The sequence below is a fragment of the Cheilinus undulatus genome, linkage group 19, assembly GCF_018320785.1.
Source record: "Cheilinus undulatus linkage group 19, ASM1832078v1, whole genome shotgun sequence".
NCBI classification, from domain to species: domain Eukaryota; kingdom Metazoa; phylum Chordata; class Actinopteri; order Labriformes; family Labridae; genus Cheilinus; species Cheilinus undulatus.
In genome coordinates this window covers 22,341,059-22,413,147 of record NC_054883.1, presented here as the reverse complement: position 1 = coordinate 22,413,147, position 72,089 = coordinate 22,341,059, and positions in this window count along the sequence as shown.

Here is a 72,089-nt window from a genome sequence, read left to right as displayed (position 1 = left end):
ATGAAGCAGAGGAACCATAATCATATCTCTGCCGGATAATGCGCCCACTCCCAAAAAGGATCATTTTTAAATTGGACTTTCTATTGTTTTATGATGATGTTTGAAATGAATTCCAATTATACTTACGCACACAACTTTCGACATTAGTATGAAACATGAGCTTATCCCTGTCTTTTCATTTTTTTATCATTTAAAAAATAAAAGCTTTGAGCCATGTTAGAGTCGATTTGATTCTGTATTAATGAACATTTTTAACTGCTCAGATTACCTATGAGAAAGTAACTTTTATTCATTTTCACTCTAAAATGGATTAAGACCTTTTCCTCTCTTGGCAGCTACAATAAGTAAGAGGTTGGGTAGGAACCAGACTGCAAAACCTCTTTAAATTCAAGGGAGACAAGCTCTGTATCGAAGAGGCCTTAAAGATAGTTGGAGCAAACCTGTACAACTTTTTGGAACTTTTAGAGTTGCTGGATCAGGAATGTGAAAGTCAGGTAGAAAATTAGACTCCTCCTTCCTGCTCTCAGTCCAGTGATTGAACTTGAGACCTTGAGGCTGCTGCTCTACTCTCATGATCTACTCCTCTCATTGTATAATTTCTGAAACCTTCTTTTAATCATGGCGGTAAACAGTACTTGATCATTTTGCTGAATGCTTCTTGCTAGACTGCCTCGATGAAATGAATGCTGCTGCTTGCAGTTACTGCCAATGCTACTCCTGCAACTTAAAGGCCACATCGCTAGCGGTAGCATTGATTCTACTCTCTCCTTGATCGTTCCTTGCAGGTTGGGTTGTAATCAGAGCTAGCAGACATATTTATTCTGGATTTATCCATTGTTTACATAATAATTAGTGTAACTCAACTTGTCTGAATGTGGGCTATAGGTACAATAGATAAAGCCAACTATATGTAGACTATATGGACTTGAGTGTTTTGCAACACCTGTTATTCATTGAATTCAGCTGTTTCAACCTGTTGCCACAGATGTATAAAATCAAGCACCTAGCCATGCAGTCTCCATTTGCAAACACTTGTGATCCAGAATGGGTGGTTCTGAAGAGCTCATTGCCTTCAAGTGTGGTACTGTGATGGATGCCACCTTTACAGTAGGACAGTTCATGAAAATGTATTCCCGATAGATATCCCACAGTCAGCTGTAAGTGATATTCTTAGAAAGTGGAAGCATTTAGGAACAACAGCAAGTCAGTCTCAAAGCAGAACACGCATAAAATCACAGAATCTGCAGATGCCATAGCTGAAGAGTTCTAAAATTCCACTGGCATTATTGTAAGCACAAAAACTGTGCAGTGGGAGCTTCATGGAATGGGTTTCCATGGCCGAGCAGCTGCATACCAGCCTCACATCACCAAATCCCATGTCAAGCGTCAGATTGAGTGGTTTGGTAGACTCTGGGAGAACGTTACCTGCATGACTGCATTGTGCCAACTGTGAAGTTTGGTGGAGGAGGGATCATGTATGGGGCTGTTTCTCAAGGTTAAGACTGCCCCCTCATTCCCAGTGAAGGCCAATCATAATGCTTCAACATGCAAAGACATTTTGGACAGCGCTATGCTTCCAAATTTGTACCAACAGTTCGAGGAAGGTCTTATTCTATTACAGCATGACTGTGCCCCAGTGCACAAACCAAGGACTATAAAATCACAGAGCCCTAACCTCAACCCCATCAGGCTACTTCAGGGGGAACATTAATCCTTTAAGCGCCACACACAAATGCAACAAGCAACATTGTTGGGACATGGTTGGGGTATCGGGGTGGTCAAAACACTGCGAATAGTGACAGAGGTAGGGAATGAAAAACACAATGGAGGTAGGGGTAGCCATGTTAGAAGCCGTGGGAGAAAATGCACTGCCAATGGCGGTGGAGGCTGCCTGGTGATGTCAGAATATGCAAATTAGATGAGTGAATTTATTTCCATCACAAACTTAGGGTCATACTGAAGATTTTTCTCATTTACAGCATGCCTTTATCTCTAAACACTTTGGAGATAGAGCCGGTTGAAATCTTGATATCAAAATTGAATATTTTCTTGAAAAAACTCTGCCCTACCAAATAGTTAAGTGGAGATTGTGAGCTAGGCCTTCTAGTCCAAAATCAGTGCCTGACTCTCGTAAATGCTCCACAGAATTAATGGGTACAAATTCCCACTTAAACATAAAGAATGGAGGCTGTTATAGCTGCAACAAAGGGAGAAACTCCATATTAAAGTACATACGTTTGAATGCAATGCCATTACAGTCCCTGTTGATGTAATGATGTAAAGCTTATGTGCTCGGAAAAGAAAGTACCAATGATAACATTATCTAAAGGAAACTCAACAAACAGCAGATTCTGAAGATGTAATTGAGGAGCATTTTATTTAAATTTCTTTTAAAGTGTATGATATCTTAAATTGATTGTGCTAAAATTAGTTTGGAATATGGGAGAGGTGATGCCAAATATAACCCAGCTCCAGGCCATGCAGAGCTGAGATACAACCCCATTTCTTAAAAATAATAAAATCCATGCTGCATTTAACTTCAACAAATTGTCTTCAAGTGTTTGCCTCAAAGCACAAAGATGCAGTCCAGGTCGGACATGTTTCCAACACATGGTGTGAAATTAGAACAGAATGGAGCGTGAGATAAGACACCATATTACTGTTTAAATAAAACGTGTCTGTTTTCCAGCCAAAAATCCTCTCATGTGCACTCTCTCCACTCTGCTCACATACTGTGATCCATAAAACTCATATTCAAGGATTTTTATTTCAAAGTCTCAGAACTTATTGTGGATGGATGTTGATTGTTGTTGAACATTTAATGTTGCACCGCTGTAGATTTATTTCTCACAAAAGGGGGATTTGTAGTTATCACAGCCATATTCTGATAGTAGCGATACTGCCCTGAAGGGATTTTAATGAGCTGTGAAAACAGGCGTCAGAAGAGCAGCAGGTTCAGACGTGCTTGCTGTCTTTTCAGGTCTTCTTATCTCCAAGCTCTGTCGTCATGAGTGTACAGGACTTTAACAATGATCTGAAGTGTTTCAAAGTGTCAGACTGTTTCATCAGCCGCAAGACAGTACTGAGCTGTACCCTAATGTTTATAGGCAGCAGGTGGGGCTGGGATTTGGGAAGGCTAATATCTGACCAATGATCATACTCGTTTTAAAGGAGACATATTATGCAAAAATCACTTTTTCAGGCTTTTCTAACACAAATATGTGTCCCTGGCCTGTCCACAGTCCCCCCAAGTACCAAAAAAAATCCATTCCCTCTCCCCCTCTCTTTCTCTACCTTTCAGAAAATGCGTGCTGAAACAAGCCGTTCTCAGATTTTGCTCCTGGTGACCTCACCAGGAGCCTAAGCACCCGCCCCAAGGTTCGGTTGGCCCTCCCCCACTTGGAGGAAAGTTCTGCCCTCCTCTACTGATCCTCTTGACTACCAGCTGTGATGCTGGATAGCTCAGTGGGTTACCCTGCTGACTACAGTCTGGGAGGTTGATGGTTCAAATCCCAGTCAAGTTTGAAACTTTGAATAAAAGTGTCTGTAGTATCAAGAGTACTGCCTCCATTTCCTGAGGGGGATGGAGTCAGACAGCTAATTACCATTTAAAGCCACAGAGACAGCTCGTTCTGAGAGGGCTGAAATAGAGGGGGTTTTAGACTTACAAAAATCCTATACTGGAGTGCGTTTTCAGCAACAAACTTCACTGGCATGTTTTGGGGACCTTTGAGAACAATTTAAGCTCGTATTAAAAGGGTAAAATATGTCTCCTTTAAAAACAAGCACACACCTGGGTTCGTGTGGGTTCATGTGCATTCATGTGAACGTTTGCAGAGAGCTTGCACTATTCCCTCCTGTTCTAACTTTATCAGAAGATTTAAATAATAGAAGCAATAGGAGATAAGTTCTTTGTAGAGCCACAAAAGCCATGATATCGTCTGATCAAATATTAACAAATTTCTCACAGGGATTAAACATTCCTGACTTACCTGGTGGTGTGGGTGTGGAAAATGCAAACCAATGCTTGGGATCTCTCCTGCTCAAAACTTTCAAATGAAGTTTCTCTGCTCTCACTTTCAGCCCACTGACTCTCCATCTGTATAAGTTCTTAATCGGTGTAGTCCGGATCATACAAATATCATCTTGTATCTACAGTAAACGGCACATCATCATCACTGGAGTCGAAGTCACTCATCTTTGTTTTAGCTTGGTGTGGTGTTATTATCCTGGTAGAAGCACGCAGACCCTCACAGCTGATCAGAGGATAACAGTGAGCAGAGGCGGAAGGAGACAAAATGCCGTAAGCTGCATCGTAAATTAGTGCTTGACACAAAGGGTTTTTTTGTTCTTTTTCCTCTCTCTTTTGGTGCATTTCCGTGGCAGCATTACAGCACCACTTCCACGCTTGGCACACATACTCCAGTGCTTTCAGTCGTTTTCTTATGCTGACGTTTCCTGAAACAATCCCATGTTTATGGAAAACTTTTTTTTTAAATGAAACATAAATAGAACGTTTTCATCTCCGTGTGGATAAGGCCTTAACGTCCCCCTGCATACACATATGATGATATAACATTTTGGCTTTGCTACAAAATAGTATTTTCTGTTATTAGGATTTTGGGGAAATTTGCTTTAAAATTATCAAGTATTTTCATGAAAATTTAGAGAATAAAAAGTTTATTTTTGATTGTTGCACTGGAAGATTTGGGAAAATTGCTTTGATTTTTGTTTGTTTGTTTTTACATTTGTCATGGGAATTAAGGAAATTTGTTGTATTTCTGTATTTATTGAGAATTTGGGGGTGGGGGTATTCCTTTGTGATTTTCAGGAATTTCCGTGGAAATTCCATATGATTTGTTTGAATGTGTCTGTCATTTTCATGAATTTTGGAAGATGTATATTTTGGGGACTTGACTTTTCATGTCACAACTAAGTTGTAGAAACTAAATATGCTTCCTAAACAAAAGCTTAGCTCTCTGGAGGTTAATGCTTCAGCATACCAAGACATTTTTGGACACTCCATATTAAAGTACAAGTATTTCATATCTATTCGATGTCACTACAGTCCCAGTTGATGTTATGGTCAGACGGCTGAATATTTATCATCATATCTGAGATGGTTAAACGTCTTCCCTTTCAGCAACAGTGTAAAATGCATTGTTCACCAGGGATTGTAGTACATCTATATTGTAAAGGACAGAACCACGGTCAGCTGAATAGTATAGATGCCAAGGTTACAAAGAAGCAACAAGTGTGTTGTAGCTGCTGTGCTCCCAGCATCACTAATGCAAACTTTACCTTGTGTATGTTCTTTGTTGGAAACTGCATTGTACATGCTCTTGATTGTATCATTCAGTCATTTCATTGTCATTTTTAATTGCATACGTGTTTTTTCCATTAGATTTCTATTAAGTCTTACATGGATAAACACAAAGCCCACTTTCCTTGCCCTTAGAAACAGGATGTTAGGGTTAGAATAGCAAGGTGACTGGAATGGCTGTTTTTCTATACAGTCTGTGTATAAATGTAGCTGTGATTATGGAAAAGAAAGTACTCTTGGGTGTGTGATTATGAAAAGAAAAGTATTCTTAGTCTGCATGCTGAGTAATACCCAGCAGGCATTTGCTAAGAGCTGATAACTGCAAATGCAGGAACTCAGCAGAGCAATTCTACTCACCGTACCAAATACCTCGGGGTTATTATCGCATTTTGCTCAAGCTCTTAATGAGTAATTCTGCACCTGAATACACACACTCACACACATACTCACACAATCCGTGTTCTACTGCCTGTGTTGCTGATTTTCTCCTGCCAATCGTGTAATAATCTGCAGCTCGCACTGACACCTGTGAGACCTCCAAAGCTACTAAACTCAACCTCAACCTAAAATTGTAAAACAAGCTCTTCTTCATCCAGTACTTGTTATTATGATTTTTTTTTTCTTTTAAGGGTATTTAGTGAGAAACAGCTACTGGGGAAGATGTGCAGATCCATGAGCAATGGATGAAGCTGAATCAAATCATTTTCAAATCAAACTAATTTACTCCCAGTTATGGAGCATACATTTTTTTAGGTTTATTTTGGGCATTTTTGTGCCTTTGTTTGATAGAGGAGGATAGTGGATAGAGTTGGAAACAGGGACAAGAGCGGGGGAGAGACATGCGGTAAAGGGCCTCATACATGGGGCGCGCCTTAACCACTTGGCCACCTGCGCCCCATGGAGTATACAATTTGCCCAGAGAGAAATACTAACAGAATGAGAAAAGAGACAACAAAAAGTGAATGATTATCTCAACCACATTTTAAATTGTTTTTATTCATGACAAAAGTTAAAACAATCAAAATAGGCCTTAGACTTTCTACTCAGTCTGTATCCACTTACTTGATGAAATGTGTTCTGCAGAAAACAAAATTGCAATCATGCATCTTATTTACTTTTAATATCTGAAAGGTTGATTTCTGTTAAAACTGGATTAAATATTAAGTCATTCCTGATAAACTGTTTCAATCTTGATCGTTTTGAGACAAAGGATACTATAAAACCCACAACATCTCCTCATATTTTCTGAATTGAATCATCCTCTGGATGCCAGATGGGGAGCTTTGGTGGGCCTGATATGGCCCCCTGGGCGGCCAGTTGATTATCATTATCTGAGTGGCTAGGTTGGGCCCCATGTATGTGGGCAGAGTCAAGGGTCAATCTCATTTCTACCCCTTAGCTCTTATCTTAGCCCTTCCCTTTGGTTTTGCGCGTTCAGGTCAGGTGAAGGGGTGTCCCAATTCTCTTCTGAATCAAGGGCTAGGGCTAAGGGCCGAGGGCTACATCACCCTTTAAATGAAGATCTTCCAGGACCACACTTGAAACCATGGTGTATGATTAATTTCCCACCTTGCACTGCGTTCACTTGCGAAATGGCACAGACTATGAAGGAAGTGCATAAATGTATTTATCGGCGATGTGCGATAATGAACAGCAATCAAGTGGTGTCAAGTTTCTTAAAGTAAGGTTTTCACAGTACACCAGATACATCCCTGCTCCGGCACGGCTGCGCTGCAGCTTGACTGTGCCCTGCCGTCTGTCAACACCCACTGCATTTGCAGTGCCACACGGAGCGGCACCACTGGTCTGCTAGGCCTCCTCTGACCTGCTGACTATGGGCTCTGCTAAGCTGGTGGAAGCACCCTCATTGACTAAAATTAAAACCTATCTGCTCCATCACCATGCTAGAGCGGTGACGGACCAAACATGTATCTGGTGTATTTTAGGGGTCACTCATACTGCTCATAGAGGCAAGTGAGATAATCATTCAACTCACCTGCAGAGTCAGGTGTGTGGCTGATTAGCCTTGATGATGACCAGGTGTGGGAAGCTTCTACTCTTGAGCTGTACCTCTTTTTGCTGACTCATTATCTCACCTGCAGAGATACTGAGAGCATCTCTGAGTGTTCTTGTGTGTTTTCATCAAAGAGTTTGCATAATTATTTCTAAAACTTTCAGTCTGAATTCTTGGTTTACCAGTCACTTGACGGTCACCATGTATACATGCTGAGGGATTTAACTTAGCCATTTTTGGTTTCCTTTTTCAAACTGGTCTAGTGGCCTTTTTTGAGTTTTCTCAGTCTCCCAAGTCATTTCAGTTTGTTGTCAGCTGCTTGACAGCAGTAATTTAGTTTTTTTTATTATATTTAGAGCAGGAGCTTTTGGGTTATCATTTACCAACATGAAGATTTGTTTTCTTTCCCCCGCAATTTTAGTTGTTATCTTTTAAGGATAACCATAAGAACCCCCCTTAATCTGCAATTATGCCCTAACTCCCCTCATCCTGACATTCCTGCATGTCTCTTCCCAACTCTCATCCCTTTTTTTGAATCCATCCGCTGTCCTAGTCTTCAAATAAAGACATAAAATCCCCCAAAATTTGTCTTAAAAAGGAGCACTCTGGAAGGCCATGTTGTCCAAAATCAACAATGGTGTGAGGTGCGATTATTATTAACTCACTGAGTGCCAGCCCTTTTATAAAATGGGAAGTGGCTTGTGCCAGCTTTTTTGGCCATTTTGAGTCATCTTTCAAGACCCACAAAATATTTTGTACTATGACTCTGAACACACATAATAACTCAATTGAAAGAAGAAACTTTCTATTTTATCATGGAAAAAAAAAAAACGGTTGTTTGCAGCTTGTTTGGTTCTTGATTTAGCTAAAGTTGAATAGAGGCTAGTTTCATCAAAAACACTACTTTTTTTCTAGAAAGCTGAGAAAAATGCATTTTTGTGAAAGAGAGTCTGTCAAGCAAAACTGTGATTTGGATGTTATAATTTTGCCTTCAGTGACATAAAATACATCTGAAAATTGTATTACAAATGTTATTTTATTGTAAAATAAATAAAATTAATAAAAATAAATACAAAATACAGCACAATATAACTGGACGGCTGCCACAGGACCCCCTATACGGCAACATCCTCTCCTGCTTGCTGTCCCCTGGCACTGCCTGCAAATTATAGAAGTAATAAAATCTATAATATGTATATATATTATATATAATCTATAATATAGAATTTTTTTTGTTCTTACCTCTTTTTCTGCCAACAGACAGTGTTGCAGAATTGCATGGGGCTTACTCGTCTCTCAAGTCTGCTTCTGAAATCACAGAGCGGGAGAGCATGAGTTATGGTTTTATTTGATAAATTTGGCTGAATAATCAGTGGGTTCCTAGCATTAACTTACCTCCATCCCTCTGGGATGGAGAACAAGATCCGCTCACTCGGCAGCCATTCCTCGGGGTCTGGGTCGGAAAAGTCCATCTCTTAAGTGTCGTCGCTGTATGCATCCAGCTGGCCAGTGGATGCCCACGCACGGGGAGACCTGGCGGCATTTTTTAGCCTCTAAGGCTAAGGCAGCTAAATGAAAGCGCTGATGGTGGACTTGCTATCGGTTTCAGTGAGTTACTCACGCGAAAGTTTACAGTTTCTTCAAGCGTCCGCCAGCGAAACTGGCCACTTGATCCCTCAATTTTTTGGGGGGCATTTTGTGCTGATACTGAATATTTTAAGGTTTTAGCTTAGATTACCTCCATCCCTGCGTCTCCACTTCCTGCTCAGTTGTTTTTGATCTACTGTCTTCCGTGTTCCGACTATGTATCCCAGAAGCCCCAAAATTACTCACAGGGAGTGTGAGAGCGCCCCCTTGTGCCAGCCACCTAAAAAACACTTTGACGTATATAAACATCAATGGCACTCAATGAGTTAAGCACATGATGCAGGTTGGTTGAAAGACTCCCTCTTCATAGTATAATGTCTAATCTACATATTTGATCCCAGGCAGCCTCTAAAACAATCCTGTGATATTAAACTTGATCTGTGAACATTGTTTCCATTATGTTTGTAACTTTAAAACATTGTCAGTCACAGCATCATGATCTCCCAGGACATGGTAATCTCCTGTGAGATGTAATCGGCCTAAAGGTGTCCTCGGTACACTCAGAAGGACCAGTTGGTAATCAGAGCCCTGAAGCCTCTCTGTGACAATTAGCATTGAGATTAAACTTAAACCTCTAATCCTTTTAAGGCAGCCTGAAACAGTCTGTGCTAAGTCATGTTACTTTTCATTATAAACACAAACTTGAGGTGGGAAGGATAAAAAGCTTTCAGGTACCACACATAATGATGTCTTGAAGCTCTCGTTGTCAGTGGTGTTGATGGGTCTGCAGTCTTCAGTGTCTTATTTAGTGGTTGTATTACATAATTAAGGCGGCCTTACACCTAATGTCGCAGGCAAAATTCCAAAGTCAGAGAGAAATCATGGGAGTCTTGCTAAAGTCGCAGCTTGCTCCTGTTGTCTCAGTTGTTAGTGTAAGGTGGTCATAAGACTCGATTTTAGCAGTATTAAGGCGGTATTTCTCCAGTTTTGGCATTACGATAATATCAAATGTGTGTCTTAAGTCTGGTCATATGCAAATTGTGATTCTCAGTGATGCGACTGTTGGCCATGATCAATGGAAGCTGGTGTTGTGCATAAGAACATGAAATCCTTCATTTATCAAAAAATGAACATAGATCCACCTGAAGCTGCTGAATGTCTACTCTGAACTCAAGAGATTGAAAACTTTTCTGCTCAGATCTGCAGTCAGATCTCTTTACCTTTGTGCTTGTATACCTTGTCTGTCAATTCATTCCAGGCTGACATGACAGGAATGGTAAATCTCCATTGGGATTTTCACAGTAAATTCCTGATCAGTTTGTTTCGGTAGTGAGACAACTCACGTTTTCGTATGGTTCTTTTATTCTGATATGTTTCCAGGTTAGTTGCAGTAACATTCAAAGTTGCTTCGTTGTTTCGTCCTTTTGTTTCTACTTGACGTTAATAATCTAAAATCATTGGATTATAAGAGATATTAACTCAGATGAAATCTCCTTCTCCTTCTACATCTGATTTTCTGCTCAAAAGTTTTTGTTGTGAATTTCCAACAGATGCATGATGGAAATAATTGCACAAGGAATTGTATTCTAGTCTTGAAATCAGGAACCCACAGTCTTTGCAAAATCTAAAAACTCAACCGCTTGCCGACAAATTGTCTTTAGATGTGAGAGGGTCTCAGATGTCAGGTTTTTAAAGAGTCTTTTATGAGTTTTAGCAAAGTCTTCCGGTGTAAGGCCGGCATAAGTTGTTAGTGCTTTTCTTTGCCAAATCCAGGTCTGCTGCAATCCACTGTAGCTCGACAACCATGGCTCCATCCTGTGTTGGTGTTTGCATCATGCTTACATTAAAAGATGTGCTCTGCTGGAGGATGGTTCTTCAGTCTTGTTGTGCTTCGGTGGAACGTAAGATAATCACTGCAGTATGTACATAGAACTTTTGTCTGAACTTCCATTTGGCAGCTGGGTCTGTCTCCTCGTTCCCATCATGCTGGCTGTTGCTTGCCTTTCCCCCTTTTACCTCAGGCGCGTAAACATCCACACTGGAGGACTACGGATGCAAGTTGTGGTCAAACTTGGACATATAATTAATTTGCGTATTAAGGTTTCCAGATTGATTGTAAATGATACTGCATTCACAGCCCTGCTTAAAGGTAAAGTACATTTAACTGTGTGGGACAAAGTAAGCAGTGAAAAAAGAGGGTGTTTTTCTACAGGGGGCACCAAATCCAATACATACTCAAAGGAGCTTTATCATTCATGTGAGAAAGTCTATGTTCATGCTGATCTTTGTTTTCCTGCTAATGCACCATGTTAATTTGTCTTATTTTTGCACTAGTTTTTGTTGAACACTTTCTGTGCCAACCATTAAAGTGATACAGGAAATTTCTATTTTTTATCTTTTATCAAAAGTGGCAGTAAAATCTTCCAATTTCTAAGGACCATGAATCGAGGGGTGCTATGGAGGACTTCCCTTTGTGTTAGAGTTGAGTGTTCTGCTCAGTGAGGGGTTATTTTCCGGATGGCTCACTGGTCCAGGTGTTTCATCTCATTAACGTCACTTTCATCCTCAGCTCTGGCCTGTTCACAACAGCAGGAGTCAGGTCAGGCGGCGCAGGTTGATGTTTTGAGGGCACAATATGATGGAAACAGATGAGATTCTCTTCAGGTGAAAGCATGCACGTTGCAACACACACCCCCTCAGAGCACAGAGCAGCACACATTCTCAGAGGCAAACACGAGTGGCTGCACACATAGACACTCGTACCTCGTTCTCTTCCATAAAAAGCATCCTCACCATGGGAGTCAGCTGATGAGTCATTAATTTCCAGACATCTCCAGTGTACAAGTACTGCCACATGCTTTTGACAGTAACCTGTTAATCCTGCCCAGAGGCCCTCTCTACTCAGTGTGATTGTGCATTCTTCATCCTCATATAAATAAATCCCCGACAACGTCCGAACAGAGGAGAGCACACTAAATATTATGAAAGTGGCTTCAATTTTCTCCAATTTTGTTCTGCCCGTCTCTACTGGGTAGACTTTAATACTCTAAGTTATTTGTTGAACAGAATCAAATAATAATAAAATGAACAAGGCTGTAAAAACTATTACTTGTAAACCTGCACAGGGGACAGTTCAACTCACATTCAGACACAAAGCAGAAGCAAACTTCATGAAGCTGCCAAACTATATAGCAGTGTTGGTGCTTGAAGAAAATTTGTGCGATTTGCTTTATAAATTAGACCTTGAGATGAAGCTGATAGGTGAGCAACTGAGTGCCATTCATGATTTGCTGCTGCAATCCTTTTGTCTTTATTCATCAGGCAATCACATATTTTGGTTCTTTAAAATGTGTAATATTTATGTTGTGGTCTCTTTTTAGCAGTGCTAATTTTGTTGACTGAAACTATGGCCTAGTCCACACGTAAGTGGTTTATTTTTTTTAATCATCTTCAAAAATAATCCTGTCCCATGTATAATGAGTTTCATCTGGCTTGGCTCTGCAAGAAGAGCCAGCTCTTTTGGCTTTCAAATGACTTTCAAATCACTCTTTATTTGGCTTCATTTCACCTGCTAAATATAGCAATATCATGCCATATGGGGCTGCACGGTGGCGCTGTTGCTTCACAGCAAGAAGGTTCCTGGTTCACTCCCCATTCAAGGCCTTTCTGTGCAGAGTTTGCATGTTCTCCCCATGCATGCATGGGTTCTCTTTGCGTACTTCGGCTTCCTCCCATCACCAAAGACATGCTCATTAGGTTAACTGGTGGCCCCACTCTTTCTTCACCTTTCAGAAAATATGTTCTGAATCAAGCCCTTCTCAGATTTTCCCCTCATGATGTCATGTGGGAAGTTGACAAGTCAAGTCCCTCCCTGCTTGGAAAAAAATGTTCCGCCAGCTGAGCGGAGGATAAGGAAAGTCGCATCCATTAAGCCACATCAATTTCCAGAGAGGGGTGGAGTCAGACGGCTCATTAACATTTAAAGCCACAAACACAGAAACAGCTCTACTGAGCAGGGCTGAAACAGGGTTTTTTAGACATGCAAAGATCCAATACAGGAGTGTTTTTTTTCAGCAACAGACTTTACAGGCATGGTTTGGGGACCTCTGAGACCAATATAAACTTGTCTTAAAGGGGTAAAATATTTGATCTTTAATTTTATTTGCGTGCCCTGGTGGTGGGTGCTAATTTCCTACCCTGTCCTGGAGGGAGTTTTCAAATCTGTGCATTTCTTTGACCTTAAACATAATTTACATGTGTACGGAACGTCAACATTATTCTCTACTCACTAAAGCACTGATTTGTGTTATTTCATCATTTATATGTCTAATCCAAGATTCTCCAGGTGAAAAGCACAGTACACCGGATGTACCCAAAAATACATCCAAGTGATACAACTTAGTTGTAGTTTGACCTTTTTGAGAGCAATCAGGCATAATAAAGAGAGACTGTGTCAGAGCTGATTGCACTTTTCAACAATGGCTGAAGCTGTTTCTTGCTTCAGTGTCACCACTCTGCACAATCCTGATAACAATATTATACACAGAATAAGCAGATTCTTTGCAGAAGTGTAATTATCTCATCATAGTGAGATGAGCTGCTGTCAGCTGTTTCTTATGTATGTTATAATCCTGTCTATCATACATTGAATGTTCAGTGCTCTGACACATGCACATTTCCCTCATTCATTGTATATTTTGGCCATAAGGAGACTACTGTTGACAGGAAAGGAACAGCTGATGGTATTATTTTCATAACAGAATTTTAACCAGTGTTTTGGAATTATAAAAAAGAGGTTTCACAAAAGGGGCCCGTACCCTGATCTGATTGTCCCAAAGTCTGGTTCATTTGGTTAGTGTGACTACAAGCCTATGACAGTAGGGCAACGTGTCTGAGTCTGCTCATGACAGGTCACTGTGTCATGAACCCTTAGTCCAAACCTCAGTCAAATAAAGCATCTCCAAGTTTATAAAATATGTGATGTTCTCCACTCTCTCTCCTTAAAGGGACCATGCTGACCAGCATTGTCATCCTCTAGTACCTCACACAACCCCACTTAAACTAGCAAACCACCCCATTAACACCATCCTCAGTTTTAAGGAAGGAAGAGTCGTCAGTCCAGCTGTTTAAAATTTGAACAAAAAACTTAGTGGAAGCTCATTTGTAAGTCAGGGGCTCAAGAAAGGCTTCCAGTCTCAGCTGCAGTTTGAAAATACCCTCTGAAGTTTACAGCTACTTCTCTTCTCCCTTCTTTCTTGGATCTCTGAAACCTTAGCAGTGCAGATCAATTGGTTTCGTATTCTTATTATAATTACAGTTTTCAAAAGGGAAGCCCAAACGTTGAGTCCTTCCCTCCTGACCTCCACCACAGAGGAGAAAGAAGCAGCAGAGGATCCTCCAGAGTTTTCCCTCTGCTTCTAACTCTCCGTGCAACTGCCCACCACCACATGCTGATACTGAAGAGATTAAATGCAAGATAAAACAGGGAACCAAGTGCTGTCACTGAGGCCGGAGGCTTGAAAATGACAGATAGACTTCATCAAATGGACCAACTCCCTTCTCTACTTGGAAATGCTCAGTAAACTCTTTACTTTTGATGTGAGGACGTATAAAATAGTTTTGGAACTGGCCCATCAGCAAACACACACTCAGAGTGTGGATGGCTCTTGGGACTGAAGGATTGGATCATTATCCTGCTAGCCCGTGGCTGGTCTGAATAAATCATTATGCACTGTAGTTCAACCAGGTAGGGCTTGGAAGTCTCTTGTTAAGCAGATTTGACACTAACACTTCCACTGGCAGTCTGTATTTTACCGAGGAATGGATTTCTTCTGTGTGTCATCATATGAAAAGATTCTCTTTTTTTGGGGGCTGATGTAAGAGGAATAAGAACTACCAATAAATGAGTAACCCTCTAACAGCCATTGTCCCATCATCTAGTGCTCCCATCAACTATAAAATGAATGCTTCCCATAACCAATCAACCAAACTATCGCCAAACGTATTTGTCATCTCAAAGACAAGATGATGACAAGCTAGACATAGATTTTTGATAAGTAACAATCTGAGCATGAGACTTCAGAATGAGTAGAGGTAGTATTTGCCTTAGGGACTTCAGCTAGGACACTGCCCCCCCCCAAACCTCTGTGATGCCCCGGTTTCCACTGTGGACTCTTTCTGCCTCCTGGGAACCCTTATCACCCAGGGCCTCAAGTGGGAGCTCCCTCGTCAATAAAGCACAACAGAGGATGTACTTCCTGTTGGAGTTGAAGAAATTCACCCTGCCACAGACAGTGATTATTATTTTTCTATATGGTAATGATGTTCAAACATTGTTCTCAGACATGAACACAGAACTAAGGAAAGTTGACAAGTGGTTCAAAGAAAACAAACTCTCTCAACACAGAAAAAAGCTCATACATGATGTTCATACCCAGAAACCAACAAACCAAAAGCACTTTCCCCAGTGTATGTATCTCTGATAATGTTTTATGTCGGGTCACAGTCTCAAATTCCTTCGAATTCTAATAGATGAACACCTCACCTAGAAAATCATATAATTCTTATTTCTAACAAAATAGCAAAAGATATTGGAGTCATCAGAAGAGTACGGCATCTGTTATTAACAAAAATTCTTCTTGATTTGTATTACACAATGATCCATCCCTACATCTCACACTGCAACATTGTTTGGGCCAGCACCTTCAAAAGAAACCTTAAAGGCATTTTTACTTTGCAAAAACGTTTAATCAAAATGATCACATTCTCTAACAGATTCAGTAGTTCCACTCCTCTATTTCAGTCTCTACAAATCCTACCAATATATGATATAAACCAATTTCAAATTTGCTTATTTGTTTTCCAATCTGTTTATTACTTACTCCCAGTCTGTTTTCAAAATGTATTTCAGTTCAATCCTCAAATCCATCATTACAATACAAGGTCAGCCAATAATCTCCATCCTGACTTATTTAGGACAAATTTTCCATCTGATTTCAGGGACCTCATTGTTGTAACAACTTACCAAACTCATATTAGAAACTGCAGCAACTTAAAATCATTCAAGAAACAAGCTAAATGTTTTTTTGTTGGACCAATTAAGCACATCAAACTTTTAATTATTCTCTGACATTATAGTCTAACTTCTGTTAAGTGTTTTCTCCTGTCATGATATTATTCTTTATATTTTGTTTTAACACTTTTTGAATTGTATTGTAATAATTTATACGATTTGATGTTCATTTGAGAGTTTAATTTTTCACTTAGGAGGGCCACTCGACAAGCCCGCTCGGGTTTCTTTGGCTTCTCCTGCACATTTACTCATCATCTGAATTCAAAATGTATCGTAATTCTTGTTTTATGCTGTATTGTTTTTTGCTTTTCTTTGTTCAATATGCGCAGTAAAGAAAATTGATGGTGCACTGCCATAATTGAGTCCATCCTTACTTCATCCATCATAATCTGTGAAAAAAAAAAATTAGATCAGCACGGTTGCATATGCTGCAGCCACAGTGCGGGACAGGAAGAGACAGCAACATAACATTTTGAAGCATGCAGCTAAAATCGTGGCCAACACCTCTCAACCTGAATATCGACTCTTACAGGGGACATATTATGCAAAAATCCCTTTTTCAGGCTTTCCTATCAAAAACATGTGCCCCTGGACTGTCCACAGTCCCTCAAGTAACATAAAAATCTCCACCCTCTCTCTCCACCTTTAGGGAAATGTGTGCTAAAACAAGCCGTTCTGGGAGGGGCATGGTTAGGGGTCAAGTCAGACAGCTCAGTAACATTTAAAGCCACAGACACAGAAACAGCTCATTCTGAAACAGAGGGGTTTTAGACATGCAAAAATCCAATTCTGGAGTGTTTTTCTTTTTTTTTCAGAAACAACCTTCACAGACATGTTTCGGGGACCTCTGAGACCAATATAAGCTTGTCATTAAAGGGTAAAATATGTCCCCTTCAATGGCCCTGGCAGAAGGCTGAGATCCATCAGGACCAAAAGTTCCCATCATAAGAACAGTTTCTCCCCCTCTGCTGTCAGCCTACAGAACAGTACTCCAGTCCTCCTCCCAAAAAACAGACTCTCGTTCCATCTTAGAGCCAGCAGTCAAAATAATGCATGTTAAAAACAGACTTTATGTGTTACATTATTGCTCAGTGGACTTAAATATTCTGCTTACAACTACAGACTATGTGTGTTGTACTGCTTTTAGTTTAATTGTACTTTAACCTTTTCATCAATTCACCTGCACCTGCACAGCTACTCTGTTGCATCCTTGTACACGTTTTGTGATGTCTCTGTTCTGTTCTATATATTTCTGTGCTACCATATTTTTTTCAATAATAATCTATTTAAGTATCTAGCACCTTAATATTTTTATTAGCCTTTTATTTATTTTTTTTTTTCCAGGTTAAATTCCTTGTACATGAAAATTAATTTCACTATGAAACTACATCCTGATTCTGGTCAGAAATCTTTGCTGAGTTTAAATCACATTAAGTGCAGCTCTCTCCCTTCTCTCTGTGCACGTTAGTGCAGTGCTGCAGCCTGGAGACCTGCTGTTTGCGACTGTTGAGTTGAAACCTTCCAAATCCCATGTAGAATGCTTGTAATTCATGGATCAATGAAAATATATCATTGCTGTGAAATCCTGTGTAGAATTTCAGTGGTGAGCATGCATATGCACCATGGACTTTTGTAGAACAACCTTTCTTCTTTCTCCAGGGTGGTCAGAATCCCATTGAAAGCTTTTCTTGGTGAAAAGCATGTCTTTGCTCTTCTCTGGAACAGCTTTGGCAAGAGTTTAATTAACCATCTGGCTCCACTAATAGTGAAGAATCTTGTATTGACATGACAAACGCCACTTGAGCTCGCATCTTTGGCGGCCTTCATCCAATAACCCTCCAAGTTTTTTTTTTTTTTTTTTTTTTTTTTTCTCTCCATTAGGTGTTTCCCAGATAGATATGAAACATATCCCATGCCATGCAAGACAGTCTATGTGGCATGCCAGGTTAAAAATGTCTTTCATTTGAGCAGACATTTGCCATGGTTCTCCACACTAAAGGCAGCTGTGTTTCAAAATGTTTTGACTCTCAGACTGAGAGGGGTGTGGTTATGTGGAAATGTGCCATTACTCCATACCATCTATACTTGGAAATTGAAGAGGTGGTAAAAGAGCAACCTAAAGTATGCACCATTTCCTCTACCATCCTCTTATGGCCCTTATCGCTCCACTTCCACTTTGAGTGACACTCAATTTAAAGTGTCAGAGATGTTTTGGAAGAGGCCATTCACAGGTGAGGATCTGCGGAGAGAGGGGATAAAAATTGCTTCAACTCTAGGATGCAATACTACCATAATCAATTCACTTTGACATGTTCCATCACCTGCCAGCTTTTACAGACATTTTGTTCACTGGTGGTTTGATTGAAGCAGTATTACAGTATTTCAGAGAGGGTTTTCAGGAATAACACAACATATAACTGTGCTTCTCTACCAGAATTAAAAGTACATTAAATCCCACTGAGAATCAACATCCATATCTTTAGTGTGCTGAAAGAAAAAGAAAACGAAAAAAAAAAAACAAAAAAAAAACACTTCTTCAGTGTTTTACGTCAACCCATAACAAAGCTACACACCCTCGAGGAAGTCTTGGTCTTGTTCATATCATCCAAAAACAGACCAGTTGTAGGAGAAAATTTGATCTGTGCTCCAGGGCAGATGGTAGATGATGTGAAAACACCAGCACACCTCTGTTTCAGTAATATATGACTTTGTCCAAGCTCATCAATAAGAATGTCCATATCACAGGTGGGATTTTTATGTCGATACACTGTGTGGATTACATCATACTGTTGGTGTGAAGAACCTCAGGCCTGAACATGAACAATCTGCTGCAACACATCCAGCCTAGTGGTCAATTTAAAACAAGAGCATTATGCTTGGGAAGATGCACACTTTATTTTGACAGCTAAGGCATGCTGTCAAAAGTAAAATCAGTAAAAATCAGTAAAATCAGCTCCAGCATGGTGTGAGCTGAAGCCACGCCCACTCAGGAAAAATACGATCCTCTCAGGTTTTAAAAATGTTAAAATCTGAATGGAGGACAGCACTCATATCATTTTCCTGCCTCTTGACCTTTTTTTTTTTAAATCAGAAGAAACATTCATTGGCTGAAACATTGGCTGATAGATTTGGCAAATTTACCTCACAATTAACAAAAAAGCAGCATTTAACTGACTTTTAACTTTCAATAAAGGCAGTGACATCAGCTAGCAACAGATTGTACTGAGATGAACTGCTCTATGATTTTATATTGTAGTGTTACAGGGGTGGGGTTATTCCCCACTGTGGGCTTGTGATATCGTGAGCCCACATATTTGCCCCGCCCACATTAAACCATGCCAGGAAAGAGGTGAACAGCTTTCTAACAGTCTAAATCAAGAATTCAGTCACATGTAGATCTCAGCATTTTCACTTGTTTACAGCAACAATATTCCATCATATCTACTAGTCGTGTTTTAAGACAAAAACTTTGGATTTCACTTTACAGTGTCTTCAAAAGTGATTCAAAAGAACTAATCGGTTTCTTCACGCCTTCTCTCCTGAGCCAGGCCATTCCAAAGTCAAGTGACCTTTATGGAGAAAACCCTTTCACCTTTAGTTTTAAGTCTCGACTTTGGAACAACCAGGAAGCCCCCAACCTGAGGGTCTAAGGGTGCGGAGCTGGCACATAAGGGAGTCAAAGTTCTATTGCATAGATTTGAGCCAGACCCTTAAGTGCTTTAAAAGTAATGTGCAAAATCTTAAAATCTATTCTTAAACCAACAGGGAGCCAATGTAAATCAGCTGAAATTGGGGGGATGTGATGTCATCTGTTGAAACCAGTTAGAAGCATAGTTGCTGGATTCTGGACCAGCTGGAGGTGGAAAAGAACTTTTTGGCTAACGCTGGACAGAAGAGAGTTGCAGTAATCAAGACAGGAAAAAATTAGGGCATGGGTGACTTTGTCCATGCGTGGTTGGGGGAGGACTGGTTCTAACTTGGAAATACTGCATTAATGAAAGAAGCATGACTGTATGATTTTGCTGATGTGCTGGAAAGGTGAGGTTTGGAATGAATTTGAATCCTAGATTTGACACTAGATTTAATATGGCTGTTGGTTTGATATTTGATATTAAGTAAACCAAGGCTGGTTTTGATTATATTTGAGGAATTTTGTAAATTGAAGAGAATGATTTCAGATTCAAGTTCGTAAGTTGTAGGAAGTTTTGTGCCATCAAACAGTCAATGTCCGTCTGTGACACAAGCTAGGCTTCTAGGGTCCTCAAGTCTCGGGGGCAGGTATATCTGTTCAAACTTTGCTTCCAACTGCAGCTTAGCTAATGAATAGCCGTTTGAAGAAGAAAGTGACAGCCATTGACTTACTTGGATGACAAATTTCCATTCAGCTCTTCTGGTCATGGCTGGTTATTCCAGTTGTCTTCAGTGAAGGAGGGGACTCTGGATGGGGTGTGATGCAGGCTGCTCGTGTCTGTAAGCCGCTATCCTCAATCAGAAATGTCCTGAAGAAATGTTGTGAAGTCTCACTCATGACAGCAGCAGCTCTCCATTTTCTTGAGTATGGACTCAGTTTACACACCTACACCAGCAGGTAACTTGCTCTCCTATTGTCATTAACATTTCTCTCCTCTCTGTGTTCCTGCTGAGTCCTTCTCCAGAAATAGTTCCTATGTGGCCATAAAAGAATCCCCTCATATCCACAGTAAATGGCCATTAAAAGGTCGTTTTCACTTTAGTCTAAATTGCTGATTTTAATGTTGTTTTAGCTTAGCTTGTTGTTGTTGTTTCTCTGACTAACTCAGAAGTTTCTGGTAGCACAGCCCATTTTGAATATATTCATATATATATATATATATATATATATATATATATATATATATATATATATATATATATATATATTTATAACATCAATTTGCAATATTGGGCAGAAAAAGTGTACCCATCTGCTGCACTATAGCCTAGCTTCTCTGCCAGAACAACCAATAGGTCCTTCTTAAAGGGACAGCGCTCACTGAAATCACTGGACACTAATGCCACTACTATTGCCGCGTACCTCATTTGACCCAACTTTGAAACAATTAGGAATAAATTTGCCATCAAGAGAATACAGGTTGAAAAGGATTTGCAGATCTCGGTCCTGTATTATTCACTTTTGGAACAGGGGTCTGTACAAACTGGAAGCACAACACTACATTGGGAGTGATGAAGAATCTAAAATGATATTTTCAGCAGTGACTCTAACTTCCCCTCCTCTGTGCTTCTGACCTCAAAGGAATTGAGAGATAGGAAAAAAATACTATAGAGTTCAAATATATGGTTGCATCAAACTAGAGGCTATTTCCTCTTCCTGACCCACTCTTCATATATCTGTGACTAACTCATTGAGACAAGACATTTCATGCTATGCATATTCACTAGGCATCAATCTCAACAATCCTCTCACTCTAATGCTGTCTCCCCCCCTGCTCACTTAGATAGGGCTTTGTCAATACCAATGAGAGAAAACCCAGGAAAGTCTCGGGGGGGGTGCTTTAAGTGTTTTAAGCTCTCCTTTTTCTCTCTGTCATTTAGTTCCTGCTCTGTCCTCCCTCTCTTTTTCACTCTAAATCCCATTAAACAGTCTGAAAATTTGATGTTTCATTTGGGCAGAGTGAGGACAGAAATAGTACTAAATGACTCAAATGGTCTGAGGTTTCATTTGAAGAAACAGTTTGGTAAAATAATGAGTTTTCCTGCTGAAGTAAGCTGTGGGTACCATCTCCTGTGTATCCAGATGTTGCATATTGTTAAGGATGTTCAGACTGGACATGTGAATTACAACAGTAAGCATTTTAAATCTGGTTTCATCTGCTGCTCTTGTAAATGCTGATCCTGAATTTCATACATAGCCATTAGGAGAGCTTTAATTAAAACTTTAAACCTTCCCTCCAGTGGCCTTCCATGCAGTCTGACACATTTCTTATCCAACTCGATGAAAAGACAAATCACCACTCATTCTTATATACACATGATAATTCCTTTCTTTCTCACTTCTTCGTTTACAGGTAGCAGAAGAAGAACAAAGCTTTGTTGGATGCCTGCACACCAACAGGGACTGTAATGGCAATGATTTCATAAACATGTACTTTAATATGGAGTTAATCCCCTTTTTGAAGCTACAACATCTTCCACTCTTCTTGGAAAGCTTTCCAAGACTGTGCAAATCTGTGCCCATTTATTCTGTAGAGTATTTATGAGGTCAGACACTGATGGTCGAAAATGCCTGGCTGTCAATCTCCGTTCCAGTTCATCTCACAGGCACTTGATGAGGTTGAGATCAGGGCTTTGTGCAGGTCAGTCAAGTTCTTTCACATCAAACTCTGTCTTTATAATCCTTCCTTTGTGCACTGGGACACAGTCATGTTGGAATAGAAAAGGGCCTTCCCAGAACTGTTTCCACAAAGTTGGAAGCATAGCACTATCCAAAATGTTTTGGTATGCTGAAGCATTAAGATTGGCCTTCACTGGAGATAGGGGGCCTAGTCCAGACCCTGAAAAACAGCCCCATACCATATCCCTCCTCCACCAAACTTCACAGTCGGTACAGTGCAGTTAGGCAGGTAACGCTCCCCTTGCATCCGCTAAACCCTGACTCGCCCATTTGACTGCCAACAAGAGAAGCATCATTCCACAGAACACGTTTCTACTGCTCTGCAGTCCAGTGTCAGTGTTCATGGAACTTCATGGAACCCATCAATGAAGTTCCTGCCACAAGGTTTTTGTGCTTACATCAATCAGCAATGTTTTTGACTTTTATGCACCATGTGCCTTAGCAGTCATTGACCCCACTCTGTGATTTTTCTCAAGTCTTCCACTTCATGGCTGGGTTGTTCCTAAATGCTTCCACTTTCTAGTAATATCACTTACAGTTGACTATGGAAAATCCAGCAGAGAAGGAATTACCTGAACCGTCTTATTGCAAAGGTGGCATCCATCACAGTACCACACTTAAAGTCATAGAATAACCCATTTAGGATCCCAAATATTTGTAAATGGAGCCTGCATGGCTAGGTAATTGATTTTATATATGTGCCTGAATTCAGTCATTTACAGGTGTGGCCATACTTTGTCCACTTTGTGTGTGTGCTGAAAACTCACTCTGAAGACAAATGTCCATTTTGCTCCAAACATCAGCATTCAGTACAACAGGGCGTATGTGAGCCCAGGCCTACTTTAGAAAAAAAAATCCTATATTACTATTTTAACCAAGTCCTAATCGTATCCCTCCTGGTTTGTGGATATTAGCTCACAGTTACAGCTTTCTACACAAGGAAACTTGAGATGTCTCCTGTGCTCCAGTCTTGTTTCCGTGGGCAGACGTATTCCTGTTTGCTCTGTGGAGGTGTGCTCTCTTATCCACAGTAAATTACATCTTATAGTCGCGGCATAAACAACTTATTTTGTACTTTTTTAGTACCTTGTACCTAATCTGAATAAAGTGGCTTGCTGATTATGAATATATAGCAATTATTTACTCGTATCTTGGCCTGGCTTTTGCATCCATGCCTGCAGAAAGGCTGAGCTAAATGACATCTCACTCAGCTTATATACTCGTTTTTGACAAGAGACTCGTAGAACTCACAACAAAAACACAGAACTCTCCTTTTTAGAGATTTTCTCTGGAGTGTTGAGGCAGAAAATCATCCAGGCATCTCTCCTTTTGCCTCAAGAGGAAACACAAAGAGCGGCTTCTACCTTACATGAACTGCTGGCACAGGCCAAATGGAAAGAACACTACATCATCTTCCTTTAAGGGGTCTTACACTTGGCGTGCTTGATGATCTTTTTCCTCTTTTCCTCCTTCCCCTATCAAACACTCTTGGACTACTCCACTTACTGCTTTAACCAACAGCAGCATACTGAATAGTTGGCTCAGAACATGAGCTTTCACATAACGCGTCATTTTCACAAGCCTAAGAGGGAGTATTTGACTGTGTCTGACCTTAGTTAGCATGCCAGCTGTCCAGCCTGTAGGAGACTTCCAAATAATTATTTGTCTGCCATACTTCGCTGGCCTAGTGATCCTCCCTCTTAATATAAAGGCAAGCTCATTGGTTGAACACATTCCACTTGGTGTATCTTCTGTGTTGGACTAGGGTGCAATGATCTGGCTTTGTGGTCTTCTAAATTCTTCTTCGATGTCTCAGACTTATTGGGTGCTTAAAACAGGAAGTGGAAGTCTGATAGGAATCAACAGTCTGCTTAGTACATCACTTATCATTAGACTCTCTGTCCATGTTGCATCTGCTAAATATTGATTTCTCTTGAGTTTTTCCCTGTAAAGTTTTGACCTTTGCACTTTTATTTTGAGGGTGAAGAAACAATGTTTTATTTATTTATTTTTTTTTTTTTTTGAGGAGCTGTGAGCCAATAGTTTTGCCTCCATATTAACACAAGGAGTCAGCATGAAATTTCAATCACAGATATGGATATTATCAATGCACCACTATCTCCACACAAAACAAGTTAACAAGCGCTGTTGAGTTAGGAAAGCAAAATAAATTAAAGAATCTTCCTGTCAGATACTTCCAGGAAACTTATCAGTCCTCTTGTTCCTCGTCCACGTCTGTGCAAGACATAAAAAAGGAAATTGGGCATCAAGAAAGTAACAGCATATCGCAATGCATTGATCAGGCTGTGAGGACGCTGTAAAGGGAAACAACACTCCTGTAACTGCTGGGTTAAAAATAACCAAAACTTGAGTTATTTTAGCAACAAGATCTTACACAAATGTATGTGCTAAAATGTGGAGATCTTACATGAACTCGTGCACTGAAATGTGCAGAACTTACAGAAACGTGTGCACTAAAATGTGCATATCTTACCAGTGGTGTAGTCTAGTTTTTTGAAGTGGGTATACTGTCTATACTCGCACTCACCTATCCCAGAGCAACGCATCTCAGAACAACAGCCATCTTGGAGCAACATCTTATAAGCACCATCACCACCTTGTGTCTGATGCTGACTCACAATGTGTTGATAACATAACCAGTCTTTAAGAATGCTCTCAAGATTTATACTGTAGGCTGGGCATTAGTGAATAGGATTCAGATTCAAAGGTTTTTGTTTTCATGTACTGGGAAAACCTCTGAATCTGAATCCCATTCACTAATGCCCAGCCTACAGAATACATCTTGAGAGCATTCTGAAAGACTGGTTATGTTGCCAACATGTTAGGAGGCAGCATTAAACATAAGGATGCAAGGAGACTGGACATGTTAGTTAGGAGAGCTGGCTCTGTGATTGGAGCCAGGTTGGACACATTGGGGGAGGTGGTGGAGATATGCACACTGGAGATGTTAGAGGCTATTCTGAACACCTCAGATCATCCACTTCATAGCTAGCTATTTTGGCACCCTAGGCGAAATTACAGTTTCAGTAAATTTAATGGAATAATGAAGATAAACATTAAACAACAATTTTGATGCTGCTATTCTAAACCTAACACACAACATTAAGGAAATCAAAAATGAAACTATGCTGAATATGATAAAATGAGATAAGAAAAACTTTTTTTATTGATCCCCCATCAGAGTAATCACACTAATGCTACTGTAATATCAGTATAGCAAACTGCTCATAGGTAACATTTAACTCTACTATTAGTAACCAGCAGGGCTAATCTGTTTATCATCATCCAAGATATTTCTTTTTTCATTCATCAGCCATGACACTCAGCAAAACATACTTTTACCAAACTTAAAAATTCAGGGCTTTTGAGAAAACATTATGGGCATAGGCCCTGCAAGCGGCAGTGGGTGCAGTTGCACGCTTTTGAAAACACTGAAAAAGTGTTGTCTGGTGTTGTTTCGCTTCATCTTTCTGATTTTTCCCTTTGTGCAGATAACTGTTGGTGTTCGTGACAGGCAACGGAGGCCTCAGAGGTCCAAAAGTCATGTAAACACAGACTGGGGTAATTTAATGAATTAACCAACATGTGGAAGCTGTCACAAAATTATCTTTTAAAACTTTCTTTTATCTTTTAAATAACGTATCCTTGGCATAAAGTGGGCATATGGAAATCATAAACATTTTCTGGTGGGCATTTACCTGCGTATCACGTAGACTACACCACTGGATCTTACAGACACACATGCATTTAAATGTGTAGATGGTACAGAAACTTGTGCACTAAAATGTGCAGCTCTTACAGACACTCATGCACAAAAATGTGGAGATCTTACTGAAACTTGTGCACTAAAATGTGCGAAATTGTGAGACAATCAGCATCTTTAGCAGGTTAAGCACTAAGGCTTGTGTTGTTGCCAGGATTCTGCTGGCCTGGGACACAGTAATGTTCATGTTCACTACCATGACTGAAAGCTTTATGTCAGGCTATGCCTCTTGAATCCTTGTGTGTCTGTAGGGGGCAGTAGGGCCAAGATTTAGGTCAAAAACAGTCTACTATGTAGCCAGCATAAAGGTGCACTACAATGTGTTTCAAAACCGTAAACTTTAAATATGTTCTACTGGTTAAGCATACGATAAACACTGAAAAGTTGCACCTTGTATTAGTCCCTCTGTCTTGCAGTAGGAGTCATCTGAACAAAAAGCTAAAGTGCTATCAACCAGGCTTCAGTCATGATAAAGAGTACAGGCTGAATATTTCAGGGCCTCAATTCTATTTACTTGAAAACCTCAACCATTTCTCTCCTCTTTCTAGGCTCTGAAACACTTTAAAAATGTATGGAAAGACTGAGAGACATGGCTTTTCTTAAGATATCCGAAGAGGAATTTGCCTATAATGGGAGTCTGGCATGAAGCATTATACATGTCTGTTAACATGTCACAACAGTCATTGACCTGGAACGTAAAATGTGGCCCATGTACATCCAGAGGACAGCAAACTATTGTCATGTTCTAATAGAATAGTTAAGACAGCTGTCTCCTTTCTTCACGTTATGTACCATTATGTACTGTCTCAGTGAGGTTTGAGAAAAATCATTCATCTCTGGGGTTCATAGCCTGTTAAAGAAAAAGGCTCTCTCTTCATCACACATTGAACAGTATGTGCATTTGTTGGCTGTTCTTATACGGAGAGGCTACACTATGTTTTCAAAGTCATGTACTTTGAACTTGATTGGTGGCAAAAGCATGTCACTGTAATTGATGTATATCCATGTGTATAGTTCTTTGGCTAAATTGTCATTTAAAAACATGGATTATTTGAATTATTAAGAATTTAAACCATGTAGCTCTACAGCTTACACAGCCTTCAGTATTAGGAATGAGGGCTCATAGATATTGACTTTGAGGAGACACCCGAGAAGAAAAGACTGAAAGTTTTCAGTGATCTTTAGGGGGTGGATGGCTGATCATTTGGCAGGAGAAAAGCAAGTGGCTACTATGCAGATACATTCTTTCTCTGAGAAAACCAAGGTCTAAACCAGCAGACCAAACTACTTAAAAAACATTGTTTTTTTTAGGAGTCAAGCTAGTTGCAAATTCATTTTACATAAAGACTAGTCAGTCAGGACTATCAGGATTCTTCTTTTGTGATGCTTTTCCAGGCTTTCACCACAGCCTCTTTCAGTTATTGTGTGTTTTGGGGGGTTACTCTCTTCAGTCTCCTCTTTGACAGGTAATATGCAAGCTCTATAGGGTTTAAGTCTAGAGATTGACCGAGCCAGTCTAAAACCTTTCATTTCTCACCCCTGATGAACTCCTTTGTTGTTGAGCCAGTGTGTTTTATAACATAAGAAATATAACATTGATCCAGAATTTCTGAGGCCCATCTCTGTACAGTAGATGGTGATACCTTCACTCCTGTCTTCTGGAGGTTGTTGCCGATGTCACCAAGACTTGTTTTACAGTCTTTCTTTAAAGCTCTCACAATGTTCCTGTCGTCAACTACTGCTGTTTTCTTAGGTCTAATGGTTCAATGTCTGAAGCTTAGCGCAGACATCAAGTGCAATTTATTGTTGATATAATCAGGCTAATAGAACACATCATATCTGAAATTGATCTTTTATGTCAAACCCAAACATTTTGATCTGCAGCAAAGATAAAGGAATTGGCCTCACTGTTTTAATACTCACTATTATAATATGCAATATGATGCACTCCAATATGATGCATTGTGCCCCATCTTGATTTTTTTTTTTTTTTTTTGCATACTAGTCACTGCCATTGGGGGACTCGGCATCGTCTGCCAGATGGTTAGAGCTTGTTTTCAGAACAGAGGATGCAAGATGGGTCAGAAAGTATACACTCTGTGCTTGCCTTACAACAGACTGCTCATATATTGACTCAAGGGAGAGGCATGGCCCAAGCCATGACCTTTATGGCTGTCTTTACCACACAAGCAAGCCTAGATGAACTGAAAATAGAGAATACTTTACCACAGTGACATCCAGCACCTCAGGAGAGAAACCGTTTTGTCCACACCTAGTGCCAAAAATCACCACAAAAATGTGTTTCTCAAGGAAGTTCTAAGTCCTGATACTTTCTGATCTGGGAGTCAATAGCAATTTTAAATTTAAAAAAGAAGAAAAAGGCATGCTGGGGGCATCAGGGAAACAAACCTCACACATTTTAACTCAAAACTACACTAAATCCTTTTAATCCATTGTACAAATAGATTTTTTACCACATGTGGGCACTGCAACAAGATAAAAAACATCATTAATGGGGCTAATCAGTTTATGAAAGTGAATAAACTGATGGATGAGTAAACATGGATTAACATAAAAATTCACTCAAAGGTTTCAGGCTAACGCATCAGTCCTAGACAATTCTTAACACCTTTTCTCTTGTTTGTTTTCTTTCATGTTTGGGGTAATATGATTCATAACCTGTTACTCTCAGTGGCTAACACTGTTTCCCCAGGACAGAAGAGTTCACTTGGTTTATCAAAGTTACAGAAGAGAGAGTAGGAACTTCAAATTGCTGCATCATACCTCCCATATGTAAAAGATAATGCTATGATGTTAAGATACTGTTCTGTATGAACATGTTTACATGCTAAAAGAAAAAAAAAAACTGACAGCTCAACTTGAGATTGTCCTGACTGTTAACATTTTTAGAATCCAACTCAAGCAGAGGGCACTCAAGCTATAGATATCAGGTCTGCAAGCTCTTTCTCTGCTAAACATACAGTGAGACTACATTGACTGGATGCTTTGGCGCACATGAGATGCACAGGTCTTATCATGTTATCAGGTATCCATTATACATATATATATGTGTATATATATATATATATATATATATATATATATATATATATATATATATATCATCATGACAATGTGAAAACATGATTTTATCAGATTTTTTTTTTTGAAAGATCAACTTATTAGCAGTTGCAAAACATAAAAATAGAATCCACTGATGGCATATACATTTTTTTTAGTTTGTTTGCAAAACAACAAAAAGAGTTTAACAAGAGGAAAAAGAAATAGATAACAATAATGCTATTTAGAATTTAATAAATTAAATTAAATTACAAAGTTGAACTAAAGTACATAAAACACACACGGAAAAATAATCAAAATAATATATACCATTTAATATATACGATTTACTAATTATAAAAATGCACTTAAAAAGACAAACCAATTTCAATAATAATATATAATAGTTAAAAATGACAAATAGAGAACAAAATTGTAAAAAAAAAAAAAAAAAAAAAAAGGAAATTAAAAACACACATCCATACAAGGTCAATATGCACCATCTAAAGTGATGTCTTTTGCAATCAATGTTAATAATTTTTAGTATAATTGATAACAATAATCAAAAAACACTGAAATAAGTATTAAGATGTTTTAATTCTGAATATGATCCAACAAGCTTTGCATACCTGGATTCGGGGAATTTCTGCTATTCTTCCTTACAATTCCTCTCAATCTTTGTCAGGTTGGATGGAGACCATTGGTGGACAGCCATTTTCAGGTCATTCAGTCCCTGCTGCTGAACCCCCTCCCCCCCGCAGCATGATGCTGCCACCATGCGTCACTGTTGGGATGGTATTGGGCTGGTGATGAACGTGCCTGGTTTCTTCCAGACATAACCTTAAGATTTGAGGCCAAACAGTTCAATCTTTGTTTGATCAGACCAGAGAATCTCGTTTCTCACAGTCTGAGAGTCTTTCAGGTGTTTTTTTGCAAACTCCAAGTGGGCTTTTTGAGTTTTGCACCGAGGAGAGGCTTCCATGTAGCCACTCTGCCATAAAGCCTAGATCTGTGGAGAGCTGCAGTGATGGCTGTACTTCTTGAACTTATCCCACAAGATCTATTGAGCTCAGTCAATGTGACCTTTGGGTTCTTGGTCCCATCTCTTACTATGGGCCTTCTCTGATTGCCACAGCAAATATCTGGGGCAAGTGAAATGTCTGCCTCAAAAATTAAGCAGAATAAAATGTATCATTAAAAACACAATTTATTCATGCACAGCAAAGAAAAACCACTCCATCCACAGGGACACTGAAATAAACTAATGTTCCTCACATGGGCTCTAAATCACTGCATGTCAACTGTAATTTTAATTAAATGGTGTAACTTTAAGTTTTAATGCATTTTGTTTTAAGAGTTTTCTAAACTTCCCTTTAAAGAGAGGAGCTCCTCATGTCTATGTCTGCATAACTGCTTGGAAGTGTTTGCTCATCAATCCCTCCTATGCTTTTGCCTACATTTTCTTATCAGCTGACTGAATAGAACCATATGGACTGCAGCTGTTACAGTTCACTTAAAACCTGATTCAGGTTTGTGCTGAAAAATTGCTCTCTGTGATGAATTCACTTAGACCCAAAAGTCACTTGGGTATGAGTTGTATTATTTATTTATTTATTTATTTTTTCTCAGTAGAATTCAATTTTGATTCATCATTTTTAATGACATACAGCTGATATTGACTTTAGGATATTTATTCCAGCTCCTGTAAGTGCTAATCACTCAATGTGTAGCATAGCAGCAGTGTTTGTAACAAATTGCTTTTCTTTTGAAAATCTTAAAAACTCTCACCATGCAGATTCCTCCTGCTGTGGTAGTTGAATATTCAGCTTTGTGTTGCTCAGCTGAGACTTGTGCATGGAAAAATAAGAACTTAATGAAAACACTGAATGGTCTTTATTATACAACAAGGGAGAAGGAAAAAAACAGCAAACCAATTTATTCTGTTTCTCAGCACATATAACGCAAAATCAATATCTGCAAACACAGCGCTGCACACACTATCCCTGTTGTGCAATTATGGAAGTCAAATGCAATCATCAAGCAATTACCTATGTCCACTTCTCCGACATGAATTCTGAGACAAAACAGGCATTATTCTGTGATTTTTTTACTGAAGTCTGACGCTTAGGTTCAAGACGCTTAATTGAACAGACCTAGCCTCTGGCTAAACCAATCATCTCACAAAGAAACAGCCCAACACCGAAGTTCTGTGAGGAGAGAACGATTTAGGAAAAACACACAAATTAGCACAGGACAATGAAAATAACTGTTCAATATAATCCCTCAAACTATTCAACCTGTTCAACAAATTTAGAAAAAAAAAAAAAAAAAAAACCTCCATTGTTAAAGCCATGTTTGCTCAAGCAGGAACAGTTTGTTGTAGTGTTCTTTGTACAGAAAATGACTGAAAATGACTGTGATTTGATAAGCAATGTCAGGCAGCATTTTTTGTAAAGTATCTTTATACATCATAGGATCACTACCATCGACAGAGCAAGGGGATGCGTAACAGGTCTTAAGCCACAGATGTCAAAAGCCCCAATAAGACCAAAACCAGGTGCCATCCATCGTTAGCCTCCCTGGATAAACACCAACAAATAAATGGAAAATGTATACATGTGGAAATGATGCCATCAGTTGTCCTGTCCTACCTACTGCAAGTGCTAATATGTGCATAAATGAGTCCATGAATTAATGTTGGCAAAATGATATTAGCTCAAAAATTAGCTAAAAAAAAAGCCAACCGAACCTACCTGGCTCTGTGTGAAAAATTCAACCTAATAACTGGTTGTTCCATCCTTGGCAGCAGCAACTGCAAGTAAGCCTTTGCAATACCTAGCAATGACTCGTACGCATGGCTGTGGAGGAATTTTGGCCCTCTCTTCTCTTCAGAATTATTTTAATTTAGCCACATTGGAGTGTTTTCCAGCATGAACAGCCTGTTTCATGTCATGCCACTGCATCTCAATCAGATTTAAGTCAAGACGTTGACAAGGCCATGCTAAAACCTTCGTTTTGTTTTTTGTTTTTTTAAGCCGATCAGATGTAGACTTTCTGGTTTGTTTGGGATCACTAGCTCTTTCTTTGTGGGAAGGATCCTCCTGAGTCAGGTTCCTTGGAGGTAAGGCCAGAGTCCTCCCTGGCAACTCTTGAACACACATTTGGAACAGGCTATTGAGTGTGCATGAACAACTTTCACAAGTTTTACCCTGCACCATCTAATAAGCGAACACTTAATATATATAATAATATAATCATATTGATCATTTTAATATAATCAAATAATAAAATTATAGAATATGATCATATTGTATGGCACTACTTTTACCCGTCCAGCTTTACTATGATGATATGAAATCATTATGACAACATATTTTACACATATTAGATCTGACTTTCTCCTGATATTACACTTTTTTTTCTTTTTTTTTTTTCAAGTGAAGGAAAACAATGCCCATTAGATTGTGGGTAATTCCTGTAAGCGGAGGATACACAAATGCATCCTTGGAAGTTTTCTATTTAAGGAACTCTGCCCTCTGAAATTTTGAGGATCCTCGACACTGGAACAGTCCTCCGATGGCAGTCGATGATGTAGTAGCCCTCAAAAAACAGCTGTTCAAAGATCCTTCCTTGGCTTTGAGAAACTACAAAGAGAACTACTAGGCTACTTGAGAAGCTACTGTCTTGCTACCCAAGTGCTCTTGAGCTTGAGGTCATGAAGTGATGGCCGGATATTCTCCCTCAGGATATTTTGGTAGAGAGCAGAATTCATGGTGCCATCAATTACAGCAAGTGGTCCAGGTTCTGAAGCAGCAAAGCCACCCCAGACCATCATACGGCCACCACCATGTTTGAATATTGGTGTGATTTTTGTGCTAGTTTTACTTGAGATGTACACCTTCCAAAAAGTTCAACTTTTGTCAGTTCACAGAATATTTTCCCAAAAGTCTCCCATTTATGCCCTGTCTCTTTCTCATTGTTGAACCATGAACACTGACCTGATATGAGTCAAGTGAGGCCTGCACATCTTTAGATGTTCTGAGTTCTTTTGTGACCTCCTGGATGAGTCATTGATTACTCTTGGAGTCATTCTGATAGGCTGGCCACTACTGGGAAGGTTCACTACTGTTCAGAGTTTTCTCCATTTGTGGGCAATGGCTCTCACTGTGGTTCACTTAGAGATGTCTTTGTAACCCTTTCCAGACTAGTAGATGTCAGTAACTGTTACTAATCTGTTCTTGAATTTCTTTAGATGGCACCATGATGTGCTGCTTTTTTAGATCTTGTAGCCTACTACACTTTGTCAGACAGGTTCTTTTAAGGGATTTCTGGGTTCAACAGGTCTGGCCGTAATCAGGCCTGAGTGTCGCTGGTAAAATTGAACTCAGCTTTCTATAAAATGTGGTCAATCACTGTTAATCCAGTATTTAACGGGGGGATACTGCATTTTGTATTTTGGTCTAATCAGGGGTACATATTGGCAATATCTTCATACATACATTAAAGTTTTATCTTCTTGTTATTTAGGCATGTGGCTTTTTGTGTGAAAACTGTTTGAAATGGCAGGACTGATAATAATAATAATAATAAAAAGATATTGTTTAATACAAGACATTTTTTTTTTTTTTTTTTACCAAACAGGAGCTGTGGTAACTCAGAAACAGTAAAAGGATTGTGGGGGAACAGAGGTCTCGGTTGTCTTTGAGGCTGCAGCACTAATGGATTTAAAACTTATTTTGCAGTTGAAGTCTTACATAATGACAATTGTCACCGCAAGGAAGGATTTCCCTCTCATCTGGCTACTGAAACCCCAGCAACATTTTATCATCAGTTTTATTATTTATCACTATATTTTGTCTTTTTAAAATTCTGCAGTGCTGTATCATCTGTCAAGATAAGATAGAACTGAATACACCGACATCTCTGTCTGCACATTCAGCGACCACAGGAAGAATACCCAACTGAATGAAATCAATGACTTAGGACCACATTTGAACCTTTAACTAAAACATCTTAAGCACACAGATTGAAAACCTGTGGCGTCATCGAGACAGGCTGTTCATAAGTGAATGTGCAGATGTGGTGTTGTGAAGTTAGCAGCTAAAACAGCAGAACTAAAGGCAAACCACATGCAGAAGCTTTCAGAGAGTGTGAGACAGTGCTGCAGCTGCAGAGCTCTTACTTGTCCACGGCCTGGACCGGACTGTTAGTGATGTACTGATAGTATCAATGCATGTGTGTTTTGTTATTAACATTGGTGCTAGTGTCCTGAATAACTATTTCCTCATTTTGGAGCTGAAAAGTGTGTCAAACTTTTAATGTTGTCTAACATTGTATGTATTTATTTGTGCCCAGGCCCAAAGTGGCTAATCTGGAGAACTGGGAAAGTTCCAGGTGGGCTGGGCTGCTTTCGGGGCCATAGGGGTACCGTACAGCGGCATTAAAGAGGCTACACTTGCTGGGATGGACACAGGCAGGAGCAGTTATTGTTCAAGTGACGTTTCCCCTCATGAAATACTCTCTCTCTCTCGAGCAGTGTGTTGTACAATTTCATAGCCTATACAACAATGTGTAAGTACACAACACAAGATCTAGCTGCTGTGTTACAAGAACTAAGTGTTAAACATCACCTCAGCAGCTGAAGCCCCTCCACTGAAAAGAATAGCCTTCAACACTAATAAGATCAAGCTGAACAATTGACAGGTAGAATTCAGCCAATGTAAGTGTTAAAAATGAGTAGAGTATTGACAGGATATGTAAGTAAAACTAACTTGACAAAGAAATGATTGGGGAAAAGTCTTTTATAAAGGTAAGATTTTTAAAACAACAAACGACTTGTACAATTATGAAACATAGGTCACAATAATGAAACAGTTGAAATAATGAAATAAAAACAACGATTTTTTATTATTTTTTAATTGTGTGATTGTTGCTGTCGGTAAAACACAAGACCTAGGCTCACTGTTGTCCTACAATGTGAACAATTACACATAGTTAAATTGGTTTCAGAATATCTCTACCTGAATGCTAAAAGTTACCTTTAATGCTTTTTAAAAAGATATGTATATATTAATAGCCTATTTGAACATTAGTATTATTAGTATACTTAATCTGCAATTGAATAACTTTCCACCTTTTCCACAACTTTTTACCATTTTAAACCAATTTTAGCAATTTTTAACCCATTTAAATTCTGTTTTAAAGAAAAGGGACTTACTTTTCTAAGATGGCTGTACTACAGCATGAAGTAATAAAAATATATATTTGTTCTTTTGATAGGAGTGGTTGTTATTCATGTTGAATATAAGTTATGGATATCACAGTGTAATTTCACAATGGACCATGATTCTTCTGACTTCAGTCGGCCCCCCGGGTTGGCTGGGCCCCAGAAAGAAATCCCCCCTTACAAGCATCCTCGTCTGCACATGACTATTCTTGAATGGGTGTGGCTGTCTTCAACCACCTTCAGGTAAGTGGGGATCCCCGGTTTCTGGCACCTTTATTTTAGGGGTTGCAGGCTGAAAAGGTTGAGTACCAATGGACTAGGAAGTGAAAATCTTGTCCTGTCCTGGCCGACAGATACCAGCCAACAGAAAGTCAGGTATGAACTAAAAGGGTCAGTGAATCTGGTTTGTAGGTTACTACAGTGTGCTTGTTGTGGAAACTTTGCATGGATTTTTTTTTCATCATCTACTGTTTTTTTTTGCTAACCTGACACGCCAGATGAATTTGTTTCACATATCCATTTAGAAAAACTTCAATACAAAGCGCCTGGGACAAAGGCAGAGGCTTTGAAAAAAACTTGGAGTGTGATTGGATGAACGTTCTGTCTGCCACATCTTTATGGGCCAATCAGAGCAACAAAACACGTGACATAGCCTCGACTGAAGTGCGCATGCGCAGCTACCGAGGAATAACGCGAACCATGGTGACTGCAGACATGTCAGTACACAACTTCTGTCGTTTATGAAAAGAAAACAACTTACTGCTGTTCTCTGTTCTTCTTTAAACAAAGAAATGTCATCAAAGTCTGATAAAACTGGCGCTTTAGCAGCATCCATGCTAATCTCTTCCGCCATAATTGCATAATTGCTGCTTGCTTACGTCATGACTCCGCCGTGCCTGAAAGTACTGCCCCTCGTTACTGATTGGTCCTGTCACTTTCTAACCGGGCCCCTAACGGTTCAGAAGGGAGCTTTACAAGATGGATTCACCAGTGAGAAACAAGGAAACGGGCGTATCCGTCTGCTTTGCAAGGTTACTTTTTTTTTCTATTTCTGCATTCATCAGCTGCAGCTGTCCATCTGTCTAAATGGAGCATGTGGACATGGCGTGTGGTGACGTGATCCCACAATACCAGCCCACTAATTTAACCATGTTGCTCCCATCATAAAGAGAAATGTAAAAATCCTATAACTTAACATTTCTGGTGAAGTTACTTAAGGTTCAAACTTCTTACTGAGTGTGAAACTTCAGATGAGACAGAGTTGTGTTCCTCCTGCTCAAACTGATGGCAGCATGCATGTGGGCGGGTGCACTCAGAGAGGATGGAGGGGAGGGCATTGTGCTGACCTGGATCACTTCTCCTGACCTGATATTCATGTTTAAACCAATATGCATCTCTTCATTTGGCCGGGCTGTGCACAAACAGGGAAATGCCTAAAATGGCATTCTCTCTGCATAAGACAGAAAGTCGTTTTTTGCTCACGTGTGCACGTGTCTGATGCCAAAGGTGGGAGGATGCATTTCACCATGGTTGGTGCCTTAAATATTAAGTTTTGTAGGAAACATTGCATTTAAAAATGTTCTGTATTATGGACACAATTGATCAGTAAAATTAATCTTTCACAGTTCACATAAGGTTTTCATTTTTAATCACTGCAGGGCAGATTTAAGTTGCAACTATTTGTCTTACTTAATATGCAAACAGTTCTGTTATACATATATTATTCATCCAAAGAAAAAGGAATTGAAAAGACAGAGGCTATGCATTTTCTCCAAAGTCATTGTGGGTATTTCATTTTTTCCCCCTCGGGTCTTTTTCTTTTATAGATTGGTCTGACCTGAGGAGAATCTCCTTGCCAATGTTAAATTGGCTCTTTCATAGTTCCTCACAAAGAGAGAAATACTTACATTTAATCTTCCTCTCTGTGTATTTAACCTTGTGCTGCAGTAGCCTTTGTGTTACGTTGATGGGATTCAGTGCAGCCTTGTGCTTTGTTGGAACACTGATGTTAAAACGTTCAGCCGAGAAATATTCAGAGACACAGATGTGTTATTGGTGGGACAATCATGGGGAGATGCACATCTAAATGGACTCATGTCCTGACTTGGAAAATCAGGCAGAGTCATTAAAACCAGGAAGGATATGGAGGAAAAAGAGCTATGATAATGGATTTCAGGGGCAGACTCGGGGGGTTTGATTGGCCTGGGCAGAAATGATAAAAATGACACCTGCTGTATGTGGTGGGACTCAAGGGCACAAAAGATTTTCATACATTTATGGTAAAAAAGTCAGTCAACTTGGCTAATATTAAACTCTGCCCTCTATATCTACAACACCTCTGCAATAAAAACAGACTAGATAATTATTATCAAGCATTTATTCCACAGAAATAAAGAAGTGAGGATGCCACTGAAAATCAACCTCATACTCTTGCATGTTTTTTCACTACTTGAGGGCACCTTATCATGGTTTGGAAGAGCACTCTGGATCATTGCTTCCCCACTATTTTTCCTTAGGCCCACCCTCATTCATTTTTAAAAAAAGCACTGCTCTATGGGCACTTTACTTTATGTCTACGTAGCAGGTACTCTAGACTTCAGGGTGCCCTCTATGGACAATATGTGATAAAGTTCCCTCCTGGATAAGATTTATCAGAACTAGAGCACATTCTGTTTTAAAGAAGAGCGAGAAACTGGCAGCTTTCCATGGCAGAAAAGATGCCATGGATGAAGTCCTGCCCTTCCCAATCTGGGAGGTTTCCCAGATGAATGTGTCAAACAGTCTAGCTGGTGTGTCAGGTTGGAGGCTAGTCCAGTTGAGAAGCACTGCTCTAAACAGCCAAACTGCTTTGCTATAGAATATACCCGTTCTCCAACTCATGGCATAAACTGGCCACCAGGATATTCTGCTGAACCACATGCAAGTGCAACTTGAGTCACTCCCAATCACTGTCCTGATCCATATCAAACACCTCAAGTTCTACCCAGCTAAAAGACAGGCATGAAAAAAGGCAGCAGAAACCAAAATGCATGGCTGTTGCTATGGAGAGGATACATCATCTCCTCATCTACAGTCCCCTCCAAAAGTTCAGGAACGGGTGGCCCAATTCCTTTATTTTCACTGTAGACTGAAAACTTTTGGTTTGAAATCAAAAGATGAATATGAGACAATAGATCAACATTTCAGCTTTTATTTCCAGGGGTTTACATCTTGATCTGATACATCACTTTGAAGATATTATTTGTGTGAACCCATTCATTTTTCATGTGAACAAAAGTATTGGAACATGTGGCTGACAGGTGTGTTTTGTTGCCTAGGTGTGTCCAATTATTCACACAATATATAGCACTGAATAACTACACTCAGTTTCAGATTTGGGTTTTGTCTGTGCAGACTGCATTTATAGTTAGAGGTGTAAACAATATAAAAAACAGAGAGCTGTCTATGGGTGATAGACAAGTGATTATGAACCTGAGAGAAGATGGAAAATCAACCAGAGCCGCTGCAAAAACTCTGGCCATAGCCAGTACAACCATTAGGAATGTCCTGAAGAAGAAAGCAAGCACTGGTGTACTCAGTAACAGATGTGAATGGGTAGACCAAGGAAAGCAGCATCAGTTGATGACAGAAACATTGTGAGAGCTTTAAAGAAAGACCCTAAAACAACTGTTAGTGACATCAGCAACAACCTCCAGAAGGCAGGAGTGAAGGTCTCACCATCTACTGTTCACAGAAGACTTCATGAACAAAAGTATAGAGACCACACCAGAAGATGTAAACCACTCATTAGCATGTAGAACAGGAAGGCCAGGCTGGAATTTGCCAAAAAGTACAGAGACCACCCACAAACATTCTGGGACAAAGTTTTCTGGACTGATGAGACAAAGATGAACGTTTACTAAACCGATAGTAAGACTAAAGTTTGTAGAAAGAAAATATATGTTCATGATCACAAACATACAAACTCATCTGTGAAACACAGTAATGTCATGGCTTGGGCTTGCATGGCGTCTTCTGGGATGGGCTCATTCATCTGCATTGATGTTGTAACACATGATGGCAGCAGCAAAATGAACTCAGAAGTCTACAGAAACATTTTGTCTGCCAATTTAAAGAAAGATGCAGCCAAGTTGATTGGGAGATCCTTCATCATGCAGCAAGCTAATGACCCAAAACACACTGCCAAAACAACTAAGGAGTTCATCAGGGGCAAGAAGTGGAAGGTTTTAGACTGGAAAAGTCAATCTCCACACTTAAACCCTATAGAGCATGCATTTTAATTGGTACAAAGGAGACTGAAGGGAGAAACCCCCCCAAAACAAACAACAACTGGAAGAGGCTGCAGTAAAAGCCTGGAGAAGCATTAAAAAAAAGAAGTTTGGTGTTGCCAGTGGGTCACAGGCTTGATGCAGTTACTGCAAGAATAACAAGGATTTATTACTAAATATTAAGTCTTGTTCACTTTTATCTGTTTTAAGTCTATCTGTCCTAATACTTTTGCTTACCTAAAAATGTGGTGTTCCGATACAAATAATGTTATCTCCTAAGTTGTGTATCAGATCAGACGCAAAAAACTGGAAATAAAAGCTTAAATGTTGATCTATTGTCTCATATTCATCTTTTGATGTCAAACCTAAATGTTTTCAGTCTACAGCGAAAATAAAGGAATTTGGCCCACTGTTCCAATACTTTTGGAGGGGACAGTATACTCTTTTTTTCTGCATGCATCCAGTTAAATTAAAAAGCGTATCTTTCTTAACAGATACTAGTAAAAAAAAAAAAATATATATATATATATATATATATATATTTATATATATATATATATATTTTTTTTTTTTTTTTCCACTGAGTCAGAAGTTGCTGGTGTGTCCTTAGCTCACCAAACTGACAGTATGTTACATCTCACCTTGACAGGTGACAGAAGACAGACCCTTCTTCCTCTGGCAGGTGAACTTGAAATCTGTCCTTGGAGACCTCTTTCCTTCTTTTTTCTCACTTCCATTTTTATTCTATATTTAATCACAAAGACTCACAAGGATCAAGCTCTCTCTTTCAAAAGACCTTAAGAACATTCTAGCGACAGAGAAAGTAAGATAAGATGTCTGAAGGTATAAAAAGAATGAAACTCAGCTCAAGGTAATTTCAAGTTTTTCAGTCTGTGTCAACTTTTGTCTGCAGTCACAAACATTCAAAAAAGCTTGCCCCCCCAAAAAAACATCTTTACAGGGACAACGTGGAGTCAAAGAAGGTCGGGCAAGGAGGGACAGTGAGTAACTGTTACTCCTCCTCACTGTGAAAACATGGAAGGCATATAATCTCCTTTAACTTACCAGAGCGGACTTTGGCATTTTCAGTGCTCTGCATGCTCACAGTAGTTAAGCAGAACTCCTGCTGTACTACTAAAAGAAATAAACAACACCACTGAGCTTTTAATGGTAGATTTGACTTCAAGAACTCCCAGACAGCTCAACAGATGAGTCAAACATATGCACCCTTTGTCAGACTTCTAAATAGAAAAATTAAATATCACCAAAGCATGTTGACAAAAAAGTACCACCTGAATATTAAATGTTTAAGCATTAACAGACTAGAAACAAAGATCTCGTTGTATGCAAACGATGCAATTTTGGTTTTATCACCCAAAGAAAACTATTTAAAAGTCCTACTCAAAGACTCTGATGATTTTGCTGAACTGTCTGGTTTAAAGCCAAATTATGATAAATGTATTATTTTGTGATTGGGCTCTTTACATGGATCTACATTAAAGTTTTCATGTAATCCATCAATGATATGGTCGAAAGGACCAGTAGATATACTTGGCATTCATATTCTGAGTCAGAGAAATTAACTGGTTAAAATTAACTTTGAAAACAACCTTAAAAGATAGAGAAAATGTTAGGTCCATGGAAATCAGCACAGTTGTCTTTATTTGGCAAGGTCACCCTTGTTAATTCATTGTGTACTTCTCAGGTTACTTATTTCTTAATGTCTCTTCCATCACCCGGTGAGACATTTTTTTAAAACCTATGATGCATCAATCTTTAATTTTTATGGAATAACAAACCAGAAAAGATCAAGCAGAAATATTTGTATAATTGTTTAAATGAAGGAGGTGTTAAATTAATAAATCAAAGGGCACTGAACATGTCCTTAAAAGCATCTTGGTTACAGAAAATATTTTCCAGTTGGAGTTCCTTGTGTCTTCTGTGTCATACTCTAGTGGTTGGAGTATCGACACTAGAGTATCGATATGTCGATATCTTTACAAAGAACTCTTTTCATATCGATCTCTCTGGCAAAGTATCGATAACAAATGAGTACTTTCAAATTCGTCTTGCCACCGCTTCTCCTCCGAGTGCCTCCCTGCCTCTCTCTGCTCAAGACTGTTTTGGCTTTACTGCTCGTCTGTGCCATGTGAATTTGGAGACCAATCAGACATGCCTTGACTGCTCATCCATGTCACATGACTTTGGAGACCAATTGGATGTTGATCCTCCTGTACCATGTGACTTTGGAGACCAATCATAAATGAGTAATAGATTTCAGCAACTCCACTTGCTCGCATATGAATTCATTTTATAGTCTTTGCTGTGAACCTGGCTGCCTTTCTCACTCAATGTGGCCTCCAGTAAATTTCAAATAGTAAGAAAACATAAAAAATACTGTGACCACATGCCAATACCATAAAATGTATAAAGACCAAGTTGTAGAAACATAAAAAAGATAAATATTTCTATGAAAATCATTGATGACTTGTATTTCTTACATTTTTGCTTGAAACTAGTGGCTATAGGTAGCTAATATAGTCCTTCTATCTGAATTTAACAAAACTGAAATTTGGCATTTTTATGTTGTTGATATTTCAGTTTTATATATATGTTTGTGCTATGATAATATTTGATTTATTTTATTTTTTAGCTCAACATATTTTTCATCACAACATGTGTTCTGTGTGTGTTATGCTCGTTGATGATGACACGCATCGGCATAATCGTCATAAGATAAGGGTGTGAGAGAGCATTGGCAGGAAATGACTGGAGAGAAATATTAAAATGAGGACATAGGAAGCTTCACTGCATTAAACAGTCATGAATCTACTGGAAATCACTGCATGGGCTCAGGAACACTTCCAGAAATCATTCTGTTAACACAGCTGGCCATGCCATCTACAAATGCAATTTAAAGCTGTATGATGCAAAGAACAAGCCATATGTGTCTTCTTTGTGCCAAAGCTAATTTGAAATGGACTGAGGCTAAAGGGGAAACTGTTCTGTGGTCCACAATTTGGAGGTTTTAAACATTTGACAGCCCTAAAGTTAAGTTATATGTTTGACTGTTGAAACGTTTTAAGTTTTTGGAGTGCAGGTAGGTTGATGTATATGTCCTTGCATGCCATGTGCAGAGGGTGATGTTCTCATAGTGGGCAGCCTGGGTTCAAAGTTGGCAAATTTGGCTCCTTTTCCTCTTGTCATTCAACACTCTTTTGTAAGTTCCCTCTATCCATATCCACAATACTATCTGAATAGGAGGTAATGCTTCTTAAATGAATGAGGGGCAAGCATGGTCCACAAGGGATACCATAATTGACACAGTTCCCTTACATCACGTTCAAAAAAAAAAAAAAAAAAAAAAAAAAAACATATTAACATTGCTTCATATGCTGTAGTGTTTGAAGAGTATTCACTGGATTTAACCATGTGAAGTTGAGGATTCTTTCTTGTAAGCTGAAAAATACCCTCCATGTTAACATCACCACTTAAAATACTCCACAATGGTAAGTGGACAGTAATACTAAAGTGTGGTAAACTGAATCCAATAGGTTTGTGTATGAGCAGCATTCCCCCCTAATCCACTATGAATAAGGATTATTCTTTTTGTGAATTTAGCTGGCAAAGCTAAACAGTGTTTGGAACATACTTGCTGTAAGCAGAGAGGGGAATCACAATGCTGCTGCTCTGGTTTGAAATGAGGATTCTTGTCATAAATGGAATGATTTGAAACCAGCTGAGTTTAAGCTGACCAAAGACTTTATCCTCATTCATGGCCTTATCTACAGCAATTTTAGGACTGGGACAAGAGTCTGTCACTCAGAGGTGACTAATGCTTGCATCGTGTACAAGCTAAACAGTCATTCATTCATAACACATGCCTATATCACCCTACCATGCTCAGTTATAATTATATTGTGTGTCCAGTGTAAAGGAAAGGCTGTCTTTAAGTTTTCTTTAACGTTTCTCACTGAGATAGAGTTCCCGGTAATGGATCTCAGTGATCACAGTGATACCAAAACTTGATGTGCTACTACCCAGTACTAGAGAGGGGATGGGCGGGCAGAGTCATACCTGACACTTGTGTTTAGCTCGGCATCAAAGGCCAAGCTCAACAGCATCTCTTTTGTCTGGGCCTTTCTACCCCAGGTAATATGCCCAGAGACTGCCGGTGGTTTTTGGGTCCTTTGGACATTCACATCAGGACCAGGGATCATGGAAATCCTGCTACCCACCTGGACAGTACCCAAGCACAGCACCCAAGGCTGTGCTTACTTGCTGCATCCACCCCTTACTCCACCTGAAAGGTGTGGATTTTATTTTCAACAAATTATCTGCCCATACACCTGCAAGGACATCCAGAGCATAATGGGGGTTGTGTCAATCCGTCGCTCAGGCAGCTTACTTGCCACAGCTTCTATGCCTTTCTTCTGCTTCCGATTTTTAGCTCCCAATATGCCTAAAAGTTCTCCTCAGTACTGTGTATATAACCTCATCTGTGCACACTACATTTAAGGAACATCTATGTCCACATCTAAAAAACAGTAGGATATCTGTTGCATTGCTCCTTGGGAGTTTTTTTTTTGTACTGCTCAGTCAAAAAAAGTCAGTAAAAGGATGTTGTTGACTGAATAAGGATGACTTTTTCAGGCTTTGCCTGACATCTGGTGACCCCCCAAAGGGGGTTGAGAACCACTGGTCTAGGCTGACATGACTTGGTTAAACACACCTCGAGGGGTCCCTGATCAAAGACAAACTGCTGTGACGGTTACTGCTGTGTGATGTCATCTGCAAAGAACAGGGCATCCCAAATAAATACAATATAACCATTCTTTTCATGATTTTCCAGACTGTTTAATATTAACCACACATTCAAAAGAAAGGAAAATAGTCATAAACAGATCCTAAAGGTTGCTTTTAAAACCTGTATGAGCTACCTTGTGCTTTTGTTCTGGATGCCAAAGCATAATGAGATAAAGCAGAAGTATTTGGCAGCCTTGACTGAGAACACATTGGTTTCCTATATTTACCACGCTCTTCTTCAAGCATTATTTTTCTTTGCCTTTTTTTGCCAATACTCCACAGCCAAGATGGGAATAGGAAGAATGGGGAAAAGGAGAGTGGGGATTACATGCAACAAAGCTATCTGTCCAGGTTCCAATGACATCCCACCTCCATCTAAAAAATCTCAGCCATCCAGGCGATGATGGATGGGCTGTGGGTGTCTTCCCTGCAGGAAATGACTGCCATGGGAATCCCCACTCCCCCATCTCCCTCTCCCTCTCGCTCTCTCTCTCCGTCATAAAGGACCACCTTGCCCGTTCCTAAGCACAGGGATGAGCACCGCATTCAGCCTTGATTTGAACAATACCGAGGGGATTACCATGTGGCTGAGAGCAGCCTGACTCAGCTCAATCCCCATGTGAGACAGCTTGGCTGGACTCACTAAAGTGCTGTCATGTGCGTTTCTAAGTCTGAGGTACGGTTTTATTATTTATCAATATTTAACGATATAAATGCTCTCCAAAGACTACGCTGTCACTCTCCAGAGGCTTAACCGGATGTGCGGGCGTTTAAGGTTTAAAGGCGAAGCTCGAACATGAGCTGTCATTGATTTTGTCATTAAATGTAAAAATAACACGCTGTTTTGTTTCAGCTTTAATGCTTGGTTGCTTTGCTTTTGTTCCCATCCTGCCGCAAGCATTAACTTAAAAATGCACTTGTGCATTTAGTCTTCAAGTGACTCATTTTGTGCTGCCTAATGTGCATTTGCATGACAAGTACATGCTGTTTTAGAGTTATTAGTAAGCTAGACAGATACTTTGAAACCAACCTCATCTTGCATTCACTGTTAGGAGAATGAAAACACTTTAACACATTCATCATGCCTGGGGTAGATGCTCCATCTTCGCTTGAAAGCTGTCTCACTAAAGAGAGAAAGAAATGCACGCTGAATACATCAAATCACCAAATCCTTCACCTTTTCCTGGTTCGTTCAGTGCAGTCAAACTAGCCCATGGCCACATCAGTCAAGGTGATCTGACGTGACTCCTCTCTGTCTCCAACTGTAGCTGTGAGCTTTGTGTTAGCTAAAGGCCTCTTCAGCCCTCCAGGAACGCTCCTGCTCCAGTTTCCCACTGCTGCTTCCTGAATGTATGTTGGGCTTCATGAGTGATGAGCATATTAGAAATGAAAATGTCATCACAGTAAGTCCACAGAGGTTACCATCAGTCAGCTGAACAGTTATTTTCTCCTTAACTCAGAATCAAAGTTTGGATAGGTATGTTTCTTTTTCTGTAAGAACAATTGTTTTTTTATGCCTGTATGTATGGAAGATGATGGTTGGTAGAGTTGGAAACAGGTATGAGAGAGTGGGGTATGGTGTTCCTGCATATAGGCTACCTGCCTATATTGGGTACGATCTAAATACCCAGCCATCTGCACTCCAATATGTTTCTTTTTAATAAGAAATTGTATTTTACCAATTTGGGTGGCTCTTTTACTGTGGACATTGAAGGTTTGCTGCTGTCAATCTGCCCATCTACAACTGCTTCATCTACCAGCATCATCCTCACTTCTATTAGCATTACTAGAACACTTAATAAAATCTAAGTGCAACCCTGCTTCAACTGCTATAATTTAACAATAGTTCTCTCATTTTAATTTTCATCCTGGCTGATAAAGCTGGTTTTGCATTGTTCTGTTTGTTTGGAGGTTTTTTTGTTTGTTTGTTTCTTTTTTCTTTCTTCTTGCTTTCATCCACGCATTATACCGGTCCAGGGTCATGAAATGGGCAGAAAACACTGCAGACCCCACACAACTGGACAGATGTTGTTTAAACTCCTCCCCTCTGGTATAAGTCACAGGGAACTGTACACCAAAACTACCCAACACAGAAACAGTTCTTTACCCCAGGCTGTCACTCTGATGAAAGCCCAACAGTCACAAGCTGGGCTTCCATTACAGTTTTTCGCAAAATAAAAGCAATATTTCTTAAATTTCGATTAAGTACAATTGCTCTTTGAATGTGTTTCCATTGAAGGGAGTTTTGGGCATAGGCCTTGCAATTCTCGTAAAATCTCATGTCGCGGGAATCCGCTGCAGGGAAGCTTTGGTTACATCTACGGCGGTTGCCTTGATAATTTTGAACAAAAGACAAAGCCAATGGATGATAGTTCAGAGGTAAAGTCTGTATGTATGGCAAAAGCCACGTATAAGGGTATAAGAATGATGTTAAGAAAGTCTCGTCTCTTCTTAGGTCTACACGTACCCCACCGTGTTGTCTCAGAGTGACTGGTCATGTGACACCGTACGTCACGTCCCGTGACTTGTAAATGTGGAAAAAGTGTTTCCATTACACTTTTGCGATATATTTCTATTTTGAAACGCCTCGAAAACCTCCTCATGGAAGCGTAAAAACTTTTTAGCTACAATTAAGGATTTTTCGATATTCAGGCGTTTCCATTACCAGTTTTTTTTTATTTAATTTAATTTTTTTTTCTTTTGCGCTATTTCGATTTTGCGCATTTCCAAGTGTAATGGAAACCCAGCTACAGAGGGACTCTGATGGCCACTAAACAGTCACTGAGTTACTCTGAAGACCACTAAACAGTCACTGAGTCACTCTGAAGACCACTAAACAGTCACTGAGTAACTCTGAAGACCACTTAACAGTCACTGAGTCACTCTGAAGACCGCTAAACAGTCACTGAGTCACTCTGAAGACCGCTAAACAGTCACTGAGTCACTCTGAAGACCGCTAAACAGTCACTGAGTCATTCTGAAGACCACTAAACAGTCACTGAGTCACTCTGAAGACCGCTAAACAGTCACTGAGTCATTCTGAAGACCGCTAAACAGTCACTGAGTCATTCTGAAGACCACTAAACAGTCACTGAGTAACTCTGAAGACCACTAAACAGTCACTGAGTCACTCTGAAGACCGCTAAACAGTCACTGAGTCACTCTGAAGACCGCTAAACAGTCACTGAGTCATTCTGAAGACCACTAAACAGTCACTGAGTCACTCTGAAGACTGCTAAACAGTCACTGAGTCATTCTGAAGACCACTCAATGTTTACAGTGACAGAAACTTGAACTTTGTTTCTGATTCTGTTAAGTTATGTGTCTTATAATAATACTTTAAGAGTACATTCTAGACCTGCCCTCTTTGTGAAGTGTCTTGAGATTTCTTCGGTTATGAATTGAGGCCATACAAACAAAGATTGATTGATTGATTGATTGATTGATTGATTGATTAATTGCTTGACTGATTGATTGATTGATTGACATTCTGTTAACTGCTGCTGTCTGTCTTGGTCAGGACACTCTTGAAAAATACATGTTTAGTCTCAAGAGTGTTCTTTTCCTTGTAAAATAAAGGTTGAATTAATTTGAGAATAAGTGTAATTCAAATGTGATTCATCACAATAAACTATTGACATTCAGTGATTAATTGAAATTGAAAAATAAACATTTGTCAGCCCTACTTCTTACACAGCTTGGATGATGGGCATGAAAATTACACCTCTGCTGCACATCAGGATGAATTGTGCTGGATGAACGATGGGGCACTGTGTGTTCATATTTAGAGGATAATAGACAGTTTTCAATTTTGAGCAGAAAATGATGGATTTAACAAGGGAAATTTTTATATATTTAGAACAGGTTCATTAAAGCAGTTCCTAATATGTAAATGAGTTCATAAGCTTTATAGATGGTATGATAGTATACAGACAGTGAGTGGCAGTGATTAGTGAATAATTTTAGGCATAGAGTCAGTGATTAAGCCTCAGATGAAATTATTTCCTCCTGCTTTAATACTTTGTTTTGATCTCCATCAAAGTCACAGTGTTTTGTCACAAAAAATCGACAAAGATCTGAGATCAAATGATCAGCTCTAAAAGAAGCACGCTGGTTTAATGTGCATGTCTTCTCACAAAAAGTGATGTGATCTGAGGTCTTTGAGAAATAAAACTTAAGTCCAAATTCATATAAATCCATCCTGCTCCTCATGTTTCCTTCCGGTGAGTTATCTGACAGTATCGCAGACCTATAGCAACTTGTCTCTTTTATCAAGGCCAACACTGCTTTGTATCATAGCCAGGCCCATGGGTAGAAACTGATTTGATGTTAGTATAGGTCAGTGTGTCAGAGCAGATATGTTACTGCGGAGGTAAACCCACAGAGAACAGAGCAACAACGATTTCCTGTCTCCACTCTGAGTTTGTTTATTTGCTCTTTAACCTTTTGATTTATTAGAGGTTTTAAAAAATGTGGTGGAGGGTGGATGCACAAAGGCAGAAAACTTGAGAAGAAAATACACTGCCGCTCTGAGAACCTGCAGCCAGACTGGAGTTCATGTGTGAAAGACATTAAAACATGTTGGAGTTCAGCAACACACAACATGCTTTCTGCAGGATCTTAACACACATACAGGGATTTTATCTCATGATGGAAAATGTCTTTCTCTTCTTCTTTTCTCTCTTTTTTAAACAATGCATGCCGTGACATATATGAAAGGAAAAAAGCAACAAAAGTATGAACTGATGTAAAAGATTGCTGAATCGCTTGTGAAAAGTGTTTCGGATATTTTTTTTTTTTTTTCCATCACGCTTTTTCATTCATTTGTCAGCATTTACACAAACTTAAAAATGGCAGAAGAAACCAACAGACAGAAGTATGCAAAAATGATTTTGATTTTCTACATAGCCTATATCTGAATGTATTTCTGCTCTGTCTGATGCAAATTACACAGAACAAATTAAAATTGTTGTCATATACTCAATTTTCAAAGCAATATTTCGATATATCTTGGGGCTGTAGATAAGATACTGGGTAATATTAATTATTTAAGCCAGGGGGTTCTCAACCTTTTCAGCCCAGGACCCCCAAAATAAAGGTGTCAGAGACTGGAGACCCCCACAGTACCTACAGCCATGAACATTCAAGAATAGTCATGTGCAGACAAAGCAACCCTGAGCAACTGAATTAAAGCCCCTCTTATCAAAGCTACAAATATCATTTTTTACTCATTTGTGCCCTAGCATGTAGCCATCTTAAAAAAACAAATCCCCCTTTGGTAACGCTTTATATTAAGGTCCTTGTAATAAGCATAAATAAGTGTTAATAAGGCCCTTATAAGACTATATAAGCGTTAATATTGTTATTGTAACATAGTTAATATCAGTCTATAAGACACTTGCAAGAACTTGTAAGAAACTTAACCCACCCACTGTGTCTTTGTCACGTTTGCTTTATTAATATTAAAATATACTTTATTGCTCATCTATTATGAATTAACTAGGCACTTGTTAACAGTTAATTATGCTATTTGCAGCTACCAGATGTAAAGCGAGAACAATGCCTTATTAAGGCTAATAAATCTTTCTTTATGCATTATTATGCCTTTAATAGTTAACTATGCTTTTTGCAGCTACTGGATCTAAAGCGAGAACAATGCCTTGTTGAGGCTAAAAAAATATTTTATTATGCATTTATTAATTAACTTCCACATCTGGAATGAACACTACATGTGGTCAAGGTTGATAAAATGGTTAGAAAAAAATACATAATAATACAAGTGTTACAACAGTGAAGCCCAAAATTTTCAAGTAAACAGGACATTTTACCAAAAACGTATAAAAGTAACCTAAAACAGGCATTTGGAAAAATAAAAAAATAAATGAAGAGTACACTTTCTAGCACCTTTAAACATTGAAGCATATTATACAAAACATCAATATACACAAAAAAAAAACCTTAAAAGGACCTTAATATAAAGCATTACCATTCCTTTTCTTAGAAACAGAATTGAAACAGGTTGAAATTTGGCAAAATTTGTGTGAAGTGGCAAAAGTGGGTAAAAGGAGGCAACAGTTGGTCCAAATTATGCAACAATTGATGAAAAGTGGAAAATAACAGTGGCACCAGAGAAACAATCACATTTATGTCATTCAGATAATTTAAAGCTAAAAAGTCTCAATTTCATTTTCTCATCCTGCATTCAACTCTTCAGGTATTCCTATCATCTCATTTTCTGAGTTTTGTGAGGTTAAATCTCTGGTGTTTATGAAATATCTATGATGTTAAGTTGCTGTTGAAAACACACTCCATTCCCAAATGTTGCTCTTCAAAATGAAAGTCTTCAGTGATGATAAGCATTGGAGGGTTTATTGTGACAGACTTGGCAGGAATACAATGTGTCTATCATTACATAATTTACTGACTTTAAGCATTGCAGTGCTATCTTAAGAAGATGGATTAAACTGTTGCTGCTTTGAGAGAGACAAAGCCACAGCCTGCTTCTTTTAATCCTCAAAGTCTAAAGAAAAGTAAAATATGGATTAAAACACACTTCAGCAGGTAAAATGTTTGTTCCTGCTGCACCTATTTCAAGTGAAAAATAGAAATATACTCCAGCAATTAGCCTGCCCCCTGACCTTATAATTCAGCTGCCTGGCTTCTATTCTATTAATCTGAGTAATAATGGTAATAATAATAAAAGAAATCTAAAGTTCAATGTCCAGTACTTTTTTAGTGTAGAGACTCAGTTAATGATGGTAATTATCACTACAGACTGTTTTTCTGCAGGTTGTAAAAATCAAAGTTTTAGTGTACTCCCAATCTCGTGGTCCATGAGTGTTTAAAATCAGCCTTTTAAACTTTTATTAAAGGCCACTTCAACAAAGTTCTTATGCTTTTAAAACAACAGGATGAATTCTAAGGAGCTACTTGTACATTTCTGACCATACACCACAGCATTGGCTCGTGAAATTAAACACTTTGAAAGGCCAGCGCTTTTGTCTTTGATGCTGCACTAAAACATAGGAGCCAAAGTCGACACTGCTGCGTGTTTCCTCTTCAAGGCAGCACTCAGGAGGCTTGTGTTCAAAGTTATAGGGGCAAAGTTATACAGACTTTGGTGATCTGAAAAAGCCTGGTTCACTCCAGCAGACATGAAGCATGGAGGCGGAGATAAAGAGATGGCAATCGCGGTGCTTTGTGGATTCCTGTTTGGTTTCAGGATTGTTTTTCATGCAAATTAAATACTTAATGTAGGAAGGAAAATAGCAGGGAAGAAACTTCGGTATCAGCATTAGCTCAGCATGCACGTCTTTGTTTTCTCCCCATGTATGATAAAAACTACAAGAGCTCCAGTGGGTTATGGGTTATGAGTGTCTGAAATGCAACCTACAGCCCTGGAATGTTTCCAGTTGTCACCCATCGCTACAAGCTTCTGCTGTGTTCATGTTTTGGTGTTTTGAAATGCTTCATCTTTTTTTTTTTTTTTGCTTTGGTCTTCTGCATCAATACATGTTGTGAGATATGTGCCAAAAAATACAAAAATAAGCCTTTTCAGAAATGCCCAAGACCTCTTGTGAGAAAAGGTCTCTTTGTCAAAAGCAATAATGAAATAAATCAACTCAAGTAAAACTTTATTCTGAGGAATTTGCAGCATTTGCAGCCAAGTAAACATAACTGTAACAGCTTCGCAGTGAATGTTATAAAACTATGGATTGGTTAAATGGGTCTAGTGAGTGTATAACGGTGACATTTGACACGAGTAACATCTGGTAACTTCAAGTCTAATACTTAAAGACCTTGCAATTCTTTTCAGACAACTTCTGAGTTAATAAAAACATACAGATTATTTTTCTTTTAATATGATTTCAGTAATCAAATTGTTGTGCTGATATATTTTAACAGTATTTAAATCTAAAAAAGAAAGAAAGAAAGAAAAAGAAAATTGAATAATTTAGAAGATACATGTCAAATGGCCTACACAGGTTTTCTGTCATCCTGTTTAAAAGTAATAAAACGGAAACAGAATACAAAAAATTTGACAGATTTGAGATTTAAAGGCTCCATTTCTAACATTTAACCCTATTTTACCCACTTTTTCCACTTCACACCAGTTTTGTCAAGTTTTAACTAGTTTTCATCTCTTTTTCCCACCACTTTTTGCTCATTTTAACACAATTTTACTATTTTAAACCCATTTTTTTTTAAATCAAATTCAGACCATTTCCACTACCTTTTTGTTCCCGTTTTTGCCACTTCTAAACATATTCTTTCCTCTTTCCACCTGTTGTTGGCTCTGTTACTGCTAATATTAACTGAATCTTTACCACATTTTACATCGATTTTGCCCGTTTTAACCACATTTCATTCTGTTATTGCCATTTTTTTCTGATTAATGCCAGTGTTTCTGCCTCAGCTAACCCATTTTTGCCAGTTTAACCACTTTTTTTCCACTTTTAAATCCCCTTTTACAACATTTCCCACCCATTATTGCCACTTTAAACCCATATCTGCCCTTTGAATCCCTTTTTACCACTTTATATAAATGCTGTTTTTCTCTTGCTGCAAGAAAAAAATCTAATTCAAGCAACGTTTTTGTCCGTAATGGATTATTATTATTATTATTATTATTATTATTATTATTATTATTATGGTGATGTTCTTTACATGCATGCTAACTCATCCTCTCTGAAAATGTTGGACTCAGTCTGCCATGCTGCCTTTAGATGTATCACTGATCTGGGTTTTCAGACCCATCATTGTGTTTTATATGAGAAACTTGGTTGGTTGTCCTTATACAATAGAAGGATGGAACATTGGTATATCTTTCTTTTTAAGGCCATTTTACATGAATTACCTTCTCATATCTGTTCTTTACTGACTCCAAAAGCTGTCAGTTGCTGTAATCTTCGCTCTCATGGACTCATCATGTATGAGAGTCCTCACACTCGCTCTGTCTTTGGTCAAAGAGCTTTTAATTTTTTTGCTCCATCGTCTTGGTCAGAGTTGCAGGGCCATCTTAAACTTGAGTGTTGTGTTAGTTTAGGAGATTTCAAAACTAGAATTAGGGAACATTTAACCAGTGTGTGCACATGTTTTTCTGCTGAAGGCTGCTGATTTGTTGATTGATGTAACCTTTGTTCTATGTCCTGTTCTAATGTCATATATGTGAAACTTATCATGCTGCTGTCTTGGCCAGGACACCCTTGTAAAAGAGATTTTTGTATCTCAATGGGAATAAATCCTGGTTAAATAAAGGTTAAATAAAAAATCAAATTATATTATATGCCAGTTTTTGCCACTTTGATCCATTCTGCCACTTTTGTCCTATTTTTTGTCACTTTAATCTATTTTTTTCCTCTTTGAACCAATTTCTGCTACTTCTAAAATAGCATTTCATTGTCTTTTCCATTCATTTTTGCCCTTTTAAACCAGTTGAGCAGTTTTAAACTCATTTGAATTTTGTTTTTAAGAAAAGGAATTTGCATTTATAAGATGGTTACATGCTACGGCAGGTACAAATTAAAAATGTACTTGTTGCCTTGATAAAAGTGATTATTATTCAGGTTAAAAATAAATTATGAATATCACAGCTAAACTTTGCAATGGACCATGATTTTGCTGACCTCAATGGGCCACCAGTTTGGCTGGGCCCCAGAAAGGCCCCTTCGGGCATCTTTTTCTGCACATGACTATTCTCAATTGTGCATGGTTGTGTTCAGCCAACTTCAGGTACATTGTGGTTCCCCAGTCTGTGGCAATTTTATTATTGGGGTCATGAGCTGAAAAGGTTAGGAATCCCTCGGCTACATGAACAAAACATCACCTGCAAAAAATGGATGCAAGACATTGCATATTTGTATGGAATTTAGAAATAAAATTCACTTGCATTTTCATTGCTGTGGTTGTGCAGCGTTCTTATGTTTTCCTTCAGAGATGTCAGTAATTTGAAGTACATCAAGACTTCACTTATCTAGTGCAAATGCACTGCAGCAAACACTAACATCAGGGGGTAATTCAAAATTGATCAGAGTTTGACTTGTAATACTAGTCCAGTGCAAATAGTGCTATTGACAGCATTAGCAACATTTTTACTCCAAGCAGATTCTTATGATGCTTGTTTAAAATCAAAAGTAGCACAATGCATTGACACAACAATAAGTTATGAATTTATACTATCATTGTAATATTTAAAGTCTTTCAGATGTTTTGCAAGGCATTTTAGGATATTTTGCATAGCGCCCAAATTTGAGTTTGCCTCTGGAGAATTTGTATTTGCAAGGCCACGTACCCCAACACCTCTATTCTAACAACAATCAGGACATCCTAACCCTTGATGGAAACGTGCAAGAACCTAGTGGTAGAGCTCAGTGGCAGAAACATGATTTAGTTACCTACTTTGCATTATATTGGATTTCAGTGCATAATACATTGACACGCTCTACTTCCCAGCCCCAGTACATCAGTTTGGTGAAGATTTTAAAAAATCGACACACTCATGTTAGAATAGCAGCAACAACTGATTTTTTGTATTTTATATAGTAAAAATCTAAACAGATATTCAATAAATTCCTGACCCCATGACTTGACCCTGCTACGGAGTGGTATATGGATAAATCATTTGACCTTTAAGGGCATAGCCACTATCTCAATTTTCCTTTTAAATCCTGAATTTCTTTGCATTTCTGTCATCACTTTAACAATAACATCACAGCAGGGTTAAATCCAACCTTGACCCTTCCTTTTCTCTTTAGTGGTTCTAACATGCTGTTGGATGAAAAATTAGAACTGCAATGTTCATTCTTCTTCTTTGTAAAACTAATAGTATTTTTGTTACTGTTATATGAGTTTTGTTGTGAACATATCCACAACAAAAGTAAATAAAGAGGGGCTCCTCAGTTTACACAGCTGGACTGAAGCCAAAGCAATGAAAACGGAGGCTGGCATATAGCGTGTTTAATTAATGCAAACATATTTCTATCCCCCTGAAATAGCTGGTTCACATCAGGACAGGTGTTGGGTCCACTGCAGCTTCACTGTTAGTCTCTCTTTCAACACCTCACAGCTTGCTCTCCCTTATTACACAGTCTATCCCCCTCTCTAATCCCACAAAAAAGTTGAGAAAGCATATTAATGGGCAGTGAGGGAGAGTTGCCACTGTTGCTAATTGGATTGGAGCTGGCGGGCATTGGCTCAGCAGCACAATGGGAGCAAATGAGAGTGAACAGGCTTATTCTCTTTGGCTGAGGTTACAGTTATTATTAGGCACAGACTGAGAGGTAATTCACTCAGATCAAATGGATTTTTTGCATTTTTTATTTAATCTATACACTACAGTGTGAGGGCGGCTCAGCGGTGTACTCTGTAGCCTCACAGTGAGGTGGTTCTGGTTCAACCTCCTGCCAACAAGGCTCTTTCTGTGTTACAAGAACAGATTTAGTATTTATATTCAACATGAAGACTGGTTCAACCACCTCCAGTTCGAAGTCCATACATGTCAGGACTACAAAACAGACTTTGAAACATTTTTTCCAGCGGTAGTGTGTCACTACACCTTGTATTCTTCCCTTCTGAGCTAGGGACATTTCAAAATAAAAGCCTGCTGCACAAACAAGGTGAGTGGAAATCTTTTTTTTAATCTTTTTTTTTCCCTCAAGTGATGTAGTATTTATTCTGTACCCCAACTTTTGGAAGTTTTGTGTTGCTCGTAGCATTGATCAAGCTTCAGTTACATTGTTTATGCTGTTTAACTCCTGTTAAGTAGTACATAAAGCCATCATGCAACCCCCTGGCTGTTTAGAGTAGCCTCCCTTCCCTATTTGATTATGTAGCTTAACCTAGCATTAGCCTAGCACTTAGCCTTACTATGGCTTCTCTTTCTAACTCTCCCTCTCCTGCTCTGTCCTGCATGGTATGCCAAATCTCAAGTTTTTCCAAGCTAATTTCTAGCTTTGGAGGATGTGGCCACTCAATTAGAAACACAGCTCTGCGCCAATAAAACAAAACCTTCATTCACAGCTATAGCTAACCAGCCCCCTGTAGCCAGTCTGGGCTGCCCTAGTGCAGGTTCTCCATCAGCAGGTCCTGAGCTGCCGGGCTGTTATGTAGATGCTCTTTTTCTTGAGTTAGAATGTCTTTGCCCTTGCCATGACTCCATTGTCTTTGTCAGGAGTTTGAGCTAACAGGGACCATGCTGGCATCAAATCTTGCAGAAGTCTTTACAGTGACTTTTTTCGTCACTCTTGATCTTGCTGTTTGTTTAAGACTGATGAGAATGTCCTTGATTCATTGACATATTGCAGAATGGCCATCTACTTAAAGAGTATGTATTGTATAAAAGATCATCCACACTTTAAGCCACAAAACCATTGTTCTCATCGCTCAACAATCACAGAGCAAGTAGAAAGAATTTTCATTATTAAATATTTCTGTTGTCTGGATGGTGCAGAGCAACACTGCATGAATACAAAGTAACAGGGAGCTGCAGCTACAGACAGATGGTGTGGGATTTTTTGAGTACTTATAATGATGATATAAATATTCAGTATTAAGTGTTGATTAATGCATACAGCTGCATCAGTCTGGTTATATTATTTTATTTTCACTAAATTATAAAGCATATATTGGCACATAATGTGATTAAATGAAACTGTGGTCATGCTTAAAGTAAAACTGTGAGATGTCATTTAGATGATAAACTGCTATCTAATATTTAAGATTATACAGTGCTTAACAAATTTATTAGACAACCACCCAAAGTAAGGTTTATGCCACAGCTGCCCTAAATTAACAGCATTGGTAATTACCAAACACATTTTTTTTATGTTTCTGCAATGTTATTACACCAATATGTAGAAGCTCTTTGACCCAAATGATATTTTTCATGCTAAAATATGATTATTATTGTTATCCATGAATTTTCAAATTTACTGATTTACAAAAAACTGAAGAAATAGTAAAGCACATTATTATTTCTTGATTAATATGTCAAATTATAGTTATTTACTTGCATTCCTAAACAGAAAAATTTGTTTTAGTGGTTGAATGTTATGCTTGATTAATTTCTGACTTCTCAGAGAAGCCCAGTGAGCCAGCTCAAATTCAGGTATAAAAAAGGTGAATTCAGATTGAAATCCCTCATTCCTGGTCAAAATAGTAAAACGGGGAGAGCTCACTGAAAATGAAAGAGTCTGCATTAAAGCACTTCAAGATGCTGGATGGTCTCTGAGACAGGTGGTCTAATAAATTTGTTAAGCACTGTATATATAAATTTGACTTTTTGACAAAACTACAACAAAATGTCAGAACTCTTTAATGTCAAAGTGAAAACATATTTCTTCAAAGTAATGTCAATTAAAGTGTAAGTGAACCCTCAGCTCAAAGCTAACTCCGCCCACTTCAAGATTTCAAAAAAATGCACAGAAAGTGGACAGTTTGGTACTGAGAGGAGGGAGGGGAAAAGGTCTTTTTCTTTTTTAAGGACGGAGCTTGCCTCAAAGCAAGAAGGTCCCTGGTTCGCTTCCCAGTCAGGGCCTTTCTGTGCAGAGTTTGCATGTTCTCCCCGTGCATGCGTGGGTTCTCTCCGGGTACTCCGGCTTCCTCCCACCACCAAAAACATGCTCATTATGTTAATTAATCACTCTAATTTGGCCATAGGTGTGAATGTGAGTGTGCCTAGTTGTCTATCTCTATATGTCAGCCCTGCGATTGACTAGTGACCAGTCCAGGGTGTACCCCGCCTCTCTCCCAGTGACAGCTGGGATAGGCTCCAGCCCCTCTGCGACCCCCGATGGGATAAGTGGTATAAAATGGATGGATGTCCTGCAGCACCACTGCCTCTGAGTCATCTTTTGAGGTGGAGGATTTTCCCCCTCCAGAGTCCTCTGAAGCAGGCTATAGTGTGGTGGTGGACCGTGGTGGTCTTGAGCACTACCTGTTTCGGTGGTTGGCTCCAGCACCGGCGTTACTAAAGCCTGAGCTCTCAGAGCCGAAGCAGTGCAGGTGCAGACAGAAGAGGATGGGTGCGGTCACTGAATGGTAAAATCAGTAAGAGGCGGTAACGTTCTACCTTTTATATAGAGTTTGTGACGTAGACGTCACATAAGGCTGGCTTTTTGAGAAAATATTTTTCAAAACAGATATCTGTTTGAGCTAATTAAAAGTCCTAAAATGCAGATTTTTATCAGTTTGGTGCAAATGTCAGACATAACACCAGCATTGATGTGTTTTATCATTGTTCAGTGCACTTCATTTAATCAAAGTATCTAATGCACACGAAGTGACTGTTGGTGCTAGTAGTCTCACAACTATGTAAACTATGTAACTATGTAAACATAACTGTGAAATCTGAAAAGACAAATTGTGATTGTGCACCCACCATTTCCCCACCATCTTTAGAAACGTTCCATCAGCTTGTTTTTTTTTTTTTTCTTTTTCAGAGAAGTAAACGCAGACCCGGGATTCACTCTGCCCCCTTTTTCTACCACTCACTTTGTCTTTCTACTTCTACTTCTTCCCCTGGGCACACGAGCGCTGAGCTACTGTTGTGTTCCCAGACCAGGTCTTCACTCAGCCATTCCTTTTGCTCCAGCTGGGCTCTCTCTTTTTCTCTTTGAGTGCCACAGCAGCCTCCACTTTTCTCGTGGTTATTGTAGTGATGCCTGACTAGGACGCCTTGAGGTCATCTGGAGCTGAATACAGCAGGTGGTGACTTTTTTAAGCCAAAATAAACTCCTAGCTCTCAGAGACGAAAGAATGCACAGGATCATTCTGAGTGCACAGTACAATCACCAGCAATATGGCTCAGAACTCCACACAGAGGGACGGAAGGCTTCACACTGAAATAATAATAATTACTACAAATAATAAAAAAGATCTTAATTCAGGGAATAGGCTGACTTTTAAATAGCACATAGAGCAGAAGAGGTGGTGTCACCAACTTAAACATATTCTAATTATTTAACATGTTGTTGTATGAGTTGAGAAAATATAAATTGACCTTTTGTGTCTTACCCTCCTTGCACAGGGTGTCAATGATCGTCTTCTGGAGATCTGTCAAGTCAGCAGTCCTCCCCTTGATTGCGTAGCTACTGATCCAACACTGAGAGACCATTTAAAGGCTCAGGAAACCTTTGCAGGTGTTTGGAGTTAATTGGCTGATTACAGTGTGACAACATGAGTCTCCAATATTGAACTTGTTTACAAAATTCTAATTTTCTGACATACTAAGTTTTGGGTTTTCACTAGTTGTAAGTCAGTCAGAATTAAAAGAAATGAACAACTGAAATATATGAGTCTGTGTGTTATGAATCTTGTTATAGATGAGATCAACTTTTTGGATTAAATCACTGAAATAAATCAGCTTTTTGATGATATTCTAATTTATTGAGATGCATCCATAGATTGTAGAAAGAACTGGACAAAGCTTGTGTGACATCAGCTGTCTGCTTACAGTAGGCGGACTCAAACAGCTTTTGAAGCCAATCCGTAGCAGGCTCCATATTGAAATCACTGTCTCAACCGAACTTTGGAAACAACTTAACAGGCAGACAAGAGCCCGCCCACTGAGCTCGACTTCCTGTCAGCTCAGGTAGCACTAAAGTCATCCTTCTGGAGGTACCGTCTGCCTGTCAAGCTCTCTGTCTTTCAAATAAGATGCACGCAGTGAGGTTTTTCCTGAATATAATCTATAATCTATAATCTAATATAATCAGCTGCAACCGCAATTGTCTTTGCATACATACAGAAGGGACACAAATGCCCTCTTATCTCCCATTTTTGCTTTGCACAGCCCAGCATGAATACTTTAGTGTTGCTTAACTTTTTTCACCACTTATTTGGTGACAAACCTAACCCTGCAGGACAGATAACTGCTTCCCTTTATTAACAGTACATTTTCTGTGAGGAGGATATGACTTTGACAGTCACCTAACTTTATCTGATGTCTTTATAACTCTGTGTGATTCTGCTGTGCAGCTCTATGTTCTTTTTGCCTGTCAAATGCTTGGATCATTATATTTTAGCTTTTTTATGTCAACCCTGGGGAGTCTTTGACACAAGGCATCAATCTCCTGCTCCTTTATAGTTCAAAGCTCAATGTTAGCTTTAATGGAACCACAGTTCTACTTTAACCAAAGTTCAGGACAGTAACATCCATCTTTGTTCGCCCCCTCTTTTGCTGTAAAACATTTCTATTAGAATCTGATGTAAGCATTTAAAACGTGTTAAGAAATGATGCAATGAAGTACGCATTTAAAGTCGCCACCATCTTTGAGCAGCTTGGATTGAAATCATTTTAAGGGGTCACCTTTGTTGGGGAGAGCTAAAAAGAAGACGATCATGTAAACAGGAAACTCACTTGATCTGGCAAATCCATGCGTAACAACCAGACTCCCTTTGCTGAGGAGACTCAGGTCCTTCCCAGTACAGGAAGCACCCCTGAGGATTTTATGGCTCCGTCTACAGCTGTGATCTGCAGCAGCTGCACACAAAAAGAAATTTAAAACAAAGCTCTGTTTCGGGCTGCCCCCCTTGACCCTGTGGAGGTGGTGTGAGACAGGAGGACAATGGCAAAGCTGTCATCTCCTTCTGACGTTTCCCACCCCCTGCATGGTAAACTAGGACAGCTCCTTCAGTGAGACTGCTTCACCTGTGGTGTGCAGAGAAGAGATACTGGAAGTCCTTCCCTCCAGATGCAGGAAGTCATTTTAATCAAGCCTGCTCCAGTGCAAGAGTCAATGATCAATGCTCAATAATTTCTGTGCAATGAAATAAAACATCCGTCTCAGAAATGATATATAAATACCAATATTACTGAATTATTATGAAAGATATGTATTCAAATAAATAGTAGGTATGAGATCATATACTGACTCTCACAACCAGCAGCTGGATGAAAGCAGTTGAGTGATTATAAGTGAACACAGCTAATTTAATCACCAACAGGTGCACACAGACAGTAAGACAAATGCAGCTTTCTATGGATGCAAATGGGAGCACTTCCTAGAGCTATTTCTGCCCAAACTAAGCCTCTTACTTAAGATCATGGTGTGTGGTTAGAGTCCAATGTTCAGTTGAATCCAGGTGTGGGCAGACGTTGATGTTTATTCCATGGTTTTGGGGTGATTGTCCGGCAGACTTTGTGGCAAGAGAAGGGCTAATATCATCCTTTAGCTGTGGGAGATGAGTTCTTTCAAGCAGTTTTTGCCAATACAGGGTGATTTGGAAATAGTTGTCAAGTTTTGGGGCAGAGAGGGGTCAAGATTCCTGCATTATGAGAAGTGGATGAATACACCCATGCAGCGGCTGGGACAAGGACAGGCCTGGGCTGAGCACAGAGTTGTCCCTCTTTGATGAAAGGGAAAAACTACCTATGACATATTATCTGATGAAATGGAACTACATTCAAAATAGAATCATGTCATGCAGAAAGATGTAGAGAATTAGGGCTGATGGTGAGGGCACTGTCTCACTTCCTCCCAGCTGGGAGAGCTAGCTTGGGGTGTCCTGGCTACTCAGCAGCACTTAGTGTGGGAAGAGGCATCGGTGAGAGGAGACAGCACTGAACAATCCACAGTGGACGATTTTGTTTTTCTTTGCCTCTACTCCAAATAAACCACAGGGGTTTAATTTTAATGTTTTAACAGAGGTTACACTTGAGATCATCAGTAAATGAGGACTAATATTGGACAACTGACAATAAGACTCAGTTTCAGTTGCAATGCAGAGCTTTAATGTGGTTACCACTTAACAGAGCACTTGTTAGCTATTTGTTTGGATGATTTGTTGGTGTTATCAGTGGAGGAGTGGCTGTTGAAAGCTGCTAAGTTATGACAGCAGGTAATATGCTAACAGGATAACTTAGAGCTAATGGTGAAACTGAAAGTAACACATGCAAACAAAACTGAAAATAATGTCTCTCTGCTGTTATTTCCAAGTTCTGGCCATGAGTAATATGCATCAAGCAGGCTCTAATAACAGGTTAACAATTACTCTGGTTTACCGGCCTGGTTTCTATTGAGTCAGTCTTGGGTCAGGTTTGGGAATAAAATGTGTCCTTCATCCTGTTTTAGTATCAAGGTGTATCACCATGTTTGTTTTTATATGTTTTATTGCTGTTAAATGCAGGTTATGGTCATGTATGGCTATCTAAAGCAAATCTCTGCTAGTTGTTCTTAATGTCGGAAATTTTTGAGGACTGCCGGTCATTTTGGCTGGAGACAAAAAAGTCTAGCAGAAACCAGATTTTGGCAAGATGTATCTGAAGGATGTCTACCCACATGAGGCCACTCTAATCTTTGAATTAGGTTTTAGTGGTGTCACTGAAGCCTAAAGCTACAACTAGCAGCGGTGCAAGCTTCTCCTCTACTGTTTCCCCATGATTCTTACATAAATATGTAACTTCCTCTAAAATCTTCCCCTAAAGTGAGGCTCTAGTCCACGATAGGCCTTATCGTAGCTTGTTTCACACTTGTAAATGCTTGCACGATGAGCCTCTTAAAACTCCAAGGGAAGCACCTGGCTCCAGTAAATGCGCAACCATGATCAGTGGGATATTATTACAGCCACTTTACTGTATGAATGTCAAAGCAATTATGTTAAACTCTAAAAAATGGGAGAAATTGCATTTTGTGAAGCCTGTGCAAGGATCCACATGACCTACATTTGTAATTACACAAGCATTCAGCCGTTTCATTTGATGGCACTGTTCTCCCTGCTGCTTTAATGGCACAAACATTCAGATGTATTTACTGCTGCTGGAGTGAGCAGATAATTTGATGACTGATGAGAGCTATTCAAAAGCACTGGATTGGCTCCCCGTATTTGTGTGCGTCTGCGTAGAGCCTGGCTGTAAATTCCAAGCTGCCACAGTTCCTATTAAAATATATCTGATGGCATTCACAGCATCAGTATTACTTTCACAGCTAATCTGCCAAACTGATAAGGTGAGGAAGTGAGTGTCTTACAGACGGCGAGCAAGTGGGATGACACTAACAGACTCTCTATTTAATCAATGATCGGTCCTATCTCAACCTCCTCATTCAAACAGCTGCTGCTGTGCCGCCAACAGAAATCAGATATATTTGCATAAACACCTTATCATTTAATTACAGATGAGAGTTCTCAAATCACGGCCTGAGATTACGCTTTTGTAGAGGCCTCACTGACTAAAATGATTAAAAGCTGTGAGAAAGCATGCAAATGGAGGCTGTATATATTGTATGTTAAACACTTTTTTCCCTGATAACTTAAATGGTCTGCTTAAAAAACTGACATTCATGCCAAAAAACCCAGTGATGCTTTTGTATCAAATCTTCAACTTTTATAGAGAAGATAAAGGATTGTTCTTTTGATTGGTCACAAAGGTTACTGCTTGGGTAAAAGTTTGCTGTACTTAGAGACGATGGCTGAGGCTGGAGGCATCGTGTTTCTTGGCTGTCGGTCCGCCCCTCCGTGGTTGTGAATGTGATGCCTAAAGAAAGCAATGATGGATTTTCTCCAAGCTTTGCACAAATGTCCTCTCTAACTCAAGGATAAACTGATTCCATTTTGGAGGTCACATGATGGTGGTAAAGGTCACTGGACCTCATGTTTGTCCCTTGTTTTCCGTGCCATTCTTTTGAACATATCTTAAAAATGCTTTGAGATATGTTCTTCAATTTTGCACTACAGTTGCACTAATCAGGTTTCTCTCAGAGGATGACTGATCACTTATGAACCCATCACTGATTTGAGACTGTTTTGAACCATTATCTAGTTTTGCAGTTGAATAGCTTTAAAGTGTAAGCTACAGTAAGTTTATCAAATGAGCCCAAAGTCATCCTTATTCATTCATCAACATGCTTTTACTTTATCCAACAAAGCAAACAAAAACCTCTTAAGGCAAGGGCTCCCATACTCTAAGTCCATGACTCCCTAAAATAACAGTGCCAAAGTCTGGTGACCCCTAAAGACCCTGGGGGTGGGATAAGGTTGCAGACAGCCACACACAGCACAGTTCAGTAATGCCTATGCAAAAATGGGCATTGATACAATACAGCAGAAAAAGCTGTAACATTATTTTATAGTCATTAAAAAAGGAATGTAACCAGTTTACAAGAAATACCTGAGTATGAATATCAGCACTTAGTTACAGTGCTAGATAGATTTAACACCCCCTTTAATGTTTGACCCTTTTATTGATTTTATAAATCAGTCATGGTCAATATAATTTGACTACAAAAATGCAACAAAAAAAACTCTTTAAATAAAAACTAGTAGTCTCACAAATAGTGAAATGAGGATCATCTAAGAACAGTGAAGGTGCCTCAAGTGATTGTAGGATCAAGACACCTGTGTCTGAAAGGTCCAGTCACTGGTTAAGCAGTATTCCTGGCTACCATTACACCAGGAAGACAAAAGAACACTCAGAGAAAAGGTAATTGAAAAGCACATCAGGGGATGAATACAAAAAAAAAATTCAAAGGCACAAAACATCATCCAGAGTTCAGTTCAACCCATCATCAAAAAATGGAAAGAATATGTCACATGCATAAATCTGCCTAGATCAGGCCATCCTCACAAACTGAGTGGGCGTGCAAGAAGGAGACTAGTGAGAGAGACCGCCAAGACACCTATGCTACTCTGAAGGAGTTACAAGCTTCAGCAGCTGAGATGGGAGAGACCCTGCATACAACAACTGTCAACAAGGTCAAAGCTTTATGGAAAATTGTCAAAGAGAAAGCAACTGTTGAAGAAAACTCAGATTAAATCTGGACTAAAGTTCACCAAAGGCATGTCAAAAATGGTGCTTTTGGCCCTCAGCTATGTTTGGCAGACACCAAACACTGCACATCACCACAAACACACCATCCCCACTGTGAAGCATGGTGTTTGCAGCATCATGCTGTGGGGATGCTTCTCAGCAGCCGGCCCTGGAGGGCTTTTAAAAGTAGAGGATAAAATGAATGTGGAAAAGCCTGGAAGACAATTTTATTCAGTCTGCAAGAGGACTATGACTTGGGAGCAGATTTATTCTACAGCAACACAATGAGCCAAAGCATGCAGAGAAAGCAACACAGAAATGCTTGAAAGACAACAAGGTGAATTTTCTGGAGTGGCCAAGTCAAAGTCCAGATCTCAATCCAATAGGGAATTTGTGGCTGGACAAATCCAGCATTACATTACATTACATGTTTTACAAATTTGATTTTGGGCCTTAAGATTTGTTATGAACCTCATTGCTCTAATGATTTAGGAAAGGTTTTAAATCATACACTAATACTTGATTGGAACGAACATTTCAGTATTTTTGAGATTTTTGTCATTATATCAATTAATAATGAAGTATTTTAAACATTCTAGGTGCATTTAGTATGATAAAGAGTTTATCTAGGGGAGGATTGTCCTACCTAGTCGCTTTGCTTGTATAATTATAGCTTCTCATGAGAGATTGGGCCCTGCATTCTGTCCACCCACAACAATCTCTGACCACCACTGCTACCTCCTTAACCTCTGTGCAGGACAAAACTGTGGCACTCTGTGGGCTGACAAAAACATTACAAGTGAACATAATCTATGCGGCAATTATGTTTCCTCCAAAAGCACATTAAGCAAAAACATTTGCAATAAAAACATTATTTTAGTAGATGGGCTTCAACTGCGACCCACAGCAAGATTTTAGGCTTCAAATCTATTTTTTATCCACTTATGAGCAGAAGCACATAATTATGTATAAGGCTGTGAGCTCTGTCAAAACACTTGTGAGTGCACAGCAGTATGTGGCTGAACACTCCACTGTTGACACTGACAGAGCAGAGGAGTGCTGCAGCTGCTGCCGTGGTAGATGAGGTACATTATGCCCCGCTGAGCGACATTTCTATACATCACTCACATTACAGATGTGGAAGACGGAATCAACACATTTTCTCTATCATCAGCCATCTGCATGCCATTGAATATAAAGAGGAATATAATGATACCAGGCTTCTGCCCGCTCCAGTATCTGACTGCCTTTTCATATGTGCAGACTACTTACAGGATTCAAGAATTCAAAATGCAGTCATACCATTTTCCTCACATTTGCATTGCTGAGTCTGCAGGCCGATATCTTTGAAGATTCAACAGTTATTCCACAGTGAGTAGGTTGCTGTATGTCACTGTCACAGAGCCTGATGTTTATGAAGCATAAGCTGTCTCAGAGAATATGAAAAACTATGCAGTATATGCTAATTCTGAATAAGAGGGTGGACATTTTGCACGTGACTTCCCCACAGTAACAATAATTTGTAATTTCCAGGCCTGTAGTCAACTAATGGAAAAACGTAGAAAATTGAAAATATACCCATGCACCGACTATCCCTTAACCATGCTAATGAGGGGCGGAGTACTCATTGCACCCTCCTGATAGGCTAAGAACATTTAAAAGTTAACCACTCCCCATGAGATTTCAGCTGTGGGAAATTGTGAGACATGGTGTATCATTTATTATCTGGTAATACTGTGCAAATAGTACAAATCTGAGCATCAGTTTATTTTTATTTTATTTTATTTTTCTTTTATTTTATTATTATTATTTTTTTACTATATTTTTCCTTTTACTTGTTCTATTATTTATTATTTGCAATATATTATTATTTTCTTTCTTTTATCTGTGTATTTAATCTTTGATTTTCAACTTACATACTCATTTACTCAATCATTGTATGTATGTATATATTTTGGTGGACTACATTTTACTATAGTTTTGAGTGTATAACCTGTTATTGCCTCCTGAAAGGTGAAGGTGTGGGGTGGGGGCAGGGAACTGATATGTCATGATCGTCATTTTACAAATATGTTTTTTATCTGTTAAAAACAACAATAAATAAAGTTAAAAAAAAAAAAAAAGTTAACCATCCCAGCTTTTTGCGGCAAAAAAATACACTGTGTTCCAAATTATTATGCCGTTCCAGTTAAACAAACATTAAATTTTAGTTTTTCAATTAAAGTTCTCAGTTGTGCTGCTTCTCCTGTCAGTTTCCATCACTGACATCAGTGTCAGACAGGTTTGGTCATTAGTTTGCCAGGTGAGCCTTATTAAAGGGAAACTACTTAAGGAGGTTGTTCTACATTATTAAACAGCTCACAGGTTTCATGCAATATGGGGAAAAAGAAAGCTCTTTCTGCAGGTGAAAAGCCTGAAATTGTGCCGCATCTTGCAAGAGATACCTCAGGGAAAACTTGGCAAAATCATCGTACTGTGAAAAGGTTTGTGTGTGATTCAGAGCACAGACGGGTTCGTTCAGATAAACGCGTATTAAGGAAATTCAAGAGGGCAGCTGTGAAAAATCCACTGATGAGTAGCAAACAGGTATTTGAAGCTGCTGGTGCCTCTGGAGTCCCAAGTCCCTCTGGATGCAGGATCCTCCAGAGGCTTGCTGATGTGCGTAAAGCTATATTTAAGCCACCCTTAACCAATGTTCACAAAAAGAAATGTTTGCAGTGAGTTGGAACTGTACATGGACTTAGTTCAATGGATGAGAGAGATGTTAAGATGATATCAAAGAAGGACTCTGGTGTAAATGAATAAAATGAATAAAAACGCATATGGATTATGATTTGGAACACAGTGTATTTTCCAACCTCATCATGAATACTGAAATAACAATTGGCTCGGTGATGTCATTAACTATTAACCCTTTACAGGGCACTCGTTGAAACTATCCTGAGATCGTAGGCAATGTCCAGATAGGCCGGGGAGGCCTGGGGCTTGGCTCAGGTAGACTGACGTGGAACAAAGCAGGTCCTAAATATAGAAGGATACTGGTAGTGGAACAGGTAGACAGGAGGAAGTAGTAAGGTGTACTAAGGCTGTGGCTCAGGCTAAGCAGGGGCAGTGAATGAACTGGGAGAGTGTAGAGAAGAGGAAGCTAAGTTGGAGAGACATAAGTATGGAAGATAGGTGGATCCTGTTAGGGTCTACCTATGACGTTCTACCATCACTCCAAAACCTAAAGTGCTGGGTTGACAGGGACCCATCACGTCCTTTGAGCTACAAGACAGCAACCTTGAGGCACATTTTGACAGCATGTAAGATCAGTCTGTCACAAGGTAGATATACATGGAGACATGACAGGGTTTTGAAAAGTCTAGCAGCAGGAATTGAAAACAGAAGGCGACAGGTGAATGCACGTAATCAGGAAACAAGGACGGTTCAGTTTGTCCGAGAAGGTTAAAGGAGGTAGGTTTTTAGGTAGGCACCAGTTAGGCCAGTTAAAGGATGCTAAGGAATAGGAGATGCAGGTAGATTTAGGAGGGAAACTTGTTGTGCCACAGGAGATAGTTTGCACCAATCTCAGGCCTGACATAGTGCGATTGTCTGCCAGTCAGCGTGTAATTTATTTTGTAGAGCTGACGGTTCTGTGAGAGGAGTCTGTGGAGGAAGCCTATGAAAGGAAGAAGCTGAGTTATGCAGATTTAGGAGCAGAAGCTGAACAGCAAGTATGGAAAGTTAGGACTTGTCCAGTAGAAGTGGGATGTAGAGGGTTTGTAGCAAGGTCAGCTGTTTCATTACTTAGACAGCTGGGAGTGCAGGGACAGAATTTATGAAAGACAGTTAAGGAGATGTCAGATGACCAGGCCGAGGTGTGTGTTAGCCCACTACAAGGTACCACACCCTTAGCTCTGCCTCCCCCACTCTATTGCTAAGTTTGCTCTCTCTCCCTCTCTATTCTAATCTGTCTCATTTTCCTCTTTTTTTCACTGTTAGTTATGTGTAATATTTTTACTATAATTGTTGCACAGTAATCATGAGTGGTGTTAAGGAAGGTAGTATCGGCATTGTCACTACCTGGAGTTTGCATGTACGGAGCATGGGTTTGTTGAAGGTGGCATGCTGTTGAGGCTGTGTGGGCCATGTGCTAAGATAGGTAAGATGATGTCTCTGTGCTGGCATGGTGGGTGGTGAGAGCTGGCATGGAGGGGGGGTGGCTCTGGGGCACTGGAGATCACTGTTAAGCCCTCTGAAGGTGTTGTGGGACTAACTGGACAAAACACTGACTAAGGCAGGTTCCCAATTAACAACACTGGTGAAGTGCAGATTTCACACTACCCATCGGTCTGCACGGTTGACTTGTGGAGGCAAATAGTGATGGACTAGGGATTACTTCACTGAGTGCTGATCCTCTTTATAGGGCACAAGTATCTTGTGTTTTATTCAGAATCCTTGGAAATTCAAAATTCAAACCATATAATATTGTTGGTAGCCATCCAAAGGCTTTTTAACATTTGCCACTTTGAAAGATGGGTGTGCAGGAATTTGTGGGGTCAGATCATCACTATTAACCATCCCACGATCACATCGTAAACTTTTTGGTGACAAGGCTTTCTCAGTAGCTGCTCCAACACTCTGGAACAACCTACCAGCACATATACGATCAACTGATTCTGTGGACTGCTTCAAAAAATACTTAAAGGGTACTTTTATTCTTTTGCCTTTGCTGATAGTTAATCACCCCTGGTTTCATGTCCTTGTTTCCTCCTTGTTTTATGATCGCCCCATTTTGTGTGTGTGTTTTTCTGTCTGAGATAGCTATCATACCTCTGAACTATGGCACTGTAAATTGGTGTGCACGTGGTATGCCCATACGTACTTGCATGTCATATGGGCATGTCACTACTAATTTGTCTATGTCTATGTCTATGTCTTAAACGCACTTGCAATGTCATGATGTTGTATTTGGTGATTTTAAATATACTCTGTTTAAATTGTCCTGTATGGCACTTTGGTACAAACTATTTGTTTTGAAAGCACTCTATAAATAAAGCTGATCTTGACCGTGACCTTGACCTTCTGTGTGCAGAAATCACTTCTTGCTTCCCAATGGGGACATCATCTGCAGAATCAATAGCTTAAGGCAGTAGAACTTGTAAACTTCAACGTAAAGTAAATCCATAACAACAAATAGTTTGTTGAGAACTTATCTCAACTTTATTACTAACCTTAACTGGCTTAACACAAAGAAACTGGAGCCCCTGAAAAAGCAAATGCCATCACAATAACTGACATTTATTGGACGTCAGTGAGTCGTTTTGTACATGCACTCCTGCATATTTCATAATGTGCAAAAGAAAATGCACTTTGAACCTGTCTCCTACCTCTAAAATCTTTAAGATCAGAACAAAAAAAAGTTAACAGGCTTTGCTGTGGCTCTCAAAATCTCTGATAAGTATACCTTGCTAGCTCGTCTGGGACATCCCTGGTCATAACTGAGAATATGAACTGAATCATTATTCTCTGGATTTCATGGGTCGCAAAAATTTATGTCCACTTTTTTTTTCCCTTCTCCACTCTATCGTGGTACAAAGTGGTGGACTTGCTCTCACTGTCTCCTTCATAAAGCTGTAGTTGTAAATATCCACCTGCTGCATTATGGTAATAATCCCTATAGTTATCTAGATTCAGTCTTGCAGTTAGTCACACTGCAGGATTCACAATCTTTGCAAAAGCTACAGTTTGTGACAAAAAAACATCTCTAGCTTGCTGACATTGTCTTAAGATGTCAGACATTAGTCTTTTAAGTCTCTTTAGTTTTTTTTCCAACATCTTCTACTTTATTGAGGGCATAATTGGATTCTGCGATCAATAACCTTTTATTTCAAAGGTGTTTTTTTTTCTTCACAAGGATTGTCTATAATATGAAGACAAGAATAACATTAAATCCCACAGGACACAGAACTACAGAGGGCCGTAACAAACCCATTTCAGCAGCCAAAACCCAAAATAGAAAGTTAGTCATGGTGAATAAGTCTGCCATAATTAAGGGGCAGACTTAACAAGCTAGAATTATCTACTTTGAATATCAATGCAGGTTTAAACAGAGGTTAGAAAGCAAACATTTGGCACAGTGCTAAATCTCTCCCTCAGGAAACTCGAGCAGCATGAGGCCTCCAGTTGTTTGACAGTTTTACACCAGGAAGTCAATGCTGAAAGCTGTAATCTAAATTGTTGACCTTTTAGTTTTGGGAATTATCCCAGCTGGCATCTCTGAAGTATTATTTCTGCAGCAAAGAAACCCCAGATATCTCCCACTCTGATCAATGCCTACTGTGCGTTCAATCATAAGCAAGCGTCCATTCCACTCACGGCACAAAGCAATTACAAATGGCTGCAAGTGACTTCAGACAGAGAGGAGCTGTTGTGGCGGCCGTTGCAAATGGATTCACTTTTAAGCTCAAATTAATGGACCCCTTGGCTCGATAGAAATTATGTCTCGTAATGTATTTTCATAATAACCCCTCATGAGCTGGATCTCGAGACATCTTATTTGGCAAACATTGCTGGTAGCCTGAAGGCCAATCAGACCAGAGGGATAATACAAACGAGGTAATGATTGAAGTTTTAAAAGCACCACAGTGACTGACAAGTAGAGATGAAAACAGAACAGGGTGAATCCCTAATGTGTTTTGGTTCTACTAGTACCACCAAATCAGCTGAGTGGTTTTAAATTCTTCCTACAAGTTCTCTCCTTTTGCTAGTCTGACGACAACTGATCTACTCTGCACAGTAAACTTCAATAACCATCAAAACTGAATGTTCCAGCCATCCATCTTTGCAAAATG